Source organism: Elephas maximus, chromosome 10, assembly GCF_024166365.1.
Source record: "Elephas maximus indicus isolate mEleMax1 chromosome 10, mEleMax1 primary haplotype, whole genome shotgun sequence".
Taxonomy (NCBI): Eukaryota; Metazoa; Chordata; class Mammalia; order Proboscidea; family Elephantidae; genus Elephas; species Elephas maximus.
In genome coordinates, this window is record NC_064828.1 from 30,757,732 (window position 1) to 30,827,323 (window position 69,592).

The 69,592-nt window shown below is 42.2% G+C and overlaps 1 protein-coding gene and 9 non-coding genes across 10 annotated transcripts; 3 read left to right on the forward strand and 7 right to left on the reverse strand.

The window, feature by feature from the left end:
* Positions 1 to 18,069: 18,069 nt before the first annotated feature.
* Positions 18,070 to 18,141, reverse strand: TRNAP-AGG (transfer RNA proline (anticodon AGG)). Its single transcript has one exon. It is a non-coding gene; the product is annotated as a tRNA-Pro (tRNA).
* Positions 18,142 to 20,403: 2,262 nt separating this feature from the next.
* Positions 20,404 to 20,475, reverse strand: TRNAP-AGG (transfer RNA proline (anticodon AGG)). The gene has a single exon. It is a non-coding gene; the product is annotated as a tRNA-Pro (tRNA).
* A 957-nt stretch (positions 20,476 to 21,432) lies between these two features.
* On the forward strand, positions 21,433 to 21,514 carry TRNAL-AAG (transfer RNA leucine (anticodon AAG)). The gene has a single exon. It is a non-coding gene; the product is annotated as a tRNA-Leu (tRNA).
* Positions 21,515 to 23,238: 1,724 nt separating this feature from the next.
* On the reverse strand, positions 23,239 to 23,310 carry TRNAP-AGG (transfer RNA proline (anticodon AGG)). The gene has a single exon. It is a non-coding gene; the product is annotated as a tRNA-Pro (tRNA).
* A 361-nt stretch (positions 23,311 to 23,671) lies between these two features.
* On the reverse strand, positions 23,672 to 23,744 carry TRNAT-UGU (transfer RNA threonine (anticodon UGU)). The gene has a single exon. It is a non-coding gene; the product is annotated as a tRNA-Thr (tRNA).
* An 8,426-nt stretch (positions 23,745 to 32,170) lies between these two features.
* On the forward strand, positions 32,171 to 32,252 carry TRNAL-UAG (transfer RNA leucine (anticodon UAG)). The gene has a single exon. It is a non-coding gene; the product is annotated as a tRNA-Leu (tRNA).
* Positions 32,253 to 33,939: 1,687 nt separating this feature from the next.
* Positions 33,940 to 34,029, reverse strand: TRNAY-GUA (transfer RNA tyrosine (anticodon GUA)). Its single transcript is given in 2 exon segments — positions 33,940 to 33,975; positions 33,993 to 34,029. It is a non-coding gene; the product is annotated as a tRNA-Tyr (tRNA).
* Positions 34,030 to 34,706: 677 nt separating this feature from the next.
* On the reverse strand, positions 34,707 to 34,779 carry TRNAT-UGU (transfer RNA threonine (anticodon UGU)). The gene has a single exon. It is a non-coding gene; the product is annotated as a tRNA-Thr (tRNA).
* A 1,512-nt stretch (positions 34,780 to 36,291) lies between these two features.
* Positions 36,292 to 36,363, forward strand: TRNAP-UGG (transfer RNA proline (anticodon UGG)). The gene has a single exon. It is a non-coding gene; the product is annotated as a tRNA-Pro (tRNA).
* Positions 36,364 to 59,071: 22,708 nt separating this feature from the next.
* LOC126083629 (olfactory receptor 6S1) lies at positions 59,072 to 60,070 on the reverse strand. Its single transcript, XM_049897497.1, has one exon. It carries the CDS (start codon positions 60,068 to 60,070, stop codon positions 59,072 to 59,074), a length of 999 nt encoding a protein of 332 aa, XP_049753454.1.
* Positions 60,071 to 69,592: the final 9,522 nt, after the last annotated feature.

The window sequence follows — 69,592 nt, forward strand, 5'->3', positions numbered from 1 at the left end:
GTTGGGTCAGCTTTCTTTAGAATGGGCATAAATATGGATCTCTTCTATTCAGTTGGCCTGGTAGCTGTCCTCCAAATTTCTTGGCCTAGACAAGTGGGCACTTCCAGTGTTGCGTACATTTGTTGAAACATCTCAGTTAGTATTCTGTCAATTCCAGAAGCCTTGTTTTTCACCAATGCCTTCAGCGCAACTTGGACTTCTTCCTTCAATACCATCATTTCTTGACCGTATGCTACCTCCTGAAATTGTTGAACATCAACCAATCTTTTTTGGTACAATAACTGTATGTATTCCTCCCGTCTTCTTTTGATACTTCCTGTGTAGTTCAATATTTCATGCATAGAATCCTTCAATATTTCAACTCTAGGCTTGAAGTTTTTCTTCAGTTCTTCACCTTGAGAAATGCTGAGCATGTTCTTTTGGTTTTCTCAATCCAGGTCTTTGCAACTGTCATTATAATACTTCACTTTCTATTCTCGAGCCACCCTTTGAAATCTTCTGTTCAGCTCTTTTACTTCATCATTTTTTCCGTTCACTTTAGCTACTCTATGTTCAAGAGCGAGTTTCAGAGTCTCTTCTGACATCCATTTTGATCTTTTCTTTCTTTCCTGTCTTTTTAATGACCTTTTGCTCTCTTTGTGTATTTCTTCAGAGTATTACCCTCCAGAAATAAAAAGTGAAGACTGGGTCCAATAATTTAACTGGTGGTGACAGCCTGGGTGAAACATTTGTAATGCCTAAAACCAACTAAGGATTAACTTTTCGATATAAGGAACTCTCTCACATGAGCAGTGAAAAGACAGGAAGACACAGGGAAAAAAAATTGTCCAAAGCTATGCAAAGCCACTTTCAGAAGAAGAAGCCAAAATGGGCCATGAGCATTGCTCAACTTCATTAGTAAGCAAAGAAAGGGAAATTAAACAACAGAGAGATATAAGTTTATAACTATTAGAGTATCAAAAATTAGAAAAACAAATATCAAGTCCTAGCAAAAATGTTTGTGGGAGTGAAAATTGGTATGACTATACTGGATGTACTTGGTGAAAATAAGAATGGGAATACTCTGGGACCTACGATCCTACTCCTGAGCTAGATGCAGTAAATAAAATAATATGAAGCAGTTTCAAGTAATTCACTAGATTTACAAATAGCAACATGGTTAGAACTCAAAAACATAAAGTAGTATGAAAAAAAAAGTAAGAAACAGTGAAAATTATTTCCAATTTATGTAAATTTAAAGCATGCATGCTCCAAAACAATACAACGTATTTTCCAAGGGCACACATATATCTAAATAGACTTGGAAGAATATAAATTAAGTGCTCTAGAGTAGATGCCCATGTGTCCCTGCCTTCTAAGGACACATTCCAAAGTTTCACATACCATTTCTACTTACACTTCATTGGCAATGTGGTCACGTGATCGCATTCAACTGCAAAGAGACTGGAAAATATAGGCTTTTTTTGAGGGGTGGCCATAAGCCCAGCAAAAATAATGGGGTCTTATTATGAAGCAAGGAATCCCTGGGTGGTACAAATGGTTAAGCACTCAACTACTAGCCAAAAGTTGGTGGTTCCAACCCATCCAGAGGTGTCTCAGAAGACACAGCTAGTGATCTACTTCCAAAAGCTCACAGCCATGAAAACGCTATGGAGCTATTCTACTTTGAACACGGGATCACCATGAGTCAGAATAGACTCAACAGCAACTAATAACAGTAACATCACTAAGAAAGAAGGGAAAAATAAATGCCGGGGGGACACTAGCAGTTTTTGCTACTTGTCCTCTGTGGAACATTGTTCTAGAAAATGTTAATGAGTGTGCTTCAAGAAAAATGTTTCATGATCAAAAGTTTGAGAAACAGTATTAATTGTATTCTTTCCCTCGGAAACCCACAAGATTCACAAAGCACAAGTCTCTGAGAAGATCCGATACAGAGAGAAAAAAAGAAAATTTTCTTCTTCTTTTTTTTTTTTTTTTGATATAGAGAAGCTTGCATGATTTCATTTAACTCGGGATTTTGCAAATTGATTTGAGCATGGAGCTTCTTTTGAGGGATACAAGTATTAACATCCTAAGGAAAAAGGCTCTATAGAACATTAGTTTGGGAAATGCTGCAGGGGACTAGAAGCCATAGTCGGCGAACTAGGATCCAGGCATCTGAATAGGAAGAAAGGAAACATTAAGCAAAGGGAATGTAACCTGAATAGCCCTAGTTTTTTAGATTTAGAGGATTGCCCTTTCCTTTAATATCTATAAACAATAATCCAGGTCTCATCCTTCACTACTACTAGAACTCTGGTTCCTTCCCCAAAATGTTTTCGAGGCTAAGTAGTGCTTTTATCTCTTGTTCAAAACTGATTCCACAAATGTATAGAGACCAAAGTTTATTATGTAGTGGCTACCAGGACAGGAAGGGAGGGGGAAAGAGGGAGTCATTGTTTAGGAAGCATTGAGTTTCTGTTTATGTGATGGAAAATCTGGCAACAGATATTGGTGATTGTTATGGATTAAATTGTGTTCCCTAAAAATGAGGGCCATGATTCCCAGTGTTGCGATTATCCACCATTTTGTCATCTGATATGATTTTTCCATGTGTTGTAAATTCTACCTCTATAATGTTAATAAGGCAGGACTCAGTCTACAAGATTAGATTGTATCTTGAGAAAGAAGCAAGCAGAGAGACACGGGGACATCAAACCAAAAGAAAGTAGTGCCAGGAGTAGAGCACATTCTTTGGACCAAGAGTCCCTGCCCAGAGAAGCTCCTAGACCAGGAAAAGATTGACGACAAGGACCTTTCTCCAGAGCCAACAGAGAAAGAAAGCCTTCCCCTGGAGCTAGCACCCTGAATTTGGACTTCTAGCCTCCTGGACTATAAGAGAATAAGTTTCACTTTGTTAAAGCCATTCACTTGTGGTATTTCTGTTATAGCAACACAAGATAACTAAGGCAGAATTTGATACTGGAAAAGTGGGGTGCTGCTCTAACATGGAAATGTGGAAGTGGTTTTGAAACTGAATGGGTAGAGGCTGGAAGAGTTTTAAAGTACCTAACAGTAAAAGCCTAGATGCCCTTGAAGAGACTGTTGGTGGAATTATGGATGTCAGACAATTCCAATGAGGAGTCAGAATGAAGTGAGGAGAGCTGTTACCCTGGAGATGGCACAGAGGGCAAGAAGCAGCAGCAGAGAAACAGCAGCAGCAGAGCCAGGAGGTCAGTGTGCGATAGCACAGGATAGCACTGGAGTTGACCCCTGGAGTGAGAGAGCTGAGTGTCTTTGCACAGAAGGCTTCCTGGCAGGGTGGGGTAACTATGGGCACTTCTGGGTGGAGCTAGGCTTGCCAACCTGCAGAGCAAGAGAGCTGAGTGCCTTCTGCCTGAAATTTACTGGCAGTGTGGGGTACCTCCAGGCACTTATTGGTGGAGCTAAAGAGTTTTGGAACACTTGCCCCAGCAGGGCAGACTCAAGGGACCAAGAGGCCAAGGAATTGGGAAGCAGAAGCTAAAGAGACAAGGAACATAAAATTTTTGCTCCCTGTCCCTACAACCTTATGCTCTGCAGGTCTGGAAGTTTTAGTTTCAGAAGGAGGAATGCTCCTACCTGGAGCACACCATTAATTCCATTGAACTGGAAGTTACAAATGCTACCTGGCCACTTTGGCCTCTTTATGCCCCTGGATCAACAGGCAAAGAAGAGAGTTACCGTATTGGCTGGTGTGATTGATCCTAATTACCAAGAGGAAATAGAATTGATACTACATAATGGAGGTAATGAAGAATATGTCTGGAATACAGGAGGTCCTTTAGGGCTTCTGTTAGTACTACCATGCCCTGTGATTAAAGTCAGTGGAAAACTATAGGAACTCAATTCCAAAGTGACTACTAATGGCCCAGACCCTTCAGGAATGAAGGTTTGGGTCACTTCACCAGGCAAAGAACCATGACCAGCTGAGGTGCTTGCTAAGGGCAAAGGGAACACAGAATGGGTGGTGGAAGAAGGTAGTTCTAAATACCGGTTACAACCACGTAACCAGTTGCAGAAATGAGGACTGTAATTGTTATGAGTATTTCTTCCTTGTATGTGTACATCAAATATTTTTGTTTTCTTCACTTATAAGGAAACCCTGGTGGTGTAGTGGTTAAGTGCTACAGCTGCTAACCAAAACGTCAGAAGTCTGAACCCACCAGGCGTTCCTTGGAAACTCTATGAGGTAGTTCTACTCTGTCCTATAGGGTCACTATGAGTTGTAATCAACTCGACTGCAACAGGTTTTTTTTTCTTATTAAAAAAAGATGCATATTCAGTTGTATGTGTGTTCACTGTACCAGGTTAGGGGAAAATATGGCTTTATAATTGTCTTTATTCAGAGATTATGCATGATCTAAGGATATGTGTACAGGTACCAAGGTGACAAAGGGTGAACTGTGATCATTACGGTTTATTGGCTGGGCCATGATTTTCAGCGGTTTGGCAGTTATGATGCAGTTTGGCAGTCATTTTTTTTTTTATGATAATGTGGTCACATCTGTGATGAGATGATGAGATTTGGTATAATGTGATCACCTCCATGATGGGAACTGCTCTGAGTAGCCAATCAGCTGAAAGGAATTTTCCTTGGGCATGTGGCCTGCATCGAATATAAGTGGACATTCTGGAAAGGTTCATGGGCTTTTGCTCACTCTGGATCCTGCAGCTGGCTCCTGTTCATCTGACTTTCCATTCTTGGGACTTACCTGTGGTCTTGCCTGCCAATCTTGGGATTTGTCAGTCTTCATAGCCTGTGAGCAAGAGCCCTGCTCTCTGACCCCCTGATGTTGGGTTTGACAGCCCCGGTGGCTATGTGAATCAGGAGGAGCCTCCAGCCAGATCCACAGATTTGGGATGTTCCAGTCTCTACAACCTCATGAGCCGTTTCCTTTATATAAATCTGTCTATGTAGACATTTATATGCTTTACTGATTTTGTTTCTCTAGAGAGCATAGCCTAAGGCAGTGATGGTTGCACAATGTGATTGATGTAATTGGTGTCTGTCTTAATCATCTAGTGCTGCCATAACAGAAATACCACAAGTGGATGGCTTTAATAAAGAGAAATTTATTTTCTCATAGTCTGTTAGTTTACAAGTCCAAATCCGGGGAGTCCGCTCCAGGGGAATGCTTTCTCTCTCTGTCGGCTCTGGAGAAAGGCCCTTGTTCTCGATCTCCCCCTGTTTGAGGAGCTTCTCAGGCACAAGGACCCCATGTCCAAAGGACGGGCTCTACTCCTGGTGCTGCTTTCTTGGTGGTATGAGATCCCCAACTCTCTGCTTGCTTCCCTTTCCTTTTATCTCTTGAGAGATAAAAGGTGGTGCAGGCCACACCCCAGGGAAAGCCCCATTACCTTGGATCAGGGAGGTGACTTGGGTAAGGGTGGTGTTACAATCCACCCTAATCCTCTGTAACATAAAAATACAATCACGAAATGGAAGACAACCACAGAATACTGGGAATCATGGCCTAACCAATTTAACACACATTTTTGGGGAGACATAATTCAATCCATGACAGTGTCTGTAAACTGTAAACATGAAAAAACATTGAATTGGCAAAAGTGATATATATAAACCAAAAACCAAAAGCGTTGCCGTTAAGTTGATTCTGACTCATACCGGCCCCGTAGGACAGAATTGGTGGATGTGAACTGCCGACTGCCACCAGGGCTCTGGTGCAATTTATATGTATAGCAGTGGTTAAGAGCTATGGCTGCTGACAAAAAGGTCAGCAGTTCAAATCCACCAACCGCTCATTGGAAACCCTGTGGGGCAGTTCTACTGTGTCCTGTAGGGTCGCTATGAGTCAGAAGTGACTCAACAGCAACAGGTTTGGTTATTTTGTTGTTGTTGTTGTTTTATATATACATATTTACAACAATTAAACAACAGCAACAAATGACACTACAGACTTCTCTCTTCATCTCTAGCTTCTCTAAAACTGCTTCTCTATGGTACTTTGGCTAACTCTGGGCTACTTTATCCTCCTCCAAAAGCCTGGATACAGGCCTTACCCTTTGATTTCTAATGCACCATTAAACATGAGGGTACAGGGTCTAGCAGACTTTCTGAAAACTTTGAATTACAGATGAGAAAAAGATTCTTCACACTGATTGACATTATCTACTATTCCTAACATCCGTCAGCAGGCCCTTCACAGGATTCTCTTTCAAATTGTCCCTTTCCTTGGTCATTCTGATATGGGGTTTGCTGGTTTCCTGTATCATCCCCTGCTTTGTATCTTCTCTTCCTCAAGTCCTGGGTTCCCACCTGTATTGGAAACCACAGAGTCTCTATGGAGGAAGGCCTTGTTGTTGTTAGGTCTGTTGAGTCAGTTCTAACTCATAGCAGCCCCATGTACTACAGAACAAAACACTGCCCAGTCCTGCACAATCCTCACAATCATTGCTATGTTTGAGCCCATTGTTTTAGCCACTGTGTCAATCCATCTCATTGCAGGGCTTACTCTTTCTCGATGGCCCTCAACTTTTCCAAGCATGATGTCCTTCTCCAAGGACTGATCCCTCATGATAACATGTCCAACGTATGTGAGATGAAGTCTCACCATCCTTGCTTTCAAGGAGCATTCTGGCTATACTTCTTCCAAGACAGATTGGTTCATTCTTCTGGCAGTCAGTGGTATATTCAGTATTCTTTGCCAATACCATAATTCAAAAACATCAATTATTCTTCAGTCTTCCCTATTCATTGTCCAGCTTGCACATGCATATGAGGCAATTGAAAATACCATGACTTGGGTCGGGCACACCTTACTTGTCAAAGTGACATCTTTGCTCTTTAACACTTTAACGAAGTCTTTTGCAGCAGATTTGCCTAATATAATACCTCATTTGATTTCTTGACTGCTGCTTCCATGGGGATTGGAGAGCCAAGGAGATGGCAATCATGGAGGAGGACCTAGGAGATGGAAATCATGTCAGAAGAGAGTACCAAGGCATGCTTCTTGAAGGTGCGTTTTCTAGTGCTTTACATACAATTGAGAAAACCTTAATTGCTGACATCAAAGAATGGGAAAGGAAGGAGGTTGCAGAGTATGTTGGGGGAGAGCTAATGACTCCACCAGGAGCCTGCAACCCCTCCTTAGCCTGTTACTCCCTGGCTCCCACTGATTAAATAAGAAAAAAAAAAAAAAAGTAGGGGGGAAGGTCCTAAGTGAAATCCATTGGAGTCATTTGGCCACTAATTAAAAATACAGAAACCTGGACGCATTGAATCAAAGTCTCTGGAGGTGAAGCCTGGAATCTGCATTTGTTTGGTAGTCCATCTCTGGGGAAACCCTGGTGGAGTAGTGATTAAGTGCTGCGGGTGCTAACCAAAGGGTCAGCAGTTGGAATCTGCCAGGCGCTCCTTGGAAAGTCTATGGGGCAGTTCTACTCTGTCCTATAGGGTCGCTATGAGTTGGAATCGACTCGACGGCACTGGGTTTAGTTTTGGGGTTAGTCCATCTCTGATGATTATAAAGCGCACTGATATTTAGAGACCACTGCAATAGATGAACCCCAAATTGGTAAACAACATAATAATTTCTAAAGAGTTCCACCCATCCCACAACAAAACTGACTTTTATATATTATAGGCAATACTCCAATCTGGATTACTGCCAAGGTTCAGAGTTTCCGCAAGAAAAAGTGTATGTATTTACTTCAGACCACATGACTAAAACAGCTTACTAATATGCTTCCTCCCTGGACACCAGAAGTGCCTGCCTACAAAGCACACAATTGTAGGAGGAAGGATTAAACTGTATTCCTTAGTCCAATTCCTTAATTACCTGTGTTCTTTCAGCAGTTCTGGAAACTAGTTCATAGGGGATCCTAGAGATGAGCTAGGATGATCTTGGTTCCAGAATTCACCAAATAGAGAGGTTATAGAGTCAGGAAGGGAGAAATGGTGAAGTGAGAATGTGTCAGTGGGTTAGGAGCAAGGCCAAGACAGGTAATTACCAACAGTGGAGTAGTTGGGAATACCTTGGATTACATAAAATGAGAAGTTTGCTTAAACAGAAAGTGCTCTCCTCCCTCCACCATTTTCTAACCCTCTCTTCCTACTTGCCTATCATGCAAACAGCACTTCTTAGCACCTCTCTTAAGACTAAAAGATTGGAAGTTCTTCTGAGTTGGGATCTGATTTTTTTTTTTTTTTTATTCATTAGGTGAAAAACAAGGCTCCAGGAATTGACAGAATACTAATTGAGATGTTTCAATAAACAGATGCAGCACTGGAGGTGCTCACTTATCTATGCCAAGAAATTTGGAAGGCAGACACCTGGCCAACCAACTGGGAAAGATCCATATTTGTAATCTAACAGAATGTGGAAATTATCTAACAATATCATTAATACCACACACAAGTAAAATTTTGCTGAAGATAATTCAAAAGTGGTTGCAGCAGTACATCCATAGGGAACTGCCAGAAATTCAAGCCGGATTCAGAAGAGGATGTGGAATGAGGGATATCATTGCTAATGTCTGATGGATCTTGGCTAAAAGCAGAGAACGCCATAAAGATGTTTACCTGTGTTTCACTTACTGTGCAAAAGGCATTCAACTGTGTGGATCGTAACAAATTATGGATAACATTTCAGAAGAATGGGAATTCCAGAACATTTAATTGTGCTCATGAGGAAACTGTACATAGAAGAGGCAGTCATTCAGACGGAACAAGGGGATGCTGCATAGTTTAAAATCAGAAAAGGTGTGTATCAGGATTGTATCCTTTCACCATACTTATTCAATCTGTATGCTGAGAAAATAACCCAAGAAGCTGGACTATACGAAGAACTCAGCATCAGGATTGGAGGAAGACTCATTAACAACCCACAATATGCAGATGACACAACCTTGCTCGTGGAAAGTGAAGAGGACTTGAAGCATTTACTGATGAAGATCAAAGACTACAGCCTCAGTATGGATTACACCTCAACATAAAGGAAACAAAAGTCCTCACAACTGGACCAACAAGGAACATCATGATAAATGGAGAAAAGATTGAAGTTGTCAAGGATTTAGTTTTACTTGGATCCACAATCAATGCCCAAGGAAGCAGCAGTCAAGAAATCAAAGTGAGGTACTGCATTAGGCAAATCTGCTGTAAAAGACTTCTTTAAAGTGTTAAAAAGGGAAGACGTCACTTCGAGGAATAAGGTATGCCTGGCCCAAGCCATGGTATTTTCAATTGTCAAGTATGCATTCACAAGCAGATCAATGAATAAGGAAAACTGAAGAAGAATTGATACCTTTGAATTATGGTACTAGCAAAGAATATTGAATATACCATGGACTACCGGAAGAATGAACCAATCTGTCTTGGAAGAAGTACAGCCTGAATGCTCCTTAGAAGCAAGGATGGTGAGACTTCGTCTCATGTACTTTGGACATGTTATCAGAAGGGACCAATCCTTGGAGAAAGATATCATTCTTGGTAAAGAAGAGGGTCAGTGAAAGAGAGATAGCTCCTCAACGAGATGGAATGACACAATGGCTGCAACTATGGGCTCAAGCATAGCAATGATTGTGAGGATGGCATATGACTGGGCAGTTTTCCTTCTGTTGTACATAGGGTTGCTGTGAGTTGGAACTGACTCGCTGGCACCTAACAACAACATTCATTTTCACTAAGGAGAGGCAAATGATACCATGAGTTTCTTTCTAGTCATGGAAGTGGGCCTTGCCTATTGGGAAACCCATGGTAATTCACACAAACTGTCGGGTACCCACTGTAGGCCCATATATCAAGAAACATTGCTAAGGGCAATACAAAGGGCATGAGACCTTTTTATCTTCTCCACAAACACTTCTTTAAATTAGCCATTGCACCCCTCCATACTTTAGTCCTATCTCAGTGTTAGTGCTTACCATGGGGTACTGCAAAGTTTATTTGGCCTTCTTCCCAAATTTTCTATGTACATCTGGAAGACTAGAATCATGTATTTATTGCTCTAGCACAGTGCTTTGATTTCACAGGAAGTCAAAGAAATGTTTGTAGAGTAGTTTTTGTTTTTAGGTGCCCAAAACACTGGCAGGTCCTGCACCATCCTCGCAACCATTATGCTTATGCTTATGCCCATTGTTGCAGCCACAGTGTCAATTCATCTTGTTGAGGGTTTGTCTCTCTTCTGCTAACCCTCTAGAGTAGAGTAGATGACTAAGTAAAAGACTTTGGATCTTGCCTCTCTTCCCCCACTAACTAGCTGTGTGGAAAATCCTGTCAATTACCGGGGTCTCAGTTTCTTCATCTCTAAAATGGGAGTGGTAGAAAAAAATAAAGGTAGAATTTGTCTGTTGATAAGGTCACTCTCTGCTGTTACAAGCTAAAGTTACGAGCTAAATCAAAATGACCTCAAAGACCCTCTCCCACCCTTGCCCCCACACACTGGGGGAGTAAGGAGGTGCTATCTGATCCCCAGCCCCTACTGAGGGTGAGCAATGGGGAAATGGGGAGCTGGATCCTGGGTACCAGGCTCAGAAGTAGGGAGATGGAGTTGTGGTTTGGGAATGTGGTAGAGTAGCCCTCTGAAATGACCCTGGGAATTAGCATTCTGAGTCAAAGGGACCCTTCCTTAAATCAACAATACTCACTCTTATTTTTAATAAAGAGGCATGGAGCACCCCTATTCTGGGGGGTACATTAGCCACCTTTGGGAATTGCAGAGCTGTTTCCAGACAAGCTGTTAACTGCAGGATGCAATACCCTCACAAGCCCCTAGGTATATTTTCAACTCCTCTCTTACTGGCTCACCTGTCTCCTTATCTAGGTGAGGTGGACAGACTGAGTCCTGCACATGGCCAAGAGCAAACTGTTCCTGATGTTGAGCAGGACATGTTCTGAATCAGAAGCTATCAATCTCAGCCCTGCAGTTACAGCCCCAGGCTACCAACAGGGAAGGTCCTGTTATCCCTTAGGGGAAAGTCGAGCCATTTATTGTTTTGTAACTTTACTTGTATCCCTGAAATGACTGCCACCAGGTGATGGACCACCCAGTGGAACTTTAGGTCTTGCCCATCAGTCCAGGGAAGGCCAGGTTGAGAGGAGGCTGCTCTAACTGTGTCCTAACAGCTACTTGGTGAGCCCTTTACTCTTCGGTTTTCTATTTCTGAGAATGCATTGATCCTATGATCAAAGCATATCTGGTTTCTTATCTGTGTCCCCAGGCTGAGCCTTCAATAGTTCCCTTTGAATCTGCATTGAAGAAGGACCATTAACCCAGTCTTCCCTACAGCAGCCATCTTCAGGGACACTCAGATCTTTCATATACTCCCAGGCTCTGCTCTCTGCTCTGGGCCAGTTCCAGCTTCCCTGTAAACCAGATAAGAGGATGAATGATTGTCCTCAACTCCAAATAATCGATGAGCCCCAAAAGAATACAGAGGCCTTGAAAACTCCTTGCTTAGAAGACCCCAACTAGAGCAGAATGAGAAGTGGCCTGGGAGTGGTGACACCTGGCTCTCCACTAACTAGCTCTGTGACCTTGAGCCTCATTCCATGGGCCCCACTGGCCTCTTCTGAAAGTAGCAGGGAGTTGGCAGAGTTGGTGGAATAGACAAGATGAAAAAGCACATCAAACTATAGCATTCCTTGATGCAGGACTACCTTCTCGTTTATAAGAAAGCTGAAAGTTGGTTCCCAGTGGCTTACTCTCAATCCTGTACTACAGCATGATAATCTTTTAAAAATACAAATCTATTATGTACCTTTGTTATTCATCTCTATCCCCACCTGAAATATGTTAATGGCTCTCCAGTAGTTTCCAGATAGTAACCACAGTCCTTATCTCTTCCCACCAGGCCTTGCAATAGACAGCCTCACCTCAAACCACTATCTCTCCCTCTTTATATTGCTGCCATATCCCCCTCTTAACAGTTCTCTGAATTCATCAGGCTACTTTCTTACTCAAGGTTTTCAACATGTCTATTTCTCTCATGGAATATTCCTTATTCCACTCATCCCTCCACATTTTGCCAGGTTAAATCCTTGTGTTCTTCTTTTCCTTAGACTAGCCTTCTCAGAAACCCCAGAGTAAGTTACCAGCCTGCTATGGATTGAATTGTGTCCACCTAAAATGTATGTAGACTTGGCTAGGCCAAGATTCCCAGTATTCTGTGGTTGTCCACCAATTTTGTGATCTGATGCTATTATCCTTTGTGTTATAAACCCTAACCTCTATGATGTTAATGAGGCAGGATTAGAGACAGTTATGTTAATGAGGCAGGACTCAATCTACAGGATTAGGTTGTAATTTAAGTCACTATCTTTTGAAATATAAAAGAGAGAATCAAGCAGAGAGCAGGGGAGGGCCTCATACCACCAAGAAAGAAGCACTGGGAGTGGAGCATGTCCTTTGGACTTGAGGTCCCTGCACTGAGAAGCTCCTAGACCAGGGGAGGATGGATGACAAGGACTTCCCCCAGAGCCTACAGAGAGAGAAAGCCTTCTCCTGGAGCTGGCATCCTGAATTTGGACTTCTAGCCTCCTAAACTGTGAGAGAATAAATTTCTCTTTGTTAAAGCCATCTACTTGTGGTATTTCTGTTATAGCAGCGCTAGATACCTAAGACACAGCCTTTGCTTTTGCTTGCATCAAACCTTGCATTTTCCCTTTGTGGTCCTTGTCACTAACATAATAAGTTAATACCACTCTCCATTTTTTAAAATTGTCTGATTGTTCCATGAGGGGAGAGACCTAGTTCTCCGCTGTAATCTCTGTTGCAAGCACAGAGCCTGGAATGATTGAATAAATATTGGCTCAATAAATACTGACTAAATCAACTCGACGGCACTGGGTTTGGTTTTTCTGTTTTTTTAAATGAAACAATGTATGAAGGAATGACCTAAAATAATTTTTTTTCTTTAAATACAGTATCATAGAGTTCTTCTTTGCAAAATTCAATCTTTTTTGAGAGTTATTTTGATCGGATCCTGTATCACCATATGATTATAAGATCAGAATGATCAATGAAAGGAACGAAAAATGTTGGTTCACTTCTACTTACTACTTAAGGCCTTAAGTGTATGAGTGATTCTGTGAACTCCTCAATTTGGTTGTTAAAGGCCAGCTCAGAAGATGGCTGCTGGCTCTGCTCTCTGCTTTTCCTCCATCTCCATGGGATGCCATCTATCTTAAGAAGTAGTTCAGCTTAGTGCCATGAACACCATTCACCAGGACAATAACATGTTTCTCTCCCCTATAAACTTCACCTCCACCTCATGCACACAGAAAGATGAAAAAAAAAACAGTGGAGTCCACAGAAATTAGTCCTTAAGCTATAAACTCTTTCCTTCAAGGGGAAGATACATGACAGTGCCTGATTTGTCCACAAGGGGGCAGATCCTAGCTTGACTTCCTAGCACCCAGGAGTAAAAAAAAAAAAATGTAGAGACACCTTATTCATACATGTTTTGGGATTAGCATCAGGTTCTCACCCCAGTGTTCCATATAATCCTCTCACCATCTTCCCCACATGCCAGCCTTGTTTTGTTAGACAGGACTCATATTCATAGTGCTCCCTCATCTCAAAGACCTGGTCAAGCGAAGTCGATGAAATCCTGTTGGGTACATGTTGGCATATACCATAGGCCCTTCCTCAACCTTAATTTTCCTCTTCCCTTCTGGTCTCCCTGTGGTGGACTCTATATCTCTACTCTCTACAGGTCCTCTGCTCATACAGAATGACCGAGTTATGTGACCCCAAAACACCATCTCTTTAAGAGTTAGCCCAAAGCCATGAATGCCTGAGCAGGCAGGCCCATATTCAATCAGCCCTGCCTGGAGCAAGTTTGCAACAGGAGTTGGTGGCACTGATAACCAAATCTACAGCTCCTGAGAGCCTATTTTGTGCCTTCCTTTATACCCAGGTGGAAGAATCTTTCAAAGCTTCTTTAAAGCATTATTTACAAGGCCACATTGTGGTCCAGAAGGAGAGTCACCATAGAATATCCTCCAGGCTTGGCCCCCCTTCAGCCTTTCCCAAAGGATGGCAAATTCCCCACAGGGCAAGAGTCCTGTAATATCAAGCCTTCCAAACCTCCGTGCTCCTTATTTCCCTCAGTGTCATAGGATCAGGTATCTGTTAAAAGCTTGTATAGTATTTTGATTTTAAAACAATAATTTACACAATTCATTAACCAATATTTACTGAGTATCCATTAGGTGCTAAGAACTGTGTCAGCCTCTGAGGTTCAGGAGTAAAAGGGATCCCACTCTCATGGAGCTCCATTCTGTTGGTGGGGGAATTAGAATATTCTGAAGATAGAGCTAACAGCATTTGCTAATGAATTAAGTGTGGGTTGTAAGAGAGATAGTGAGGGTGAAGAGAGTGATCCCAGGGCCTAGCCTTTGTGTAGAGAATAAGTCTCTCTCACTCACACACACATCTCAAACCAAACCAGTGGCCACTGAGTCAATTCCAATTCATGGCAATCCCATAGGTTTCACCATATCTTTAATGTGGCAAAAAATTGTGCACTACAGATTGGTAAATAAGCCCGTGAGTACTTTGCTTTTTGGGTAATACAGCCCTGTCCCTCAAATAGAGCAGGTTGAACCACTGGGTTGTCTCTTTTCTCTTTTTGGGTTTCCTGCCTCTGATATTTGCTCTTAATGGCTTGGGAGAACATGGCTGTAAGTTAGGAGGAACATGGCTGGACCCAGAACCCTTTGTTGTTGATTCGATTCTGACTCATAGTGATCCTAAAGGGCAGAGTAGAAGTGCCTTATAGGGTTTCCAAGGAGTGGCTGATGGATTTGAACTGCTGGCCTTCTGGTTAGCAGACGAATACTTAACCACTTAGCTAGGAAGGATAAACTACCAGCTGGAAGAGCTACCATGGAGCCCCGGTGGCACAGTGGTTAAGAGCTCGACTGCTAACCAAAAGGTCCATAGCCATTCCTTGGAAGCCCTATGGGGCAGTTCTACTCTGCCCTATAGGGTCATTATGAGTCAGTATGAGTCGGAATCGATCCCACAGCAACAAGTTTGGAGTTACTATGATATTGAGCCTGTCCATTGTCTCTTTCCACAGATGTAGTCTTCTTATTTCTGTGTATTCCATTTGGAGAGGTGCACGTGTATAGTCACCGTTTGGCCTGTTGAAAAAAGTTATTCACAATGAAGAAGTCTTTGGTCTTGCAAAATTCTTTCGTGTGATCTCCAGCGTCATTTCTATCACCAAGGCCATATTTTCCAACTACCTATCCTCCTTCTTTGTTTCCAACTTTTGTATTCCTATCACCAATGATTACCAATGCATCTTGATTGCATGGGTGATCAATTTCAGACTGCAGAAGTTGGTAAAAATCTTTAATTTCATCATCTTTGGCATAAATTTGAATAATAGTCGTATTAACTGGTCTTCCTTGTAGGCATATGGATACTATCCTATCACTGAGAGTATTGTACTTCAGGATAGATCTTGAAAATTTTTCTTTTTTTTTGATAATGAATATGACACCACTCTTTAATTTTCATTCCTGGAATAGTAGACCATATGATTGTCTAATTCAAAATGGCCAATACTGTCCATTTCAGCTCACTGATGCCTAGAATATCAATTTTATTTGTTCTATTTCATTTTTTAATGACTTCCAATTTTCCTACATTCATATTTCATACATTCCATGTTCCGATTATTAATGGGTGTTTGCAACTGTTTCTTCTCATTTTTAATTGTGCCACATCAGCAAATGAAGGGTCCCGAAAGCTTTACTCCATCCATATCATTAAGATCAACTCTAGTTTGAGGAGGCAGATCTTCCCCAGTTGTATTTTGAGTGCCATCCAAGCTGAGAGGCTCATCTTCTGGCACTATACCAATATTCCGCAGCTATTGTGTGTGTATATATAAGGTTTCCACCGGCCAGTTTTTTCAGAAGTAGACCACCAGTTGCTTCTTTCTAGTCTGTCTTAGTCTGGAAGCTCCACTGCCCTGTACACCATCCTGTACACTGCGGATGGCCCTGTTGGTATTTGAAATATCAGTGGTATAGCTTCCACCATCACAGCAACATGTAAGCCACCACAGTACGATAAACTGGCAGACAAGTAATGGGGCTGACTGCAGAACAGACCATCAATTGCTCACATGCAAGTTGAAGCTGAAGAAAGTTATTAAAGTTAAGGCCACAAGAGTCAAAATACAACCTCGCGTATATCCCACCTGAGTTTAGAGACTATCTCAAGAACAAAGTTGACTCACTGAACACTAATGACCAAAGACCAGACGATTTGTGGGACGACATCAACAACATCATACATGAAGAACGCAAAAGATCATTAAAACGACAGAAAAGAAATAAAAGACCAAAATGGATGTCGGAAGAGACTGAAAATTGCTCTTGAACATAGAGCAGCTAAAGCGAGCAGAAGAAATGAAGTAAAAGAGATAAACAGAAGATTTCAAAGGGCAGCTCAAGAAGACAAAGTGAAGTATTATAATGAAATGTGCAAAGACCTGGAGTTAGAAAACCAAAAGGGAAGAACACACTCGGCATTTCTCAAGCTGAAAGAACTGGAGAAAAAGAATTCAAGCCTCAAGATGAAATATTGAAGAACTCTATAGGCAAAACATTGAACTATGCATGAAGCATCAAAAGAGGAAGAAAGAATACAGAGTCACAATACCAAAAAGAAATGGTTGATGTTAAGCCATTTCAGGAGGTAGCATATGATCAAGAACAGATGGTATTGAAGGAAGAAGTCCAGGCTGCACTGAAGGCACTGGCGAAAAACAAGGCTCCAGGAACTGACGGAATACAAAACGAGATGTTTCAAAAAATGGATGCAGCACTGGAAGGACTCACTTGTCTATGCCAAGATGTTCTGAAGACAGCTACCTGGCCAACTGACTGGAAGAGATCTGTATCTGCACCCATTCCAAAGAAAGGTGATCTAACAGAACGTGGAAATTATCTAACAATATCATTAATATCACACACAAGTAAACATTTGCTGAAGATAATTCAAAAACGGTTGCAGCAGTACATCTATAGGGAATTGCCAGAAATTCAAGCCAGATTCAGAAGAGGATGTAGAATGAGGGATATCATTGCTGATGTTGGATGGGTCTTGGTTGAAAGCTAAGGATACCAGAAAGATGTTTACCTGTGTTTTATTGACTATGCAAAGGCATTGGACTGTTGTGTTTTATTAAGTATGCAAAGGTATTGGACTGTGTGGATCATAATAAATTATGGATAACATTGGGAAGAATGGGAATTCAAGAACACTTAATTGTGCTCATGAGGAACCTGTATATAGATCAAGAGGCAGTCCTTCAAAAAGAACAAGGGGATACTGCGTGGTTTAAAATCAGGAAAGGTGTGTGTCAGGGTTGTATCCTTTCACCAAACTTATTCTATCTGTATGCTGAGTAAATAATCCAAGAAGCTGGACTATATGAAGAAGAATGGGACATCAGAATTGGAGGAAAACTCATTAACAACCTGCATTATGCAAGTGACACAACCTTGCTGGCAGAAAGCCAAGAGGACTTGAAGCATTTACTGAAGATCAAGGACCACAGCCTTCAGTATGGATTACGTATCAACATAAATAGAAAACAAAAATTCTCACAACTGGACCAATAAGCAACATCCTGATAACCAGAGCAATTATTAAAGTTATCCAGGGTTTCATTTTACCAGGATCCACAATCAATGCCCACGGAAGCAGCAGTCAAGAAATCAAAGGACATATTGCATTGAGAAAATCTGCTGCAAAAGACCTTTTTAAAGTGTTAAAAAGCAAAGATGTCACTTTGAGGACTAAGGTGCGCCTGACACCAAGCCATGGTACTTTCAGTTGCCTCATTTGCGTGTAGATCAGTCCCTGGAGAAGGACATGACGCTTCGTAAAGTAGAAAAAACTGTTGCCCTGGAGTGGATTCCGACTCATAGTGACCCTACAGGACAGTGTAGAACTACCCCATAAGCTTCCCAAGGAGCACCTGGTGGATTTGAACTGCCGACCCTGTGGTTAGCAGCTGAACCTCTTAACCACTACACCACCAGGGTTGCCAAAGAAAGGGCTCGCCCGGGATTTGAACCCGGGACCTCTCGCACCCTAAGCGAGAATCATACCCCTAGACCAACGAGCCACGGCTAAAAATGGCCAGTGAAATATATAAAGAGCCATAAAGTGGGTTGACACAGTGGTTGCAACAATGGGCTCAAACATAGCAATGATCCTGAGAATGGCTCAGACCAGGCAGTGTTTCCTTCTGTTCATAGGGTCACTAGGAGTCAGAAACAACTCGACAGCACCTAACAACAACAACAACAACATATGTATGTGAAAGCTGGATGGTGAATAAGGAAAACCAAGAAGAACTGAGGAGAAGAATACTGAATATAACAATGATTACCAGAAGAATGAACAAATCTGCCTTGGAAGTACAGCTAGAACGCTCCTTAGAAGCGAGGACGGTGAGACTTCTCTCATGTACTTTGGACATGTTACCAGGAGGGAGCAGTCCCTGGAGAAGTATGTTATGCTTCATAAAATAGAGGGTAAGGGAAAAAGAGGAGGACCCTCAAGGTGATGAATCAATACAATGGCTACAAGGATGGGCTCAAGCACAAGGATTTTAAGGATGGCACAGGATCAGACACTGTTTTGTTCTGTTGGACATAGGGTCACTATGAGTCAGAACCTACTCAATGGCACCTTACAACATAGTTTCTATGATACAGGGCACAGTCTCCAGCTGTGACCTGTACAGAAATTTAGTACAGCCTGTAGATTCCAGGGCAGTGGTCCAAAATCCTAATTACACCTAAGGAGTGTGTAAAAAATTAACGATTCTCTGGTCTCATCCTCAGAAATTCCAATCTAAATTGGTCTGAGATTGAACTCAGCAGTGGAATGGGTTTAAAAAGCTTCACAGGTGAGTCTAATTGAGAACCCCTATTGAGGAACTCATTTCCAAGATGCTACACCACCTGAGACTCCCCACTCTCACATACACACACAACAGTCTTGTAATCTTAGGCTTGAATGAGGGAGGGTGCCCACGCTTTATGTAACAGACAACTCACCACTTTTGCAGACATTTTGTTGCCAGAATATCCATGAGATAGCAGCAGAGATCCCAGCAGCCAAAGAAGGTCCCCAATGCTTATGATGGAGAAAAACTGAGGGTTGTATGAAACTACTAATATACACCTCTGACCTAAGTCCTGAATGAACAATTCCTGGGTGTCTTAGTTATCTAGTGCTGCTATAACAGAAATAACAAAAGTGGGTGGCTTTAACAAACAGAAATTTATTTTCTCACAGTTTAGGAGGCTAGAAGTTTGAATTCAGGGTACTGGCTCTAGCGGAAGGCTTTCTTTCTCTGTTGTTCTTGAGGAAGGACCTTGTCTCTGGAGGCTTCTGCTCCTTGGCTCTCTTCCTGTGGCTTAGCATCTCTTTTCCCCCATCTCTGCTTCTTAGCTTTGTCAGGGGACAGCCCCAGCAAGGAAAGGCCCTCACTGTGCGTCCTGGCAGATAATCGGAAGAACTGACACGCAGCCCTTTCCAGATTCATTAGTTCAGGGAAACTTACAGGGGCAAGCAGCTGCTCTCCAGTGGCGGCCGGCTGGAGTATTTTCCGCAACCACCTAGCAAGGGACACTAGCTTATATACCATTCCAGCTGGGACCAAGGCTCATTGTTTTCTCCCACGTCCTTGGGCAGTCATTGTTCCCTGGGACTTCACATCCAGACCCAAATGTTTTCCTTCTTGTTGCTAAGGCATTCCTCGACCTTGTGCCTTAGCCTGAGTCCATCCCGAATTCATTCCCAGCATGCTTCAGGGAAGAGCAAAACTGATTCCATTACGAGGGGATGCATATAGCTGAATGGCATTACCCTACAGTTTGCTTACTTAATCTCTTTTATATCTGAAAAGAGATTGACTCAAAATACACCCTACACTAATCCTGCCTCATTAACATAACAAAGACAACCTATTCTCAAACGGGATTATAACCATTTGACATAAAGGTTAGGATTTACAACACACATTTTGGGGGGAGGGGGACGATTCAATCCATAACACTGGACAAGTACAAAAAATTGCAAAAGAGAAACTATGGTGGATTTTAGAAATAAAGATTTCGTAAAAGAAATGCAGTACAATGTATATAACAGTTAATAGCATCTGGTATTTTATGCAGGTGGTTTAATGACATAAGAAGGAGCATTTGCCTAAGGGTGAAGTACATTTGTTTGGAGATGCACTTTTCTGAGATAGTGGACTATAGAATGTCGTCCATATAGTATTATTAGCTACAGAAGGTGCTTACTTTGTGTGCTAGTGTTTAACTTCATCAATAAATCTGGTGTTTTATTGGAGGGAGAAAGATGAGAAAACGAAGGGCTCGTCCGGGATTTGAACCCGGGACCTCTCGCACCCTAAGCGAGAATCATACCCCTAGACCAACGAGCCACACGCAAACGTTCTCAGGACCTTCATAACTTCAGAAAAGAAAGTTTTAGCCACGTCCACAGGTCCCAGTGTTTTGTTTTGTTTTGTTTTTTGATAGTCATGGAATGAGGTGACCCCTAGTGGATAAACACGTCACTGCAGTTTCCCGCCCCCAAGACTACGGATGTTTTTTAGAAAAAAGTGTTCAGGCATCAACGAAAATATTTTCACTGCACGTTTTCACTTCCGAGTGGGCAAAGATGCTGCGGGGATGGGGGGAGGCAATTGCAGCCAAGACAGTCACGGGCCGAGGAGAGATCCCGGCGATCTCTTGGCCGCGGGAGGGGAGGAACTGGGCCTTTCCGGGAGGGCGTTTCCTGGGTCCATACGGGTTCCTGCCGCTTGACCGGGTGGCGGTCGGCTCCGGAGGGCGGCGCTGGGCTGGTGGCTTCCTTTCGGCCTCTGGGCACATTAGGGACTGGTTCCTGGGTTTGGTCAGTCTGGGGGCAGCGAACTGGTTCTGGGGCGTGTGTCTGGTCCTGCCTTTGAGGCTGCGTGTCAATCACTTCCCCGTAAAGTTCCCCGTTTCTTCCGGGCACATCCAGGTGCCCTCTCGCCGGAGCTACCCCAGACTCAGCATTCTTCCGGTAGCGAAAGCTCGCTCCGAGCGACCGGACAGGGCCTCGACCCTCCCGAGTGGCCAGCCTGCACAGGGCAGACGTTCTTCTGTAAACGTCAGACATTAGCAAAGGTTGTCCTCTCTCTCGGGACACCCTCCAAGACGTGTATTACAGCTCTTTCCACCAATCTCAAGTACTGTGGTTTAAAATGAGAAAGAAAGCAAAACAAAACTGGCAGAAACGAAAACAAGAGATTTGAAGAATCCGATAAAACTACAACTACAGTATACGAATCAGGGAGTCAGGGAGGGGAAGAGAGCCGAGGGTAGAGGGTGTACTTCTGCTGCCGGCTACAGCGGGTAGCGTGGCCGAGCGGTCTAAGGCGCTGGATTAAGGCTCCAGTCTCTTCGGGGGCGTGGGTTCGAATCCCACCGCTGCCACATGCTTTTTAAATCACTTGGTAACTACACTGGTGTTGTGCTTAAGCATTGTGCCAACTAAGCGTTGAGTGTCTCTTCACCTTCTCGCGCCGCGCACACCCGCTCGTCTTATACAGGTATGCAATCTGAGTATTCACTGGGGATTTCTCACATTTCTGAAGGTTTCGTAATTCAAAGTACATAATTCTAAATCTTGCATAACTCAAGGATAGTATAACACCATTGCAAGATCGTGAGGATGGCATTAAATCCATGGTTTTCTAGAGGCAAAATGTTAGAACTTTAATATTAGAAACTTAGAAACTTAGCTTTGCTTTTCTTCACTCAGGCAACAGAGCATATTTTGAGCACCCGTCCTGTAATCCACACTGTTCTAGTTGTTGAGGAATACACAAAAGGTGAATAAAACATAATCCCTGCTCATTAGAAGGTCATAGGCCAAACTGGAAAAGTAAACCATACAATTACAAAACGGTCTGGAAACATTGTAAGCAATCAGAAGACAAAATGGGATATAAAGAAGGCAGTGCAGTTAGGTGGGGAAGTTGATGGGGATACAATGGGCCCTGTTTTTAGAATGCCCTGGTGATCTTAGGCGACTTCCTTACCTTCCGTGTGCATCAGTTTTCTGATGTAAAATGAAGGTAATAATAGTATACACCTCTTGTGAAAATCAGTACATGTAAGGTGCTTAGTAACAGAGTCTGGCAGTCAAATAATGTTGTGTTTTCGTTACTTAAATACAAAGATTTAAAGGCATGGCTTTCTTTCAAGGGAAGTTTGGGGAGTTGGGAGGACCAGTTGCGTGCACATAAAATATGCACTGAGAAGGGTACAATATCACTTCTGTGATATTCTTGCCAAAAATGCGTAAACCCCATCTAATCATGAGAAAACATCAGATAAATCCAAATTGAAGGACTCTTTCACAAAGTGACTGACCAGTACTCTTCATAGGTATCGAAGTCATGAAAGTCAAGGAAAGGCTGAGGGATGGTCACTATTGGAGGACACTAAGAAGACGTGATAAAAAACAAACAAACAAACCCTCGAGTCAGTTCTGACTCATAGCGAGACGTGGCAAGTAACTACAGTGTGGGATCCTGAATTGGATCTTGGAATAGAAAATGAACGCTAGTGGAAAAATTGGTGAAATCTGAACAAAATATGTAGCTCAGTTAATAATATTGTGTTAATGATCATTTATTGCTTTTTATAATTTTACCATAGTTATGTAAGATTTTAACATTAGAGAGAGCTTGGTGAAAGTTATATGGAAACTGTTGGAACTTTTCTGTGAGTTTTTTGGGGAAAAAAAACTCAATTACAGGGACGAACTACAAAAAATAAATGCTCGTGAAACCCTCCACTGCAATGATTAAGGTAAAAATCACCGATTTCACAACAAAGGCACTTAGAAGCCAAAACGCTTATCCAGTTGTCGCCTCGTTTTCCCCACTTCCCTCTGCGCCTCCTCCCCCCCGCCCCCGCCGCAACAAAACATTGCCAGACAAAATTAAAGAGATAATGGAGCGGTTCTCTCTCTGTTTCGTCATTTTACATCCACACAGAGCCCTTCGATTGCAACTTTTCAAAGCAGAGTACTAAAGACAAAATGCAGCCACCAAGTTGTTTTAAACGAGGTTTAAACTGTACACTAGCCTGACATCCCAGGGACGTCTGACGTTCTCTTGTAAAAAGCTTTACTAGATGAGTTAAAAACAGGGCTCGTCCGGGATTTGAACCCGGGACCTCTCGCACCCTAAGCGAGAATCATACCCCTAGACCAACGAGCCACACGGCAGTTCGGTTTTCGTTTTGCCTCAAGGCTTAATCTCGTCATTAAGTGTTTCCTGAAGGAACTTACACTCGAGCGCCTTCTATTGGTAGGAATACCCGTTTGTATACGGCAAGCGTAAGCCTCACCACGTGAGTCGCTTATGACTTGCTTTGGGTGTGTCCAGACCAGCCTGGCAGATTCCCGCGGCTGAAGTGAATCTGCATTTCCTGAACAACTGCTGAGACGGCACCGAGGACAAAGGAGGTCTGCTGTGCACAGCCGCCTTGGGACCCTCGCCTGGCCCCACCCGACTATATTTTGAGGCCTCTAGGAGGAGAATCAGCAGAAGAAAAAAAAATTATAAAAGTGTAGCAGCTAGGCCCCAGCGAGATTTGAACTCGCGACCCCTGGTTTACAAGACCAGTGCTCTAACCCCTGAGCTATGGAGCCGTCGCCCGAGTTCTTAGGCTTTACCTGTGACCTTATATGTGTGCATTGCAAGCCTAATACTTCCAGTTGTTGAATAGGATTTCAGCCTGATGGAGAATCCAAGATATTTTCCTACAAAACCAGAACATTGTTGTGTCCTGTCAACCCCTCGGAAAGACTCCGCTTTGAGCAGAGCCACTAACCTGGCTATCCTTTCGTCCCCCATCCTGATACCCTGCTGAGACATAACTTCATGTGCGTTTGTGGTGCACAGAAATAAGGCAGATGTATTTTTTTTTTTTTTTCCTAAGGATTCCATCTATTTGGTTACACGGGGAGACCCACCAGAGAAATGAGTGGCGCATATGGAGAGTGCCTGATGAGTAGGGAGAGTACAGTGCACTCTTTCACTTAATATGGTGTAAAATCCGGGGAAGAAAGTGAAAAGAAAGGTTTATCCCCATTTTGTCGTCTTAGAACCCAGAGCCCCAAACCCTGAAGTTTGCTTTTTTGGAGTTAATGCCTCTTTCTCAAAGGTCCAGGAGTAGGAACTGGCAGGGAAAAGGAGTGTTGGGAAGGAACAGTTTAATCTCTTAAATCATACACAGATTTACACATATTTTAGTATCAAAAGAAAAGAAAATTTAAAGGATTGTTTTCAATTTTTACAGATCTTGCTTATATAAGCTGATAAACAGGAACTAAAATTTTCTGTGACTATGAAAGGTCTTGTATGTATTTCTCATTGCAAATGGAGCTGTAGATGAGGACATCGGGAAAAAGCACTGATTCATGCAATCCCGAGAAGTGAACCAACTCTGCTTAGTGAGATTTAGACTGTCCGACCACAAGCCTGCTCTTGTATCCACTATTTTTTAATGTTTTAATTTGTCCAAGATCACAAAGTTTGCAAGAAATACATAAACTTATGATTCATAGAAACCTTTAATTTCCATTCGTTGAAAATCCCTTTTTTACATATGGTGCCTCTGATCTTACTAATTTTTAAGGAAGAGAAGTTCTCTGGATAGGCAAAGTAAGGCGTTTGTGTCAGATACTCTCTCAGTTCAGAGAGACTTTAATGTTGTCCGACGGCGAGGTGGACACATACCTCTGCCCAGAGGAAGAAGGTAATAAATAGGCCTAACAAGGCCTCTGTGGCTCAACAAGGGCTGTTCCTCCTAATACCCACTTCATATTCAGCCCTTAGTCTTCCTACACCAGGTAATGGGCTTCATATTCCCAAGAGAATGAAAAGATTTTCTTTTAACTGACTGCTCTGCCTGAAAGAGAGAACCAGATCTCTGTACCACATCTGCCTCCACAAGGTACTTCATCAGCGGAAACCCACCAACATATCAACACAGTGTAATCTCTTTAGGCCTAAAGACAGGTCTCATATCACTTAAGAAATGGCAGGATGCCTGTCTTTCTTTCTGAAGCAGAAACATCAAAATAAACTTTGAATCATAGGTGAGATGTGTATGTTGGTGTGTGTAGGCACTGGGTATGGAGTTTAAAAAAGAGGTCAGGAAAAACCTGGGTCAGTTCATTAACCCTGTGGGGTCTCAGTGTCCTTGTTTTGGAAATGAGTGCTAAATTGTTAAACAGTCAGAACTGACTGAACAGCCTTCTCACTCCCCATCCTCACTTGCTGTTTGTCCTCCTTTCTTTACTTGTCATTCTCTGGCTTCTCTTACCTTTTCCTAAAATCTGTTTCCTCATTCTTACTCTGTCGCAATTTGGCAAGATCATTTTTATTCCCTACATGGACTGATTTCTTCTTTTTTAACTATAGACTGCTAAGAAGAATTTAAAATCCTCAAAGGCAGTATTTCAAGGAGAGAAGCCAGGGCAACAACCATGGGCCTGATGTTTCTCATCTTTCCTAGACAGAAGTAATTTGGTGGCAGAGTCCTCACTCCTCTATCAGGGCAAAAAAACTTAGAACAATAGATCCTATCCACATCCAGCCTACCCTCTCTAATCCCGAAGGTTGTCCCAGAAAACTCTCACATTCTCCCAGCCCCTGAATGCCCACAGTTAACTCTGGTGGGCCTGTCTGACTCCAGAAGGTGCCAGGAGCCCCTTCCACTAGTTTATTGCACCTGGAGCAACATCAAACATGGGCACGTTCCAGTGTGTTCTTGCCTACCCTGAGCTGTTCTGCACTGAACAACTCAAACCCTCGTTGTAGGATCTTATGAATTTTTTTAATTATTTTTTGTTAGTTTGTTTTTTCTATGTTTTCATTTCTGCTCCATTTTTTATTTTGAAAATTTTTAACACTAGAGAAATGTTGAAAAAAATAGTACAATAATACCTGTATACCGTTTACCTTGAATCACCAATTGTTAACATTTGGTACATTTGTTATCTATCTATAAAACCATAACCCTTCACACCTAAATGCTTCAATATGCATCTCCCAAGATAACTAAGAAGAGCTTAACCTCAGTACCATATCAGAGCTAAGAAAATTTGCAGTCATTCCATGTAATCTAACATGCATACAGTCCATATTCATATTTTCCCAGTTGGCCTCTCCAAGATTTTTAAATCCGGATTCAAACATTTCTTACTGCGCTTAATTGTTACGTCTTTAGTCTTTTTAATCTAGACAACTCCCCTTCCCTAGGCTTTTTTTTTTTTTCCATAACAGTTATAGAAAGTCTCACATCCTGGATTTGTCTGATTGTTTCCTCATTATTTTATTCAGTTTAACCATTTAGTTGTTTCCTCATGATCAGATTCAGCTTAAATATTTTTGTCAAGAACACTGCTCATGGGTTTTTAATAGCCTGAGGAGCTTGGTAATTTTTCAGGGTAGTTGTCTAGCTCTAGATAGGGTTTAAGGACGATTTCTAGCAATCCAAGAGGGAAGAAGGCAGTCTGATAAGATTCTTTTACCTATTTTCATGAAAATGCACTATTTACCATTCAAAAAGTTTTTGTTGCTTACTTGCTGTAGGTTTCCTGCACATCTCTCTCTCTGTTTGCAGTGCTTTTCCAAAATAAAACAGTTCCATTTTTCTTATAAAATTAATGTATTGTCACTGTAATATCCACAGAAAAAAAGAAAAATGTTAATATTGAAATACTACCATTCGGAGAATAAAACACTATTAACATCTTGCATTACAAATTTCCAGACATTTCTATTATTAAATAAATATATACATATATTTATAAAGATAATATACAGCATACATGTTATCTCATAACTTGCTTTTTTTTTACTCAATACTACACCATGAACATCGTCTATGTTAATAAGTACTCAGCTGTGTTACTATGATGATCAGCGTAATAAGCTTAGGAAATCACGTCATTGTTTTTGCTGTTAGGTGCCGTCCAGACGGTTTCGATTCATAGCGGCCCCATGCACAACAGAACAAAACACTGCCTGGTCCTGCACCATCCTCACAATCGTTGCTGTGCTTGAGCCCATGGTTGCAGCCACTACGTCAACCCATCTCACTGAGGGTCTTCCTCTTTTTCACTGACCCTGTACTTTGCCAAGTATGATGTCCTTCTCCAGAGACTGATCCCTCCTGACAACACGTCCAAAGTATGTAAGACACTGTCTCGCCATCCTTGCTTCTAAGGAGCATTCTGGTTGTACTTCTTCCAAGACAGATTTATTCGTTCTTCTGGCAGTCCATGGTATATTCAATATTTGTCGCCAAAACCACAATTCAAAGGCATCAATTCTTCTTTGGTCTTCCTTATTCATTGTACAGCTTTTGCATGCATATGAGTCCTCAAGGTGACATCTTTGCTTTTCAACACTTTAAAGAGATCTTTTGTAGCAGATTTGTCCAACTCAATGTGTCTTTTGATTTCTTGACTGCTGCTTCCATGGATGTTGATTGTGGATCCAAGTAAAATGAAATCGTTGGCAACCTCAATCTTTTCTCCATTTATCGTGATGTTGCTCATTGGTCCAGTTGTGAGGATTTTTATTTTATGTTGAGGTGTAACCCATACTGAGAGCTATGGTCTTTTATCTTCATCAGTAGGTGCTTCAAGTCCTCTTCACTTTCAGCAAGCAAGATTGTGTCAGTTGCATAACGCAGGTTGTTAATGAGTCTTCCTCCAATCCTGATGCCCAGTTCTTCTTCATATAGTCCAGCTTCTCGGATTATTTGCTCAGCATACGTAGGAGACCATACAGGAGCTAAATATTTTTGTAGGGGCTCAATAAATGCTGGAAGAAATATCTAATATATTTATCAAAACGAACATATTATCTACCGGTATTTAATTGTTAGGAAGATTTCTTATTGTGTTAAAAAAAATACATATATAGCAAAACATTTGCCATCTCAACTTTTTTTTTTTTTACGTGTAATTTAGCAAAATTTTCATAGCATCGCACACCACACTAGGCGGAAGGAATCCTCAGGCCAACCCCTGAGCAACAAAGCTTCACACTGCAAATGCAGTGCAAATCTTCAGCTGGAAACCGACTCAGAAGATTCTGGTTGGAAATTTTCAGTTGCTCTAAATTGATACATAGACCAATGGATATCTTAGACAAGTACCTCTCAAAATTTAATGTGTACTCTAACGCTTGAGGAATTTGTTAAAATACAGATTCTGATTCAATAAGCCTGAGATTCTGCATGTATAATAAGCCCCTAGGGGATGCTGACGTTGCTGGTCCCTGAATCACACTTTGAGGCCTTTAAGTAAATCTGTTGCTTGTATAAACATTTCTATCAATCACCTGGACTATTAACAATGTATGGATAGCAGAAAATTCAAGGTTTATCTCTTCAGTAATATTGCAGAACGCTAGAGCTTGAATACCAACATTCTGTGCGGAAGGCTGAAAGAATAGCCATTGCCAAGCAAACACTTTGCACTTATCTATATCTGGCATCTTTCCAAAGAGGTGCTTATCCGTTTGTTTCAGATACTGGACTGTGAGCAGTGAACTCTAACTTGCGGTCCACTTCTTGAGGGAAGTAGACCAAGTTCCTCCCTCCAGTGAAGGATCCAGTGAGTGCAATTCAGGCAAGGGAACTTCAGCCAGGGACTGAAGAGTACGGTACCTTGTCTGTCATTGAGGAAGTTCTTTGAAGTCTGTCAGTTTGAGAAATCTCAACCGTGCAGCATCCCAGGATCAAAGGGTGCTCTGCTATAAGGACCAGATTCTTTCCTGCTGACTGGCTCCTTTTATTGCCTGACCTAGCACTAAAAGAGATCAGTAAGGGCTCAGGTCACTTCCATTCTATGAAACTCTCGGTATTTAAAAAAAGTCCGAACATATTTGCAGAAACCATGGCTTAATTAAAAAACGTGTGTTTATCAAATTTGCACTTTTAACACACAGGAACATAAATGTGACCGTATAATCTTATTTGGAACACTCCCGCGCCACCCGGAGTCTCTTGTCTGGCTCAGTTTTAGGCACAATAGTTCAATATAAATCGCTGCTATTGAGTCCGTTCCGACTCATAGAGCATGGCTGCCCCTTTGGGTTTCCCAAGGAGCGGTTGGTGGATTCGAACTGCTAACCTATTGATTATAAAAATCTATTGATTAGCGGCTAAGAACTCAAGCCCTGCACCACCAGCGCCCTATAGTAAAATCCGTGGTGGACGAGTCGATTCCGACTCATAGCAACACTATAGGACAGAGAAGAACTGCCCATAGAGTTTCCAAGGAGCTATTAAGTATTTGCTCTTTCCCTTCCCATCCACCCCTCAACCCCTATCCAGTAATAAAGAGTCCCAGGCTCTTTTCTCTCAAACGGATGCTTCCCTATTTTATACACTGAGGTGGTTGCACATGATGCCTAGGGTTCCCTCAACTTCACATTAACATCAGTCTTTCCGCTGCTGATCCTGGCATGTGGCAAAGACTTGGCGTGTACTGCTAGACGTGTTAAACTCACACTCGTTTTTGTTTTTCCCTGAGGAGTCTCAAAAAGGGTGAACAACGGAAGTGGAACTTCTTAGAAATCGTAAACGTCAGCCACAGGAGCTGGCAACATAGGGTTTGAATCCCTCCGCCTCAAGTGGTGCAGGCCTTAGGAGGCGACAGCTTTACTCCGTAAGGCTAGACTCGAACCCGGCAAGACGGTGAGTACTGGCCTCCGGGCTGACTATCCGACCGTGGGCCTTACTCCTGCCTCCTGTAGCTTCTGGGGAGAAAGAGGAGCTGAGGGGGGCCTACGGGTGGAGCTCTGCTCTGCCTGAGGAGGTCCAGTTGCCAGTGAGCTGGCAATAGAGGGAGGACTTGAAAGGGCGAAGAAGAGCGAAGAAAAGCGCATAAGTCAGTGTCCCGGGGGGGGCGGGCGGTGGGAGGGGCAGGGAGGTGTACTGGGCAAAGGACTGTTGATCGGGATAGGGTGCTGATGGAGCGCGGGGGAAGACCCTGCCTCGGACCTCGGAGCCGTCCCGGCCGCTTGCTACACCGCCCCCAGCCTTCCCTGGTCCCTGCTTCCCTAGGCTCTACATTCATTTGATGCTCCCTGAGCCCTAATACCAAACTGCTTTTCGAGAACTTTTTCCTGTCGGCCACCCCCATCCCCGGCAGCGGTGACGGTGAACTAGCAGGATCTTCTCCCGGTGAAGGTCCCGTGAGGAACATTTGTCTCTTTTCTACACGGCCCCACGGCCTTCCCGCCTTCTACCAATCCAGACCTTCGGGCCACCAGGGCTTGGGGAGAGATCCCAGGGAAGCCCCCGGCAAGGGCAGGTGTGAGAGGGGAGTGGGTTTTGTAGTAATCAAGGCGAGAGGAGGCCAAAACCAAATCAAACTTGTTGCAGTAGAGTCTATTCCGACTCATAGCCACCCTACAGGACAGAGTAGAACTGCCCCAAAGGCCTTCCGAAGAGAGGCTGGAGGATTGGAACTGCTGGTCTTTTGGTTGGCAGCCAAGTTCTTAACCACTGCACCACCAGAGCTCCAAGCCCGTTGCCCGATTCCAACTCCTGGCGACCCTATTAAAAAAAAAAAAAAAAGAAAGAAACAAAAAACCAAACCCGCCGCCGTCGAGTGGATTCTGACTCAGAGCGACCCTGTAGGACAGAGTAGAACTGTCCCCGTAGGGTTTCCAAGGAGCGCCTGGTGGATTCGAGTAGCTCTTAACCACCACGCCACCAGAGTTTCCGTGGCGACCCTATAGGGGTGCTTACAATTAGGAAAGTTTAACTGAACTCTCAGGAAAATTTCTGGACCCGGGGATCAAGAAATGGTCAATTAGGAACAGTAGATAATGTATAACCCAGGGCTTTGCGCCGAATAGAGTTCGTTGATAGGCACGTCATTCCCACTTTGGATGTGGAAGACCCCAAGTCACTTCTGAAACCTTTTTTTCCTGGCTTTCCCTCTACTCCCTTCGAAAGAAACGATCCGGAGTTAGAGGAGCTAGTGGCACCAAGACCCAAGGGGATCCCGGGACCCACCCCTTTCGGGGCAGGTAATTCTTTTGGAATGTAATCTCCCTCTGGGAGTCACTTTGGACCCTGAAAGGGACGCTGTTCAGATCCTATAGTAGTGGGCCTGACCCGGCCTGTGCATCTGTCTGCCCAAGTGTGTAGGGCTGCCTTCGGATACCCTCCAAGGTGGCCAAGATTATGCCCACGTAACCCTTCTGAGGAAACCGTGAGGGCGTAGTCGTTAAGTGCTGAGGATCCTAACCAAAAGGTCGGCAGTTCGAATCCACTAGGTGCTTCTTGGAAGCTCGATGGGACAGTTCTACTCTGTCCTATAGGGTCGCTATGAGTTGGAATCCACTCGATGGCAATGGGGTTTTTCCTTTGGATTAACCATTCGGAGGAACTCTGGTGGCGCAGTGGTTCGGCTGCTAACCAAAAGGTCTGCAGTTTAAACTCTCCTTAGCCGCAGCTTGGAAACCCTATGGGGCAGTTCTACTCTGCCCTATGGGGTCGCTGTGAGTCGGAATCGAGTCGACAGCAACAGGTTTGGTCTTTTGGTTTTAGCCATTATGAATCAGCACAAGGAGGAAACCAAACAAGTTCCTTTGAACACGGTGACAGGCCTGCCAGATCTGTGAACAGAAGGGGACCTCATAGAGGACTTGAACTTGGACCCCATACCACTCTAACTGAGATGCATACCCCAAAACCAACGAGCGAACAGCAAGGAATTTTTTGTTCCTCCATCTCCCATAATCACTTGCAGTAAGTCGTGAGCGGGCTTTTTTCCCCCACCCCACCCCTGACATTTTGTTGCCTGGTTTAAAGAAAACATAATAGCATTCGTGCTATTAATCCTTGACTATCCGGGTGGGATCCTTCTAGCCCACTTCTCAGGGCCTATGAAAACGCGAGGATCCCCTCGCCCGGGTTTGTTCAGACCACATGGGATGGAATAAAAACACCACAGGCAACTCTGCTTACCAGCTGGGAATGCTACACACCGAGACAGATGGCTCAGAGAAGATGAAAATAAAACCGTTGCGAGCGTGTGGTAGTGTGGCCGAGCGGTCTAAGGCGCTGGATTTAGGCTCCAGTCTCTTCGGGGGCGTGGGTTCGAATCCCATCACTGCCAGTGGTACGTTTTAGTTTGGTCGCAAATACGAAGTGCTAGGAAACCCGATTAATTTAAAACGCGATTTTTCAAAATATCAAAGGTCTTACTATATATACATAACAATTATAATAAATATATAAAGGTCTTTCCCACCACTGCATACCGATACGCAGCTCTTGTCAACTCGCCCTCCCCCTGGATATCTATGGACCTCTCATTCTGGTCACCCATTCTGCCGCACCAGTTGTCTATTTACAAAACAAACTAATCACGTTGGTTTTTTAAATTGAAATCCTTCATACCCTAGTGACACCACTGACATAGGGCCTATTCATTGGTGCCCTGTTATAATGATTGTTCCAGTGCACTTTTCAGCCATTGCAGCCCCTGTTAGCTACAAGAGAACTCACGAATTTGGCAGGGCAGCTCCCTCAAGGAGGTAGAGGATTTCCCTGCAGTATCATGAGGAAGGAATGAAGAAAACAGCAGAGAACTAGAACCCTGTGCAAGAATCAAAATCTTGGCTTCTTCATGCCACTTTTTGATTCTGCCCTGCTTTTTATGGCTTCTCCCCTCCTCATTAAAAATCTTCTTCCCTGTCCTCCTAAGTGTTCCTCCCATTTCCCTTTGAAGATTTTTTCAGACTAGTTTCCCTCCTTTTCACCACTTCTCACCAAGAAAGATCTTGGGTCCCAAGATATTCATAAAAGAGGCCAAGTTTTGTTTGTTTGTTAGTTTCTCAGAAACCAGGCTTGCTTTGATCCCAGTGCCTTGTCAAAAAAGCCTCTATACTTGTGTACAAATTGGATGTTGCTGGCCTTTCTATAAAACCTCTTCTTTGTACAATTTCCAAATGACTGTCCTTCCTTTCTCCATAGAACAATTGTTCTGTCTCGGTCCATGTTTCTTTCTTTGTTTTTCCTTCCGCTTGAAATTTAATCCTGTGCTTTATGTTTGTGTTTTCGCTCATCTCCCTCCTATTGTCTAGAATTTGACCAAATTCCTGTTCTCTAATGACTCAGAAACTTGATTTTTTTTTTTTTTTTTTAATTTTCAGCTGCCTAGAGAATTTTTTTTAGAGAATATCTCCTGTTAGGGCATCATCTCCACACAAAAGAGAGTAAGTCAGAAACCAAGTTTGTTATTCAGCTCCAACCAGGCTCTTTTCCTCCATCCTCTGAACTTAGCAATGTCGCTGGCTTTTCCTGGGCTCTCAAGATCACCGCTGTGGAGTGCATTTGTTTGTATTGTTTTACTCCTTTGCCTCTTTTGTGTATACCACCCTCGCTGCTTATTCTCTGTGTATTTATTTACAGCTTTTTGAAGGACAGGCTTTTCCACAGTATTTCTCCTTAAGCCCTGAATTGCATAGTACAAGTTATGCACAGTAATGAAATAGGTTAAGGCTGAAGGTAGTGCTGAGGGGAGGAATGTCACCAAATATTTAACCAGTGCTAGCCAATTTTTTTTTTAGCCAATCTTGGAGATTAGGAGATAGAGTCAAATCCAAAACAAATGCCTTTAACTCAGATCATGTGAATAAACCAAACCACACGCACTGCAGGTTCACAAAGCAGACACGCAAAATTAAGGCTCAAAGTCAGCGAGCAATTGTCTGAAAATAAACGTTTCACAGTCATTGGGTTAGGAGGCTAAAAGCTTCGGAAATCGAATAGAGGGTCTGAAGCAAAACTGTACCGTCCCTTCCTTCGAGCCGGAATCGAACCAGCGACCTAAGGATCACCATGGTAACAACCACTACAGTCCTCCGCTCTACCAGCTGAGCTATCGAAGGGTACGGGAGATACAGCGTAGTGCAGATCTCCGTGTACACAGAAGCAGCTATTGAGCAGCCTGATTTCTTTGTAGTCGAGGCCCGTTTTCAGAATGGAGTTCAAGAGGTTTCCAGAGAGCGGAATCTATAATAAACCAAATCCCGGGAGCATCCTAGAGGCAGTAGGATGAGGATGTCTAAGTCTGAAAAAGTGAAGATGCAGGCAGTGCAAAAACCACTCGGATTAGGACGTTATGCTTATCTGTGGACTGGCTGCCCCAGTGTAATCTCCGAATCAATTCTCGCGCCAGGAGCGCAGGAGAAACTGCGGCACCAGGCACGCGGCGGGAGAAAGCGCTCAAGGCTCCGCGCTACCTGCCGGCCGAGGCTAATTTACTCTCTTCTGCAAACACAAAGCGGTATGGATTCCAGCACCTCGGAAAATCTTCTCCCAGAGACGCGAGCGACCTAGTTTCCTCCCCCACTTAAAAAAAAAAAAAAAATTAGGTGTAAACTATTACCTTTTTTCCCAAGTTCGTAGGAGCCATGACTCTGTGTTCTTTCGTTCCTAATTTCCAGGTTCTGACTTCCACGGATCATTCAGTGCTCTCTTTTTCCAACAAGTTTTTTTTCTACAGTGGACAAAATGGAGTGGAATACTGTCCTTTTTATAACCTAGAGGAAAATGTCTCGGGTTTAGGCTCCAGCGAGATTTGAACTCGCGACCCCTGGTTTACAAGACCAGTGCTCTAACCCCTGAGCTATGGAGCCACCACATGACAAAATTTTTAACATGGCGTTCCTTACGTTTGGAAAACTGCGGCAAGCTGGCATTCATTTCTAAGTTTAACAAATAATCAAAAATTAAAGGAATTTATGCCAGAGAAAGTGCTTCTTCATATATTAGAAACATTTTCTTGACCAGACAGAAAATAGAATACAAATCACTGGAAGGGTAAAGTACACTGTCCATGACCCTCAGGCTCAAGCCTGACGTGTATGTCACTGAGGTCGGACAACACAAGGGCCACGAGTGAACCCCTGAGGTGCAGTGGGGTCGAGTGCGGGTGCCTTACAGAAGAAAAGGACTCAAGATGCGGTCCCTGGCCTACTGGGATTCTTACAAAAGTAACTGCTCTGCTCTCGGAAACTAGGGTTCGGGTATATTTTGGCGGCTGAGACAGTGAAGGGTGTGAAGGTGTCCAGGCCTTTCTGGCCTTTAGGCGGAGTCAGGCTCAAGCACAGTCTATGACTAGAATTCCTCTAGGTTTCCTGAAGCAGAAAGTGGCTGGAAACCGACTAGTCCTTCTTTCGGCTCTTTGACGCTCCGCTTCATAATGACTCGGAGTAAGGGCGGAGGCTCTTCCTTTCTGCGGGTCCTGCCACTTCTAAATGCCCAACCTGAAGTCCCGAAGAAATAGAAAACGGCGACGTTGAGCTGGGGAGCGGTCGCGTCTCTTCTCTCCCTCTCTTTCCTCTGGTTTCGGCCCGCCCAGGAGTCTGGCGCCTGGTCCAGGAGATTCAGCCATGCATCCAACAGGTATCTACCGCGTTTCTCCCATGTGCCATGTACAGTGTTCAGCGCGGTGTAGACCAAGATAGACACTGCTCCCGCCCTGGGGAGAGCTTAAATCAAGAGCCCGAAAGCTTCGTCCCCCAAGCAGAAGGGGACTGCAGAGTAAAGACAGCCCACTCTTCCCATCCCATCCACCACCTTTTGGGTGAAAGAGAAGCGTGTGGGAGCAGACTTCTACGAAAGGGGGTGTTGGAAGCGGGCAACTCTTCCCCGACGCCTCCTCCTGTGCGCCCTAGGATAGTGCCTGGTGTCTAAGCCTGTAGTAAAGTTCATCAGGTAAATCTGAAACTAAACAGCAAGTGGCCGTAGGGGTGGCTGTAGAGCAGATCGGGCTGTGCATTGTCGTGGTTGAGAAGTTTAAGACTCTGAGTTTAAGCCTCGGCCTGTCCTAAGGTGTGGGTCTGATGCTCTCTGCAGCCAGTGAGAGAGTTTGCCACTTTAAGTCACCGTTTTCTTTGCTTTTGCTGGCTTCCGGTCCTAATACTAGTTTAAAGACTCAAACTCGCAATTCAGCCGGTCTTGGAATAAATATTGGAGAAGGATCCTGAGGCTCGGGGTCTTTCGAACCCTCAAGTTAATGCTCCTGGGATATGGAGAGAAACTCTGGGCTTTGAAGAAGAACCAAAACTGATGTTCAAATGTTTTGATGCAACCGACAGGATATATATCCTTGAAATAAATGGAGGAAATTTCATATACAGAGGCCTGGCTCGTTGGTCTAGTGGTATGATTCTCGCTTTGGGTGCGAGAGGTCCCGGGTTCAAATCCCGGACGGGCCCTGCTTCACACTTTTTAAAATAAAATTCCCATCGCTTTAGAAGCAACAGCTGCGAAATGTAGCAAACGTCCCAAGACCAGAAAGGGCCTTCTCGGAAGGCTGCCTATCACACTAATTTATAGTGACAGAGAGCAGATTAGTGGTTTCTTGGGTGCATGGTGGTGTGAGGCAAGGGTAAATGTCTTAAGCTAGGTTCTCTGGAGAAGCAAAACCAGTGAGAAAATTTTCTCAAGGAAATGGCTCATGTGGTTATAGAGGCTGGCAAGTCCCAAGTCCATGGGTCAGCTGTCAGGCTGAAGGCTTTTCCTGACTCCTGTAGCTGCAGGGGCTGACGAAACCAAGACAGGCAGGCAACAGGCAGCTGGCTCAAGTCACAAGAATGGGGTCAGAGGATGAAGAACTGATGCAGGATCCAGAGAAAGCAAGCTAACTTTGCCGAAACTTCCATATATATGTCTATATACAGGTATATAGATATATATGATGAAGGCCACAGCCTTGAGGAAATTTCCCTTATAAGTGATTGGCTGATCATGTCAGATCACATCATGGAGGATGATTACATCATTACATAACTGCCAAACTACAGCATTACATAACTGCCACTGAGAATCATGACCCAATCAAGTTGACACGCAACCTTAACCATCACAGTCCACCCCTTGTCAACTTGGCATCTGTACACATCTCCTAAAACCATATAAAAAAATATATACGATCTCTAAATAAAGACAATTATGAAGTCATACTTGTGCCTAACATGAAACAACTAACTTGTGTGCAACTGAAAATGCACTAGCCCCATTTACATCTTATATTTTATAAGTGAAAAAAAAACAAAAATATTTAATCCACACATACAAGGAAGAAATATTCATAACAATTACAATACTTGTTTCTGCAACTGGTCATGTGGTTGTACTGGTATTTAAAATTACCTTCTTCCACCATTTATTTCATATTTTCTTGGATCTCAGCAAGCACCTCAGCAGGTCATGGTTCTTTGCCTGGTGGGGTGATCCAAACCTTCGTTCCTGAAGTGTCTGGGCCATTGGTAGTCATGTTGGAATTGGGTTGCTGTAGTTTTCTATTGGCTTTAATCACAGGGAGCAGTGGTACTAAGAGATGGCCTAAGGGATCTCCTGTATTCCAGATTGTCCTAGTTATCTAGTGCTGACATAAGAAGAAATATCACAAGTGGATGGCTTTAACAAAGAGAAATTTATTCTCTCACAATCTAGGAGGCTAGAAGTCCAAATTTAGGGTGCCAGCTCCAGGGGAAGGCTTTCTCTATTGGCTCTGGGGGAGGTCCTTGACATCAATCATCCCGTGGTCTAGGAGCTTCTCAGAGCAGGAAGCCTGGGTCCAAAGGACACACTCCCATCCTGGTTCTTCATTCTTGGTAATAGAAGGAATCACTCCTCTCTGCTTGTTTCTCTTTTATATCTCAAAAGAGATTGACTCAAGATACAACCTAATTCTGTAGATTGAGTACTGCCTCATTAACATCGTAGAGGTTAGGATTTGCAACACATAGGATAATTGCATCAGAACACAAGATGGTGGACAACCAAACAATACTGGGCATCATGGTCTATCCAAGTTGACACACATTTTGGGGGGACACAATTCAATCCATAACATTCCACCAAATGTTCCAAATTCATGTCCTTGCCACATGTAAAACACATTCACCTCAACATATCATAGCAAAACTCTTAACTCCAAGTCCAAATTCCAAAAATTCCTGTTCATCAGTGAAATCTAGAACACAAATTATCTGATTCCAAGCTACAATGGTGGGACAGGCACAAGGTAGGCATTTCCATTACAAATTGGAGAAATTGAAGGGAAAGAAGGGATAACAGTCACCAAGCAAGTCAACAGAACACATTACACTAGCTCTCAAGGCTTGAAAATAATCCTCTGTTCTCTGAGACCATTTAGGCAATGGCTTTGCCCTCCAGACACTGGTTGCTGGCCACATTCTCTGTTTTCTGGGTGGAGGCCCCTCAGCTCTAGGCTTCAGCTCTGTCTTCCAGGCCCACTGGAATGGCAACTCTGCTCCCTCACATTGGGCTGCCCTATTCTCCTAGTCCATCTGAGTGGCGACTCCACTTCCTCACCCCTGGTAGGCCCTGTTCTTCTGCCCTTTGGGCAGCAGCCCTGCCTGCTTAGCTTTGGGCAGCAGATCTGGCCCCATTCCGCTGGCACTCATGAAAGGCAGCCCCACACTCCAGAACCCATTTGGTGAAGATCTGACTCTGAAACCTAGGAGGATGTGGCCCCATCCTTTGAAACCTCAGAGGCCACGGCCCTACCCTTTGAGACTGAGGCAGCTCTGCTTCTTGTGTTCCCTGTCTCTTCAACTTCAGCTCCCTGGTTCATTTGCCTCTCGGCCCCTGGGGCCTTGCTGCCCATGTCTACCGTGCAGGGGCAAGTGTTCCAAAGCTCTTCATCTCCACTGATAAGTGCCTGGAGGCACTCCGCTACACCAGTAAACTGGGCCGGAAGGCACTCAGCTCTCTTGCTCTGTGGGTTGGCAAGCCTAGCTCCACCAATAAGTACTCAAAGGCACCCCACTCCACCAAGAAGCCTCCAGTACAAAGGACTCAGCTCACTTTCACTCTGTGAGTCAGCTTCCACAGCATCTGGCACTGATTTCCTGGTTCTGCTGCTGCTGTTTCTCTGCTGCTGATGCTTCTCTGCTGCTGCTTCTTGCTGTCTGCTCCATCTCCAGTGTAACAGCTCTCCTTACTTTTGTCTAAGTCCTCACCAGAATTGTCTTTGATGCCCATAATTCCACCAATAGTCTCTTCAAGTCAAACTAGGCTTTTAGTATTAGGCACTGTAAAACTCTTTCCAGCCTCTACCCACCCACAGTTACAAAACCACATCAACATTTTAAGTATCTGTTAGGGTGGCACCCCACTCACACTCGTAGCACCAAATTCTGTTTTAGTTATCTAGTGCTGGTATAACAGAAATACCACAAAGTGGATGGCTTTAACAAAGAGAAATTTATTCTAAGTCTAGGAGGCTAGAAGTCCAAATTCAGGAGGCTAGAAGTCCAAATTCAGGGTGCCAGTTCCAGGGGAAGGCTTTTTCTCTCTATTGGCTCTGGGGGAAGGTCCTTGTCAACATCATCCCCTGATCTAAAAGCTTCTCAGCACAGGACTCCTGGGCCCAAAGGATGAACTCTTCTCCTGGTTCTTCATTCTTGGTCTTAGGAGGTCCTCTCTTCTCTGCTTACTTCTCTCTTTCATATCTCAAAAGGGACAGTAGATTAACTCCTGCCTCATTAATATATAAGTGCCTCTAATTCTGCCTCATTAACGTCATAGAGGTTAGGATTTACAACACACAGGATAATCACATCAGATCATAAAATGGTGGACAACCACTACCACACAATACTGGGAATCATGGCCTGACCAAATTGACACATATTTTGGGGGGACACAATTAAGTCCATAACATAGACGTAATTTTTACCTTCATCATGCAACTCTAATTCAATTTCCCCGTGGTAGTATCAATCACACCAGCCAATATGGTAACTCCCTTCTTTGCCTGTTGATCCAGAGACATGAGGAGCCCAAAGTGTCTGGGTGGCATTCTTAACTTCCAGTTCAATGGAATCAGTGTTATATCTACAGGTGGGAGCATTCCTCCCTTTGGAACTAAGGACCTGCAAAGCACAGGTTTGCAGGGACAAGAAGCAAAAATTTTGCAATTGGGTCACTAGGAGTAATAACGCATGTTGTCACTCTCATTTATAATCCTTGATTCCTGGAACTGTGAATCCTGTCTATGAGTGAAATAGCACCATATATTGGATGCCAGTTTACAGCATATCCAGTCTCCTGGAGAACATTGCCCCAGCTCTGCAAACTATACCACCTAGCTGGCACTGTAATGGTGTCTTTAGGAGGCCATTCCACCATTCTATCAAGCCAGCTGCTTAAGGATGATGGGTGGTAAGACCAGTGAATTTCATAAGCATGGGCCCATTACCACATTTCATTTGCTGTGAAGTGAGAGACCTTAATCTGAGGCAGTGCTGTGTGGGATACCACGATGGTGGTTAAGGCATTCTGTAAGTCCACGAATGGTAGCTTTGGCAGAAGCATTGAGTGCAGGAAAGGTAACTCTGTATTCACAGTAAGTGTCTATCCCAGTGTCATAGATTGAATTGTGTCCCCCCAAAATATGTGTCAACTTGGCTAGGCCATGATTCCCAGTATGATGTGATTTTCCTATGTGTCATAAATCCTACCTCTATGATGTTAATGAGGCAAGATTAGAGGCAGTTATGTTAATGAGACAGGACTCAATCTATAAGATTGGGCTGTGTCTTAAGTCAATCTCTTTTGAGCAGTAAGAGAGAAGCAAGCAGAGAGACAAGGGGAACTCATACCACCAAGAAAGCAGTGCCAGGAACAGAACACATCATTTGGACCCAAGATCCCTGCACAGAGAAGCTCCTAGACCAGGGGAAGATTGATGACAAGGACCTTCTTTCAGAACCGATAGAGAGAGAAAGCCTATCCCTGGAGCTGGTGCCCTGAATTTGGACGTCTAGTCTCCTAGACTGTGAGACAATACATTTCTCTTTGTTTAAGCCATCCATTTATGGTGTTTTAATTATATCAGCACTAAATAACTAAGACACCCAGAAACAATAAAATGCTGCCTTTCCATGATGGAAGCAGTCCAATGTAATCAACCAACCACCAGGTTGCTGGTTGATCACCTTGAAGAATGGTGCCATACTGGTTGGTTTCTGCTGCTGGCAGATTGAGCACTCAGCAGTGGCTGTAGCCAAGTTGGCCTTGGTGAGTGGAAATCCATGTTGCTGAGAGCATGCATAATCTCCATCCCTGCCAACATGGCCACTTTGTTCATGAGCCCATTGGGCAATGTTGGGAATGGTTGGGGAAAACAGATGACTGGTTTCCATAGAATGTGTCATCCTATCCACTTGGCTATTAAAATCCTCTGTTAAGGTCACCCTTTGGTGGGTATTCACATGAGACACTAATATCTGCACTTCTTTGGCCCAAAGAGGTCTATCCACATATCTCTTCTCTATACCTCCTTATCACCAGTTTTCCAATCATGTCCCTTCCAAGGCTCTGACTATCCAGCCAAACCATTGGCCACAGCCCATGAATCAGTATACAATTGTACATTTTGGCAACTCTCCTTCCAAGCAAAGTTAACAACAAGGTGCACTGCTCAAAATCTGCCAGTTGGGAGGATTTTCATTCACCACTGTCCTTCAAGGAGGTCCCAGAAAGGGGTTGCAGTGCTGCTGCTGTCCACTTTCGAATGGTGCCTGCATATCACACAGAACCATCTGTAAACCACTCATGAGTTTTCTCTACCTCAGTCAACTGATCATAAGGAACTCCCCATGAGGCCATAGGTGCAGACTGGGAGAGGGCAGGTAATATGACAAGAGTGGAAACCATGGGCATTTGAGCCATATAGTGCAGTGAGTTACTTAATATGACCCTTCGAGGCATATTCTTTGTGACTCCCACACAATTATTGGGTGGGACCATATAAGGTGTATGGAACCCTGACAAGGTGTGGTGGTTGGTGTTGTGTGTTGGCTTGACTAGGCCACAATTCCCAGTAATTGTCTGTCCTCCATTTTGTGATTGGGGGTAATTACCATAGTTATCCTCCATTTTACGTGTTGTAAATCCTAACCTCTGTATGTTAATAAGGCAGGATTAGCGTGAGGTGAATCATGAGACTCAGTCCTACAGCAGGGCATGAATCAAGTCCCACCCCTTCTCAACTCACGCTCTTCCCTGGGGTGTGGCCTGCATCCAGGGAAGATGTGGGTGCTGTGGTGGAGCCCTTTCTATGTATCTGGATCTTGCGTCCAGCTCATCATTGTCTGACCTCCAGTTCTTGGGACTTGAGCCAAAGGCCTGCCATCTGACGTGCCGATTCTGGAATTTGCGAGCTTCCACAGCACTGTAGGCCAGAAACCTAACTTCTGACATGATTTGCGAGCTCCCACAGCCTTGTGAGCCAGCAGTGTGTAATCCGGCCTGTCAATTTGGGCTCATCAGCCCTTGTGACCTCGTGAATCAGGAGAATCCTAAGCTTGACCCGTGGATTTGAGACTTGCCAGCCTCCACAACTGCATGACCCATTTCCTTGCTACAGTTCATGAGGTCTGTGAGACATTGCAGCAAATTGCAGAACCCAAAGAATGGAGCAAGAGTACTGAGAGGAGGAGTAGTTGATGTTAGAGATGATGGAGTGGTACATCAATCTGAAAAAGTTGGAAATTCAGGGCATCTTTAACTTCCTCCTCAAAGGAACCAGCTGTGCGCTGATCCTTATAAAATAATTATTCACTTAGGCCTCTTCCTCATGCAACTTATTGTGCCTTCAGGTGCTACTTGGGCCTGATCTTGTATATACCACTTCCATTTAATAATGGAGTGCTGCTGTGATGTCTAATTTTACGGCTTTGGGAATCAGACAACACCTAGTTCATGATGGGCAGCTCAGGCTTCATTGTGACATTGTGCCCCATGGTTAAGTGTTCAGTCTTTACTAAGGCCCAGTAAGAAGACAAAAGCTGTTTCTCAAAACAGTAGTTATCTGCAGAGGATGGTAGGGTTTTACTTTAAAATCCTAAGAATCTGCACTATGATTCACTAATAGGGGCCTACGAAAGACTTCAAACTGCATCTCTATCTGCCACTGACACTTCAAGCACCATTAGATCAGTTGGAACATATGGTCCAAGTGGCAAAACAGCTTTCATGATGGCCTGAGCCTGTTGCAGAGCCTTCTCTTGTCCCAGGACCCACTCAAACCTAGCAGGTTTTCAAGTCACTTGATAATTAGGCTGGAGTAGCACACCCAGTGAAATGACCTGGGGTTAGAAAACCAAAAAGGAAGAACATGCTTGGAATTTCTCAAGCTGAAAGAACAGAAAAAAAAAAAAAAATTCAAGCTTTGAGTTGCAAAATTGAAGGGTTCTATGGGGAAAATTTGAACAACTCAGGGAGCATCAAAAGAAAATGGAAGTAATACACAGAGTAACTGTACCAAAAAGAATTGGTCAACGTTCAACCATTTTAGGAGAAGAGATGGTATTGAAGGAAGAAGTCCAAGCTGCACTGAAGGCATTGGCAAAAAAAAGGCTACAGGAATAGACACAATACAAATTGAGATGTTTCAACAAATGGATGCAATGGTGGAAGCACTCACTCGTCTATGCCGAGAAATTTGGAAGACAGCTACCTGGCCAACTTACTGGAAGAGAACGATGTTTGTGCCCATTCCAAAGAAAAGTGATCCAACAAAATGGAGAAATTATCAAACAGTGTCATTAATATCACATGCAAGTAAACTTCTGCTGAAGATAATTAAAAAAATGTTGCAACAGTACACTGACAGGGAACTGCCAGAAATTCAAGCCAGACTCAGAAGAGGACATAAAACTAGGGATATCATTGCTGTTGTTAGATAGATCTTGGGTGAAAGCAGAGAACACCAGAAAGATGTTGGCATGGATTGAATTGTATCCCCCCAAAGTGAGTGTCAGCTTGGCTAGGCCATGATTACCAGTATTGTGTGGTTGTGGTTGTCTACCATTTTGTGACACGATGTGATTATCCTATGTGTTGTAAATCCTAACATCCATGAGTTTAATGAGGCAGGATTAGAGGCATTATGTTAATGAGGCAGCACCTAATCTACAGGATTAGTTGTATTTCGAGACAATCTCTTTTGAAATGTAAAAGATAGAAGCAAGCAGAGAGGAGAGTGACCTCTGCTACCAAGAACGAAGAACCAGGAGGAAAGCACTCCCTTTGGGCCTGGGATCACTGTGCTAAAAAGCTCCTAAACCAAGGGAAGATTGATGACGAGATCTTCCCTCAGAACCAACAGAGAGAGAAAGGCTTCTCTGGGAGCTGACATCCTGAATTTAGACTTCTAGCCTCTTAGACTGTGAGAGAATAAATTTCTCTTTGTTAAAAAGCCATCCGCTTGTGGCATTTCTGTTATATCAGCATTAGATAACTGAGACGTTTATCTGTATTTTATTGACTATGCAAAGGCATTCGACTGTGTGGATCATAACAAATTATGGAAAACATTGTGAAGAATGTGAATTCCAGAACACTTAATTGTGCTCGTGAGGAATCTGTACGTAGACCAAGAGGCAGTCATTGAAAAGAACAAGGGGATACTCTGTAGCTTAAAAACAGGAACGATGCATGTCAGGGTTGTATCCTTTCACTATACTTATTCAATCTCTATGCTGAGCAAATAATCTAAGAAGCTGGATGTATGAAAAAGACTGTGGCATCAGGATTGGGGAAAACTTATTAACAACCTGTGATATACAGATGACAGAACCTTACTTGCTGAAAGTGAAGAGGACTTGAAGCACTTACTGATGAAGATCAAAGACTACAGCCTTCAGTGTGCATAACACTTCAACATAAAGAAAAAAAGATCTTCACAACTGGACCAATATGCTACATCATGATAAATGGAGAGAAGATTGAAGTTGTTAAGGATTTCATTTTACTTGGATCCACAATCAATGCCAATGGAAACAGCAGTCAAGAAATCAAACAACATATTGCATTGGGTAAATCTGCTGCAAAAGACCTCTTTAAAGTTGTAAAAACAAAGATGTCACTTTGAGGGCTAAGTCTGCATGCCCCATGCCATACTATTTTCAGTTGCTTCATATGTATATGAAAGCTGGCAAATGAATAAGGGAGACTGAAGATGAATTGATATCTTTGAATTATGGTGTTGCCAAAGTATATCGACTATACCATGGACTGCAAGAAGAATGAACAAATCTGTCTAGGTAGAAGTACAGCCAGAATCCTCTTTAGAAGTGAGGTTGTGGAAACTTTGTCTCTTGTACTTTGGACATGTTACCAAGACAAACCAGTCCCTGGAAAAGGACATTATGCTTGGTAAAGTAGAGGGTGATCAAAAAAGAGAAAGATCCTCAACGAGATGGACTGACAGAGTGCCTACAATGATGGACTCAAACATAGAAACGATTGTGAGGATGGTGCAGGACCGTGCAATGTTTCATTCTGTTGTGCATAGGGTCACTATTAGCTGGAACCTACCATAAGGCAACTAAGAACAACAGCACACTCAAATGAGGGATATGTTTCCTCCAAAATCCAAAGAGGCCTACCAGGCATTGTGCCTCCTTTTTAGTTTTAGGAGGGGCCAGGTGTAACAAGGAATATCTTGACATGTCCCACACCACTAGGCTCCTAGAAATTTCACTGAGGTGGAAAGCACCTGAATATTCACTGGAGTAATTTTCCACCTTCTAGCACACAAATGTTTCACCAATATGTCCACAGTCATTGACCCTTCTTCCATACTAGGTCCAGTTAGGATAATGTCATCAATGTAATGGACTAGTTTGACTTTTGTGGAAGGGAAATGTGATCAAAGTCCCTGAGGACTAAATTATGACATAGAGGTGGAGAGTGGAGTGTATTGCTGGCCTTGCCAGCTGAAGGCAAACTACTTCTGGTGTTACTTTGAAACCAGAATCGTGAAAAAGGCATTAGCCAGATCAATAGCTGCACAGCAGGACCCAGTTGTTGTTAGGTGCCCTCAAGTTGATTCCAACTCAAAGCGACCCTATGTACAACAGAATGAAACACTGCCCAGTCCTGTGCCATCCTCGCAATCACTGTTATGCTTGAGCCTATTTTTGTAGCTACTGTGTCAATCCATCTCATTGAGGATCTTTCCCTTTTTCACCGACCCTCTACTTTACCAAGCTTGATGTCCTTCTCCAGGGACTGATCCCTCCTGATAACATGTCCAAAGTATGTGAGACATAGTGTCACCATCCTTGTTTCTAAGGAGCATTCTGGCTGTACATATTCCAAGACAGATTTGTTCGTTCTTTTGGCAGTCCATGATGTATTCAATTTTCTTCGCCAACACCGTAATTCAAAGGCATCAATTCTTCTTTGGTTTTCCTTATTCATTATCCAGCTTTCACGTGCATATGAGGCAATTGAAAACACCATGGCTTGGATCAGGAGCACCTTAGTCTTCAAGGTGACCAGGACCCAGGAGATGTATCAATTTGCTCAAGCAATGAAACCACATCTGGAACAGCAGCGGCAATTGAAGTCACCACCTGGTTAAGTTTTCAATAATCCACTGTCATTCTCTCAGACTATCTGTTTTTTGCACAAGCCAAATAGGTGAGTTGAATGGGGATGTGGTGGGAATCACCACCTCTCCAGGAATGTGGTATTGCTATTTTCCTAGGTAGGTTGTCTGTTTTCCTAGGTAGGGGCAGTTCTAATGGTTTCCACTTGGCTATTCCTACCGTAATAGCCCTTACTTCACTTTTCAGGGATCCAATGTGGGTGTTCTGCCAGTTGCTGAGTGTATCTATTCCAATTATGCATTCTGGAATTGGAAAATCACTTCAGGATGGGTTTGGGGACCCACCGGACCCATTGTGAGATGAACCTGAGCTAAGATTCCATTAATAACCTGATCTCCAGACTTCACAATGGGTCCTATCATTTTCACACACCCACTGTGATTGATGGACCAGAGTGATGTTCTGGGTGTCCTGGAATTAGTGTCAGTTCAGAGCCATTATCCAGTAATCCCTGAGAATTCTGATTATGTCTTTTCCGCAATGAATAGTCACTCTTATAAAGGGCCATCGGTCCCTTTGGGGGAGGCTGGGAGAAACATTAATGGTATAAGTTTTTGGCAGTGCAGGCAGGTCCTTCCTCGAGAGAACCCGGCCTCCCCTTCATTCAAGAGGTTGTGGTTCTGTAAATTGGCTCAAGTCTGGGAAATGATGGAGGGGCTGTGGCTCTCCATTCTGGGGATTTGAGTTAGACTGGGGTTCACTTGACCCAGAGTTGTTCTGCTTGCACATATCAAGTAAACATTTAGTAGATTTCCTACCTATTTCACTCTTGGGACACCATGACTAAGTAGTTAATGCCTTAAGTCCATATGAGTCAGACTATTCTGATTACTGCCTTGACTGCAATATCTATTATGTAACTGTACCCACCTTGTCTTTGTTGACTGAATGACACCACTTGGCCCCTACCACCATGTTGTTCAATCAGCCCTTTTGTAGTGAGGTGTCTTAATTAAGTTAGGGCAGTTCCCACTGTCAAATCTGACTTGCACAAAATAGCAGTCACAGCACTCTTGAAGGATGCTGGGTATGATGGTTAAGATTGTGTGTCAGCTTGGCTGGGCCATGGTTCTCGGTGGTTTGGCAGTTGTATGATGTTGTGACCACTTCCATGTTGAGATTTGATATATTGTGATCATCCCATTTTGGGATCTGCTGTGAGTAGCCAATCAGTTGAAAGGGAGTTTCCTTGGGCATGTGGCCTACATCAAATATAATTGGAGATTCTGGCAAGGCTCGTGGGCTTTTGCTAGCTCTGGATCCTGCAGCTGGCTCCTGTTTGTCTGACTTCTGGTTCTTGGGACTTGAGCTAACACCTTACCTGTGGTCTTGCCTGCTGATCTTGGGATTCGTCCATCCTCGCAACCTGTGAGCAACAGTTCTGCTCTCTTACCTGCCAATCTTGGGTTCACTAGTCTTTCCAGCTTTGTGAATCAGAAGAAGCCTCCAGCCTGACCCACAGACTTGGGACGTTCCAGTGTCTACAACTGCGTGAATCATTTCCTTGATATAAATCTCTCTCTACATATATATTTATTTGCTTTACTGGTTTTGCTTCTCTAGAGAACCTGGACTAAGATACTGGGATTCCCATCATAAATTTGTTACTCACCATTGTGGTAAAAGATTGCCCTTTGGAGACTCCACATGTGGGTCTAACCTCATAAAGCCACTCTAACATGCCAATTTCCGTAAGCCTTTGGACACCTCCTTCTACAGTATACTAAGGCAGGCCTGGTACTTTAAAACTTGGTTTAGTATAGGCCACTGCATAATCCATGCTTCAACGAATCAACCAAATAAACTATTAGATTCTTTCCTAACCTCTTGGGCTGAAACATTGAATGAAGAATCTGCTTAGTGAGTCCATATCAATAAACTCAAAATGATCCAACTTTATGTTCTTTGCAACATTATCCCGCAACCATAATAGCCATTTCCACACATATTCCCCAGGTTTCTGTTTGTACATATTAGAAAATTCAAGCAGTTCTTTTGAAGTGTAGCATACCTCCTCCTGGGTCACACTTTGTGCTTTATCTTTTGAGGCTCACTGGGACTTAAGTCTAGTTATAGGTCTAGAAGCAAAAATCGGTGGTGGAGATGTGTTCTGAGAACATTCAACAACGTCTTGTAAGTCATCTGCCTCAGGCAATGCCCCAGGCAATGACTCAGACACTTAGCAAAGAGATGACTCAGACAAAGGCTCTTCAGACACAGCAGGGTCAATCTCATCAGTTGAGGGTAGAGGGGCTAATGGTTTTGTTGGGGAGGGTGGCTTAGCAGACAAAGATGAAGCAATCTCTTCAGATGGGAGTAAGAGGGCTGCTTCTATTGGCAGGAGTGATTCAATAGAATTTAGGGACTCAATGTCCTCAGCTTCCTGATTATCTGCCCATATGTCCCCATCTTAATTTTAAGGACCCATTTCTTCCTAATCAATGCCCTCACTGTAACTTCAGACACCATTGAAGGTTGGGAATTCAGTTGACATTGTAATTCAGCCACCTTTACAACAGAACTGTAGGTTTGGTTTTAGGCAATATCAGCTCTGTTACTACAAGAAATAAAACTTGCCTTCAGGGCAAAAAAATTTTTTTTTTTTCAGGGCACAAGTGGCAACTTTGAGGTCTTTTATGGAGCACTTGAGCTGTGACTGTGACGCTCTGATCTCATGTCTTTCTTTTACCACTTTGTCTAGTGAAAGTAGGACCAACCAACCAGCTTCCTTATACTTCTTATTCTCACAGAACTGTAGAAAAGTATCAAACATGTGATCACCCAGAGCCTTACCTCTCATCAATACTTGATCTATTGGTGGTGATATTTTGTGTATTAATATTGCCAGCTCATGCCATGGATTAGCAGTACCCTCTTTACTAATGGAGGCAGAGTCATCAGTGCCTTTAAGTCTAGTCAGACTTGAGAACCAATTTAGAAAACTCATCCTTATGATTTTGTTTCTGTAGAATGACTTTCAGTACCAAATGTCTTAGGCAGGTGTGATTGTTAAGGTTGTGTGTCAAATTGACTGGGCCATGATTCTCAGTGGTTTGGTAGTTATCATGTAGTTTGGCAGTCCTACAATGATGTAATCACCTCCAAGATGAGATCTGATATAATATGATCACCTCCATGATGGAAACTGCTGTGAGTAGCCAATCAGTGGAAAGGGAGTTGACTTGGGAGTGTGGCCTGCTTCCAATATAGGTGGACTTTCCAGCAAGACTCAAAGGCTTTTGCTCGTGCTGGATCCTGTTCATCTGACCTCTGGTTCTTGGGACTTGAGCTAGCAGCTTAACTGCCAATCTTGGGATTTATTAGCCTCTGTCTGTGAACCAGCAGCCTGCCAGTTTACCTGACAATCTTGGAATTTGTCGGCCTGCACAGCCTGTGAACCAGAGGCCTGTTGTCTGACCCACTGATCCTGGGTTTGCCTGCCCTGCAGCTACAGGAGTCAGGAGATGCCTCCCTTATTTAGTGTGCTACTCTGTCCTATTTATCAACTGACTCAAAAATCTGCTGCTTTTGAGTGGGGCCCAGAACAAAAGAAGGCTCTGCAACAGATTTAAACTGCTGTGCAAGCAGCTCTGCCACTTGGGCCATATGATCTGGTTGATCCAATGGTACTTGAAGTGTCTGTGACAGATGGAGATGTTGTTTGGGGTTTTTGGAGACCCCTATAGGTCAATCATGGCACAGACTCAGGATTTTGGAGCAAAGCCCTAACATCCTCTGCATATATCTACTCTCCTTTTGAGAAAAAGCCTTTGGCTTGTTACTGGAGCTTAGTAGAAACTAAATGCTTCACCGTGGGCCACCAAGTCACCATGCGGCCTGAACTGCCCATCATGAACTGTATGTTTTCTGACCCACAGAGCCATTTAATTGGAAGTGCACAGCAGCTCTCCATCATTAAATGGAAACGGTATGTACATGATCAGGCCCGAACAGAACCTGAAGGCACAAGTAAGTTGCATGAAAAGGCGGTCCCCACTCTTGTCACATTACCTTCCATCACCCAGGCTGCACCTATGGCCTCATATGGAGTTCCTTATATTCAGTTGGCACTGGGTTTTTTAAGGAAAAGAAAACTCATGCCTGGTTTACGGATAGTTCTGTGCGATATGCAGGCACCAGCCAAAAGTGGACAGCGTCAGCACTGCAGCCCCTTTCTGGGACCTCCCTGAGGGACAGTGGTGAAGGGGAGTCCTTCTAATGGGCAGAACTTAGAGCAGGGCACCTGGTTGTTCACTTTGCTTGGAAGGAGAAATGGCCCAGTGTGTGATTGTATATTGATTCATGGGTTGTGGCCAAAGGTTTGGCTGGATGGTCAGGGACTTGGAAGGAGCATGATTTGAAAATTGGAGACAAGGAGGTATGGGGAAGAGATATGTGCATAGGCCTCTCTGAATGGGCCCAAGAAGTGAAGATATTTGTGTCTCATGTGGATGATCATCAACGGAAGACCTCAGTAGGGGATAATTTTAACAATCAGTGGATAAGGTGACATTCTGTGGAAACCAGTTATCCTCTTTCCACAGCCACTCCCATCATTCCTCAATGGGCTCATGAGCAAAGTGGCCATGTGGCAGGGATGTAGATTATGCATGGGCTCAGCAACATGAACTTCCATTCACCAAGGCTGACTTGGTTACAGCCACTACTGAGTGCCTAATCTCATGAGTACAATTTAGTGTTCCGGAATTCCCATTCTCCGCAATGTTATCCTTAATTTGTTATGATCCACACAGTCGAATGCCTTAGCATAGTCAATAAAACACTGGACAGCGCTGGGCTTTTTTGTTTACATGTCTTTTTGGCATTTTCTGCTTTCAGCCAGGATCCATCTGACATCAGTAATGATATCCCTAGCTCCACGTCCTCTTCTAAATCCAGCCTGAATATCTGGCAGTTCCCTGTCGATGTACTGCTGCAGCTTCTTTTGAATGATCTTAAGCAAAATTTTGCTTGCATGTAATATTAATAATATTGTTCGATAATTTCCACCTTTGGTGGGATCACCTCTCTTGGGAATAGGCATGAATATGGATCTCTTCCAGTCAGTTGGTCAGGTTGTTCCAAATTGCTTGGCATAGATGAGTGAGCACTTCCATTTCAGCTCACTAACGCCTAGGATGTGGATGTTTATGCATTCCATTTCCTTTTTGTTGGTTCCCAATTTTCCTAGATTCACACTTCATACATTCCAAGTTCCAATTATTAATGGATGTTTGCAGCTGTTTGCTTTCATTTTGAGTCATGCCACATCAGCAAATGAAGGTCCTGAAAGCTTCATCCACTTCACTAAGGTCAACTTTAATTTGAGGAGGCAGCTCTTCCCCAGTTGCCTTTTGAGTGACTTCCAATGTGGGGGGTTCATCTTTTGGCACTATATCAGACAATGTTCCACTGCTATTCATAAGGTTTTCACTGGCTAATTTTTTTCAGAAGTGGATCACTGGGTCCTTCTTCCTACTCTGTCTTAGTCTGGATGCTCAGCTGAAACCTGTCCAACATGGGTGACTCTACTGGTATTTGAATATTGGTGGCATAGCTTCCAGCATCACAGCAACACACAAGCCCCCACAGTACACCAAACTGACAGACATGTAGGGGTTGGTCTTAAAAAAATTTCTTAAAAAAAATTTATCTATATAATTGCTCTTATACAGATTTTTTTTTTTAAGTAATGCAATTCTCAAGGGTGACAATCTTTATTTTTTGGTCTAAATTGTTACTTAGTTTAAAGGTGACTTAAAGGGATAGCTTCAATTCAAGGTTTGAAGAACAACTTGGGGCGATAGTCTCAGGGACTCCTTCAGACTCAGCAGGTCCAGTATGGACTTTATCTGTAAGCAGTGTTTCCTCTAAAATTTAACTGACTCTTCACAAAGAGCCCTGATATGTAACATTTGCTGATATCTATGGTGTAAATGTTCCCAGTATGGTAGTTTCAAGCTACCAACATGTCACTGTGATGGTTAAGATTGTGTGTCAACTTGGCTGGGCCATGATTCTCAGTGTTTTGGCAGTTGCATAATGTTGTGATCACTTCCATGTTGAGATATGATATGTGATCAATCTCATGATGGGATCTGCTGTGAGTAGCCAATTAGTTGAAAGGGAGTTTCCTTGAGTGTGTGGCCTGCGTCTAATATAAACAGATATCCTGGCAAGGCTCAGTGGCTTTTGCTCATTCTGGATCCTGCAAATGGCTTCTGTTTGTCCTACCTCCAGTTCTTGGGACTTGAGCTAGCAGCTTACCTGTGGTCTTGCCTGCCGATTTTGGGATTCATTGATCTTCACAGCCTGTGAGCAAGACCCCTTGTCTCTGACCTGCCGATCCTGAGTTTGCCAGCCCCTGTGGCTATGTGAATCAGGAGAAGCCTCTATCCTGACTCTACAGCCACATGAGCATTTCCTTGATATGAATCTCTCTATGTATGTATTTATACAACTTACTTCTTTTGTTTCTCTAGAGAACTCAGCCTAAGACAGACACTGAACTTGGAGTTGGGAAAAGATGTTCATAGTATAGCATAGCCTTGACTGCAGCCTTGTGATACCCTGAGCAGAGGACCTAGCCAAGGTGTGCCTGACCCACAGAAACTGTGGGATAATATATTTGTGTTGTTTTAAGCTGCCAAATTTATGGTGATTTTTTACACAGCAATAGAAAACCAATACACCATCACAATCCACCTCTTACACAGCGCAGATCTACTTCTTCACAGGAGGTTTAAAGAGCAGCTCCTCCAGGGTTCCTGGGCAGTTTTCTTCCTGAGTGGAAATGCAGAAAATAAGATTAGTGGAATAAACACAGCCTTTATTGTTGCATTTGATCTCAGGGCTGCAAAATGTACTGACTCTTTCCTTCCTCCACTAATTCATTTCTAAATTTAAATTCTCCTCACACTCACCTGTTGCCCAGGTAAAATTTGGAGGAGTCTGAGTCTGCTACACCTGTTTGTTCACAATCACAATGAGGCAAAGTAACAGGAGGCACCTTCGCTTCATCGGGTCTTTCCACACTTCTAAAAATCTCCCCAGCAAGGAGTTTGCCCATCTGTAAGTTGCTTGAGAGGGTGTTAAACCCCTATATTGTTGTGTGCTGACAAATCAATTTCAACTCATAGCAACTCTATGTGATAGGGTAGAACTGCTCCATAGGGTTTTCTAGGCTGTAATCTTTACAGGAACAGATCTCCACGTCTTTCCCGCATGGAGCTGCTGGGTGACTTTGAACTGCTAACCTTTTAGTTAGCAGCCAAGCACTTAACCACTGTGCCACCAGGGCTTCTTCAAGTTCACTACCAGAGGAAAATATTAAACCACGAAAAAAGAATCCCGAATCTGTTGCTGTGGAGTCTATTACAACTCATAGCGATCCGATAGGACAAGGTAGAACTGCCCCATAGAGTTTCCAAAGCTGAAATCTCTATGGAAGCAGACTACCACATCTTTCTCCTGCAGAGAAATGAGTTGGTGGGTTCGAACTGCCAACCTTTACCAGGTTGTTTTCTCTCTACCTTGATGGTATCCTTTGAGGCACAGAAGTTTTTTATTTTAATAAAGTTCTTTTGATGTGTCTTAATTTTGGATTGTGAGCTCCTGCTCAAGAAGGCTTTATCTAAGGGAATTTTGTGCTATCTGGGTTTTTGGTTTTGGATTGAGGATGAGACCCTCTTAAGGGGTTTTGTATTTATTCTAGCTATGAATGTTATCAGCTATGAACAATGTTTATATTAATATATTAGCTTGGAGTTTCCCAGATCACACACATTTCTGCACGAAGGCAGAGCTTCAGTCAAGAATTCTCAAGGCTGAACTTGAGGCAGAAAAACTTGTTGATTGCATTCCTTTGCTGTGAGGGAGATTTTTTTATTTTATTTTACCTTTTACTTAGAGTAGCCCTTTAAGAGTTTTAGCTGTATGTGGGACATTCAGTTTCAACTCATCATTGGAGTAGGCACAATGTGGCAATGATTAATAACACCCTAGCTCCTTGTTACCTGAGTTTGGCAGTATGTTTCAGGGCAGTGTCCATCATCTGCTCATTATTCTTTCATTTATTTTACAAATATTTTTTGGGCTTTTACTATGTACCAGGCTGTAGTCTGAGTGTTTAGGATACATTCTTATTTTTAGCTTCCTCTTAATTTGTAACCTCTGGGAACAGCCTTTATTTTCTCAAAAACTTAGCTAATACTTAAAAGAATGTTTAACACATATTTTACTGTGTTTCGTAACAAGGTTTTTCAGGACATCTAATACACCATTTGGTTTCCTTTTTCTTTTCATCATCATATGAATGCCATAGTTTAGGCCTTTATTCTCTCTCACCTTAACTATGACAATTGTATCTTAATTATCCTTCATTCTATTATTCCGTCTTTTATCCTTTCTCTACACTGCAGTTGGAGCTTACTTTTAGAAAACATAAATTTGATGACATCATGATCATCTTCAATTTTTTTTTTTTCAGTTTCTCAGGTCTGCAGAATAAGTTCAATGTCTTTTGCAATTGGACCCTGAGCTTCATTTTCAGTCTCATTTATTACCGCTTCCTTTGTCCCTCCTATAATCAAGCCATGCCAGACTGTTTGCTATTTCTGGAAAATACTATATTGTCATACCTCTATGTCTCAGCTGTATCTGTTCCTTTTGTTCAGCAGGCCCCTTTCCACCTTCTCACTTGTTGAAAGACTCCTTTAGATCTAGCACAAATGAGAGTTTTTCCCTAAGCCTTCTCTAAACCCACTAAAAAAAAAAAAAACCCACAGTCACTATTTATTCCTTCTTTGTGTTTCACAGTCCTTTCATCAAAAAGTAATGATTGAGTGTCTACTATGTGCTAAGCACCCTGTTAACTTGTGGAGCAAAGTGGTGAGAATAAAATACATTCTTCCTATTTTTGTGGAGTTCAGAATTGAGAGGGTGGTAATACACAAAAGATATAAGAGAAAGCTGAGAACTGCTTCAGTGCAAAGTAATGCAGTCCCTGCAAGTTATGACAGAGACACCTGACCTAAACTTGGATGAAGGATATGGAAATCTTATAAAGAATGTAATGTCTGAGAAGAAATCTGAAACTCTGAAAAAAGAAATAGTATATGCAAATGCACTCCTGGTAAGAGAGACAGAAACTAAACGAAGGGCAACCTACAAAGAATGTGAACCATAGGGGTATAGTGGTAAAGTCAGGGTTAGAGATAATACTCAAGGGGTAAGCAGGGAATAGAACATGCATGGCCTTATAGGTTATAATTTAGATTTCAAAATTTATCTTAACATAGTGCAATGCCATTGAAAAGATTTAAGTAGCCAGTTTTGGGGCAGATGTTTGTTACATGACCATATTTACTTTTGAAAAGATCAATCAGGTTGCAATGGAAATAGAGAACTGGATGAATTTGAGAGCTACATAATGAGGTGAGGTCCTGGTAGTAGATTAGATATAAGAATGAACTGGCCAAATTCTTGATTTTATGATTAATGTATATTTACTATTTATGCCATTTACTAAGGTAGAGAACAAAGAAAGATTATCAAAGTTAGAGGAAAGGGGCTGTCATGGATTGAATTGTGTTCCCAAAAATGCGTGTATCAATTTGGCCAGACCGTGATTCCCAGTATTGTGATTTTCCACCATTTTGTCATCTGATGTGATTTTCCTATGTGTTATAAACCCTATCTCTATTATGTTAATGAGATGGGATTAGTGGCAGTTATGTTAATGGGGCAGGACCCAATCTGCAAGATTAGATTGTGTCTTAAGCCAATCTCTTTTGAGATATAAAAGACAGATGTGAGCAGAGAGGCAGGGGTAGCTTCAAACCACCAAGAAAGTAGTGCTAGGAGCAGAGAGCATCCTTTGGACCCAGGGTTCCTGCACAGAGAAGCTCCTAGACCAGGGGAAGATCTATGACAAGGAACTTCCTCTAGAACTGATAGCGAGAGAAAGCCTTCCCCCAGAGCTGAATTTGGACTTCTAGCCTCCTGAACTGTGAGAGAATAACTTTCTTTTTGTTAGAGCCATCCACTTGTAGTATTTTTGTTATATCAGTGCTAGATGGCTAAGACAAGGGTAAAGAAGTGAGGCATTCAGTCATAGGCATGCTGAGTGTCTTAGTTATTCTCTCACAGACTTGGAGACTAGAAGTCCGAATTCAAGGTGCCAGCTCCAGGGGAAGGCTTTCTTTCTCTGTTGGCCCTGGGGGAAGGTCCTTGTCATCAACCTTCCCCTGGTCTAGAAGATTCTCACTGCAGGGACCTCAGTTGCAAAGGCTGTGCTTTGTCCCTGGTGTTACCTTCCTGGTGGTATGAGGTCCCCCTGCCTCTTTACTCACTTTTCTCTTTTATATCTCATAAGAGATTACTTAAAACACAGCCTAATCTTGTAGATTGAGTCCTGCCATATTAAAATAACTGCCACTATTCCCACCTCATTAACGTCATAGAGATAGGATTTACAACACATAGGAAAATCACATCAGATGACAAAGTGGTGGACAATCACACAATACTTGGAATCATGACCTAGCCAAGTTCAGAGCTATTTTGAGAGGACACAATTCAATCATGACAATATGTCCCCCACAAAAGGCTGTGAGCGCCTTGGTGGCAGGGACCATATATTTATACCTCTCCATACCAATTTACTGCCCATAACGTGATATTCAATAAATTCTTATTGAATAAAATTGAATCCAAAGTAATTTCCCACAATAAAACAAATTTTGAAAATAAATAGCTTAACATACTTTGTCGCCAGAATGTGGGGAAGATTCCTTCCAGATATGCTGTAAGCTGTTAAATGAATTCTTCTCTTTGGCTAGTCTCTGGGATGAACCTCAAGTTTCTATGCTCCATGAAACCAGAAATTTTAAGGCCATACTTCATCTCCTCTCCTGACCAACATTTCTAGATCACTCAGAGTTTTTTTTTTTCTTTTCCTTCCCTCAAATCTCTGAACATTTTTTTCCATTCCTTTAGTTCTCAGAAATCTTTCTGGATAGAAATATGTAGTGTGTGCTTGTGTGTTACTAAGGTAACTAGGTGAAAGCTTTATTATTTACAGTGCCCACTGAAGATCTATGGCCATCTCTTTAGCTGCTAATTCTCAGTTTGCCAATTTTCTGCACTATTTTGAGGTCAGTGTGTTGTCCATAACCTGATATTTGTGTATTTTCTCTATGCACACACACTTCAACATAGTGTTAGCTCCTATTTAATGAATGAAAGCCTTTGTGAAAATTTCTCTAATATAAGAATACATAAGAAAGAATAAATCAATATTTATGTGATCTCCAATGTGATTTTGTAAACTCCTTATCATCCCTTAGAATTACTGTTCATCTCTTGGAATCTGAACTGTTTGACATTAAGAACTAATTGATGTTCATTTTAACATATACCAGTATATCATAGTGTTCAGCAAAGGTGCTTAATAGATCTTTGTTGAATGAATAAATAAGTGAATAGCTATATGAATGTTTGTCTCCAGTATTTCAAAGGGTGCCACAAATAGAAATCCATGTTTCCTTTTCAAATGTCCAATAAAGTAAAAAAATATACCACAGAGTCTGGTTCTTGGTAGGTACAACAATGGTTGGCATTCTTAACTTTTTGATAGTGAAGTGCCACATTCCAACCCCAAGTTTACTAAAAGCAAAAGAATATTTAAGGCAACTAATATAAAAACGTAAAAAGACAGATGAAAAGAACACAATCCGGTGACAAAATGAGCGGAGATGTCCTTAATTAATATTTGTAATAATGTGCAAGTTAGAAAAACAGATTAAATGTTATTATTCATGAAATCCCTCATGAGTCTGTTTTTCCAAAGACACTTGGGATTGACAAAGAGAATTGAATAAGTTTCTTTATTAAATCTGCTTTGCCTTTTTTCCACCTAATAGTAAATGCATATTTATTTCTAGAAAGTGCATACAAAAATATCCAGGTAAGCTACTTACTTTTACTTCTTTTTGTGATTATAAGGAAAATTTTTCTTAAAACTCTTGACCCTCAACAACAATTGCAAGACTCTATTGAGACTCTTTTAATCAGTTTTTAACTTTTAGGGTAAGGTCACACCTCTGAAAGCCGTATTATAGCTATGGATCCTTTTTTCACCAAACAAATACATATATGCTACAATACATAAAATTTACATACCTATGGGATTTATAAATTTTCTCAAGCCCATTCATAGACTGCCTGGGTCCTTAGTTTAAGATCTTGAAAGTTAGGGGGTTTTATAATGTGATGATGATATTATGACACATCAATAATAATATAGATTTATGTATCAATGTAGGATCAAGGCATTTTGCCTGAATAAGAAGGATATACTTGATGACTTTGGAGCTCTTTATTGGTTCCAGAATCCAGTCATTTGGTGACATTCATGATGACAATGGGAAGGAGGTGACAATGGAGAAGGCTTAAACACAAGACTAACTACTGGGTCCCTTTACTTTCACCTCACCGTTGTCTTATTGAAACTCTTAACAAGTAAAAGATGACACAAACTGTCTGCTACCACCTTCTTAAACATGTCTTTTAAAGCCTCCTTGACTTGCTCATTGCGCAAGGCATAGATGAATGGATTTAGTAGTGGTGTCACAAATGTTGTTACTACTGTCACTGCCCAGTTAGTACGCACAGAGCCACTCTGTGATGGTCGTACATAGAGAAAAATAGCACTTCCATAGAAGAGGGTCACCACCATCAAGTGGGAGGTACAGGTAGAGAAGGCCTTCTGACGGCCGGAAGCAGAGGGGATGCGCAGGACAGCCAGGACTATGTGGCCGTAGGATGCCACAGTAATCACCAGTGAGGATACAATTACGAGAAAGGCCAGGACAAAGTCAATCTCCTCCAGCCTTTTGGTGTTGGTGCATGCCAGGCGGAGCAGTGGGCCACTATCACAGAAGAAGTGCCACACCACAACATCCTGCCCACAGAAAGGAAGCAACGCCACAGCCACTGTGGGGCCAAGCACGGGGAGGAGTCCCCCCATCCAGCAGGCCAAGGCCACACGAAAGCACACAGCCCCACTCATGAGCAAGGGGTAGCGCAGAGGGTGACAGATGGCTAGGTAGCGATCCACAGACATGACAGCCAACAGTAGGAACTCAGAGGCCCCAAGAAAGAAATAAAAATAAAATTGGGCAATGCATGCACCAAAGGAAATAGTGTGTTGGCTTAAGAGGAAATTGCTTAGCATCTTGGGAATGATGATAGAAGTGAGCAGGATCTCGAGGCAAGACAGGTTACCCAGAAAGAAGTACATAGGGGTCTGCAGGCGAGTATCGGTTCCAACCACCCCCACGATCAACACATTGCCTGTTAGAGTCAGCAGATAGACAAGAAGGAACACAGAAAACAGTTCGGCTTTTGTGCTGTTGAGACTTGGGAAGCCTGCTAGGATGAACTCTGTCACACAGCTGCTCTGGTTCTCACCAGGAGCTATCATCTTTCCCACCTGTGCAATAATGTGAGCATTTTTGTGATGACAGCAGGTTCTTCCAGAACGATCCTGTAACTTATTTTATCATGATATTGCCCACATATTCCCCTTTCTCCAATCACAGATTCTGTTAAAATTTGAAGCACCTGCGGTCATCTTCAGATTGATTTTAGAGCTGGAAAAGATTTTCTACAAAGAGCTGCTAAAAGTCAGGTAGGAAAATGAGGCAGAATTATGAATTTCTGGCTGTAATCACTAATAAAGTCAGAAATGAAGTCCTTACCCTTTTGACTCAAGTCCTTCTATTTCTGAGGAACTATACCTAGTTAGAAGAACCAAATTTGATATTCTGAAACTGTGTCTAAAAAATATCTCCGTTATTAGGAGAATGCTGATGCCCTTTACCCACAAAAAGCATGAGAATTAACCTTAGAGACCCTTGATCACCTGTCAGCCCTATAGTTCCCTAGCACACCCCAACAATCTTTGTTCCTGGCCAACATTAGGCTCTTTACTCACAATTTCTTACCTTTAGGTCTCATCTGGCTAGGGAAATTTTTGTACCTTTTGTCTAGGATAAAGCAGTTCTGTGGTCACTCTTCCCAAGCAGTTCTATGGTCATTCTTCCCAGGATGTATTCAAAGTCTCGCCTCCCTCCAGCTTCTGTAGAGATTGCCTTATGGACAGGAAGATCATTAGGCTTTTGCTCAGTGCATATCATGTACCAGGTGCTGTACTGGTAATTCATAGATAAGGGAGACATAGTTGTTGCCCTCATGTAGCTCGCTGCCTAATGAGAATGACAGAAAATTTAACATGTCTGACAGGTGGAATGCTGCAGGTAAGCATGGGCTGCTAAGGAAGCATATAGAAAGGGAATCAAACCGAGACTTAGACAGGAAGGATTTTGGAGGGAGGCGATGCCTAAAATAAACCCTAGAAAAATGTATAGGTATTTGGTAGGAGGTGAGGGAGGTTTTCAGTGGAGACAGAGCAGCACGTAAATGTAATCATTTGGGCTGGTTACTTCAAATGGGACTTTTTTCAGCCCTCTCTGTGAATACAATTCCATTGAACAGGGCCTAAAGTATATCTTAAATGAGAGGAAGATGAGCCCCAACCCTGAATATGGAATATGGAAGAAATTCATCCTACCTACCCCCGAATGCCCTTGGTGTTTCCACAAGGGTGTTCACCCTGCAGGGGAAGAAGGCAAGAATTCTTTTTCTCTTTTTGTGACTCAGAGTCCTGCTCCATCCTGGAGTTGTTTCCATACTCTGTACTGTGAAGCTGTGACAATGGTCTGGCATCTTTGGAGTTTCTGAGGATGGGCAAACCCTTGAGAATAGAGGGCGCAGTTGAAAAATCTGATTCTCCTCTTGTGCTTTCCTCCTGGGTATAATTCCTTGGATGCAGCTCTTCTGCTTTGTAAACAAAGGGTTCTTTCTGATTCTAAGGAGGTTGAGTCACCCTGTCCCTTCTTGTGGCTGTGAGCATGTCAGCGAACAGGGCTCACCCTCTCTTTAGAAAGAGTATCTTCTGCAGTGTAATCACTGACTTAGGCTTGTGCAGACACAACTGAAATGAAGGGCAATTATCTCACAGGGCTCCCCATACAGGGCAATACAGGGCTAGAAGGCAAGGGAATAAATATGGAGGGAGTACAACATTCATTTCACATCTATGGAAGAACTTAACACACTTACCTATAGTTCCTTTAGCCTCTAATGGTTGAAAAATGTTTCTTTGAAGCCATCTCATCACTTTTTTTACTGATGGATTTTATGCACAAACTATCATTTTCCTCTTTTAGATCCCATTCTCCCTGGCTCCTGGCTTTAGCCTGAATGCAGGGAAGAAGAAAGTTGAACACATTGGTTTCTAATCAATCCCTCTATTGAAGGGTAGAAGAATCTCTCATGCATAGTGTTAGTTTCCAGTGGAGATGTCCCCAAACAAGGATTGATTTGGGCATCAGAAGTCTAGCTAGCAGCAGTGCTTTCTGGAGAAAAGTGACCTAGGTGGTGAGAAGATGAGACCAAAAGAGAAAGAGAGAAAATAATTTCTAAAAGACCCAAGGGAGATTTGCAATTCAGTGGAAATTTCCCAACCTCCGTGCCTGACAAACCTGAAAAGGAGGCTGACACTTCATTCAGCAAAGCTGACCGGGAATATTTCTGTCTTCATCCATCAGCCACCCCAAACCAAGCAGCTGCAAAAGTGCAGGGGCAAGAAAGATGAGAATGAGGAAACATTAGAGTTTGGCTAGCTAGCTATGGAAGGTCCTGACCATCACCCAGCTTTCTCCTGCATGGCACTGGGGAAAATGTTTACATCCCAAGTAACACAGACATTGTGTCTTATCCCCAAGGACTTAAAATGATATTGGAACTCCCTCTTCTGGCTTCTGGGCTGAGCAGTGGTGGGAGCCCCAAGAGTATGATAAGATAGGAGAAGGTTCTCTTTATCTTTTTCTAGTGCTTCTCCCTCCCTTGTAATTTATGCTCTAATAATAGCATACATGATGCTATACATCAAAGATATTCTTTTTTTCCCTAAATTTTATTTATTTTGTTGTTGTTGTTGAGAACATACACAGCAAAACATACAGAAATTCAACAGTCTCTGCGTGTACAATTCAGTGACATTGATTACATTCTTCAAGTTGTGCAACCATTCTCACCCTCCTTTTCTGAGTTGTTCCTCCCCCATTAACATAAACTCACTGCCCCCTAAGATTCCTATCTGATCTTTCAACTAGCCATTGTCCATTGGATCCCATATAGGTAGTTCTTAAAAGAGCATAATGCTCAAGGCAGATCTCTTTTACTAGTTAAGCTAAGCTATTATTTGGTTTTAAGATGTCCAAGACATTCTTTGAATACTGTACCAATGTTTACATTTCTATATCTGTATCCACCCCATGCCCCTGACCAAAGACTTGACTAACTTCTTTTCATATTCTAAGACCCCCAAAAATCTGGTGTATATCAGTTATTCTGAGGAGCTTCCCCTCCCCTCCAGCACCCAATCCCACCACCTTCAACCTGAGCCATGGTAGGTTCTACTGATCTCAATCTCAACATTGAATATATTGCAACTTTCTGCTTTCTTGTTGGTAACCTCTGCCAGACCTGAACTCCTGGGGCAGGAATTATATTTTCACCTCTGCATTTCTAGCTCTAATCAAAGGGCTTGGTACGTATTAAAGCCAAAACCCATTTCCGTCGAGTGACCTTATAGGACAGAGTAGAACTGCCCAATAGGGTTTCCAAGAAGTGGCTGGTGGATTCAAATGCTGGCCTTTTGGTTAGCAGCCATATCTCTTAACCAACATGCAACCAGGACTCCTGAGACATATTAGGTGCTTAATAAATGGTCTGTGAAATAAAATGACCTGAACCCCAGGCTTAAGGAACAGTTAATCTTGCATGATAAATACCAATTAAGTCTTGTGTTGAGAGGAAGAGTACACAGGACCCTCTGGGACTCCGTTTGGCTGAATTCCATCCTTACTGTATGTACTCCTTTTTAGAGAAAAGAAAACACACAAAAGGAAGCATGGTGAAGCATGGAAAGGGTCATCGCTTTAGATTCTGAAGAAGAGTGGGAGCAGAGCCTGAAAGAGTGTTTAGGTTGGCTAAGCTAATCAAAATAAAACCAAGCTAGAAACTGGAGCTCTTATTTCTTGAGAGAAAGAGAGATCTGAGCAAGGAGAGAGACACAATGAGGTCTGAGGAGTAGTAAAACACTTTTAAATTACAGATTTTTTAAACCTTAATTGAACTGTAAGGATTAAGGCCACTGCAGCAAGAGATGGATCAAAGTCAAGTAATTTTAAAAAAGTACATAGTAATTTGTCCAGTTGATAACAGTGTTGGTGTTCAGCTTATAATATTTTCAAACTGACTTATCACAGTAGCTTCCTAGTTTTTACATGAAAGTAGAATGTATTAGAAGAAAAGATTTTATTTTTAAAACATACACATATGGTTCAAAAATAATATAATATATAGATTAAAAAGTCCTAGTCCAATAGGCCATTCCAGGATGATGAAATGAATGAATGTAACTGAGAATTAAAGTCCTTAATGTTGAAAAAACAGCTTAATCAATAAGATTTAGACTTGGAACATTTGAAGCATTATGCATTTCCTATTCCCACCTTGTCCCTGTCTACCTCATCCCTTTGCCATAAGTAACCATTTTCATTATTTTGTTGTTTACCCTTCCAGTGTCTCTTGTGTATATACAAGCAGATGTCAAGGTGTTTACCTATTTGCTCAGAATTTTCTTACGTTGTTCTTCACTTTACTTCTTAACTTTAAGATACCCTGGAAAACTTTCTCTACCCATACATAGAGAACAAAAGAAAAACGTTTAAACTAAGGAGGCTTCAAGCCTAACAAATAATGTATTGAATAAGAGCATTGCAACATTCTTGAATTAGACTTCTGCTTCAATTATTGTTTGACATCATCTTTTTGACTTCCATTTTCCTCATCAGCAAAGATCATATTAGAGTATAAACTGTATCAGAAAATTCAGTCATCACTCTGTAAATAAACTCAGGTTATAGTGAAATGATATGGTATCTGAGAACTGTTTCAAAATAAAATGAGAAGGGATACAAATAAACCTAGCTCTTGAACAACTGTCTCTTTTGCCATGAGACCAGAAGAACTGGATGGTGCCCAGACACCATTATTGAACATTTTGATCAAAGATTCTATAGAAGAATTCTGATCAAAGGGGGGGAAATGCAGAACAGAATTTCAAATTCTAATGGACCCAGGCTTTCTGGATTCATGGAGGCTGGATGAACCCCTGAAACTATTGCCCTGAGATAACCTTTAAACCTTAAACCAAAAATATCCCTTGAAGTCTTAAAACCAAACAATAGTTTAGCTTAACTAGTGAAGAATGTCTGCCTTGAGTATTGTGTTCTTAGGGGGCAGTGAGTTTATGTTAATGCTGGAGGAACAACTCAGAAAAGGAACGTAAGAATGGTTGCACAACTTGAAGAATGTAATCAATGCCACTGAATTGAACATGTAGAAACTGTTTAATTTGTGTATGTTTTACTGTATATATTCTCAACAATAACAACAAATAAATAAATTTTTTTAAAAAGATAAAAAATAGTAAAACTAGCTTGGACATGAATTGGTAATTCATGGAGCTGTATATTGGTTGTACTGTGGCTAAGTATACTATTCTCTCTCTTGTACCATGCATAACATTTTTCATAATATAAAGTCACAGAAATATGTGGTGACAATTAAGTATCAACTTAAAGAAGATCTAAATTTTTAGAAATACAAGATTTCATCAGTTAAAAATTAATGCATGTCAAAAATACTCCCCTGAAGATGACAACTCTAATTCCACAAAATTAACCAACCAGTCACGGGGGAATGTCAAATACCATGTGTGCTGCTTAGATCCAGGAAAAATAAAACTACAATGGACTACAAACTCCAAGAGGAATTCTACCCTCTCAGTAATAAACTGCTTTCTGATCCAAAAAGAGTGGAGAAAATATAGTGACATATACATACACATAAGATCACATTCAGAATAGGGAGATGGGATTAAAATAACAGATTGAGTACAGATGCCTACTTTTTTTTTATTATGACAAATTTCTTTTAAAATGAAATAAAAATTACTTCCTCAACCAGATAAAAGATATCTACAAAAAAAAAAAAACTACATTGTTGTTAGTTGCCATCAAATCTATTCCAACTCATGGTGACCCCATGTATGCAGAGTAGAAATGCTCCAGGGGGTTTCCAAGGCTATGACATTTTGGAAGCAGATCTGTCTTCCAAAGTGTCTGGGTGGGTTCCAACCATCAACTTTTCAGTTAGTAGCTGAGTGCTTAACTGTTTGCACAATGGTAAAAGACTGAATGTTTTTCCCCTAATATCTAGAAGAAGGCAAAGACATCTGCTCTCACCACTTCTGTTCAACATTGTACTTGAGTTTATAGACAGTTCAATAAGTCCAGAAAAAGAATTAAATGGCATGTAGATGGAAAGAAAGAATTAAAACTACCTTTAATTACAAGTGACATAATCTATTACATATAAAACCCTATGAAATCTACAAAATAACTACTAGAATTAATAAGTGAAATTAGCAATGTTGTAGGAAACAAGAACAATATACAAAAATCAACTGTGTTTCTACATACAAGCAATGAATAATCAGAAACTGAAATTTTAAAAACCATACTGTATTTGGAATAGCATCAAAAATATAAAATACTTAGTGAAAAATATTTTTAAAAATATATCCAAGATATGTATGCTAAAACTTGCAAAACATTGCTGAGAGAAATTAAAGAACTAAATAAATAGCTCTATCATCTTCATGGGTCAGAAGTCTTGATATTGTAAAGAGATCAGCTATCCCTAAACCTATGGACAGGTACAATGCAAACCCAATCGAAATCCCAGCATGCTTTTTGACAGAAATTGACAAGCTGATTCTAAAATTTGCATGGAATTGGAAAGGTCCTTGATTACTCAAAATAACTTTAAAACAGAAGAACAAAGTTGGGGAGCTTACACTATTTAACTTCAAAATTATAAAGCTTCATTAATCAAGACCATGTGATATTGGCATAAATAGACCAGTATATATATGGTCGACTGATTTTTAATAAGGAGAAAAGAAAATTCAATGGAAAAAGTATAGTCTTTTCAACAAATGGTGTTGGAACAATTGGATATCCATGTAGATAAAATGAACTTTGATCTGTACCTTAGACAATATACAGATATTTACATAAAATGGATCATAGGCTTAAATGTAAAACTGAAAAATTTTAAACTCCTTAAGAACAACATAGGGTAAACTTTTTGTGACTTTGACTTAGGCAAATATTTCTTAGATACTAAACCAAAAGCACAATCCATAAAAGAAAAAATTAATATATTGAACTACATCAAAATTAAAAATTTTCTTTCTCAAAAGGCACAGATAAGACAATGTAAAGACAAGCCACAGGCTGGGAAAAAATATTTGCTAATATTATATATAATAAAACGCTTGCATGCAGAATATATAAAAACCTCTCAAAACTCAAGAATAAGAAAACTAACTCAATTTTTTTAAAAAAGGCAAAAGATTTGTACAGAGATTTCATTAAAAAAGATGTACAGATGGCATACAAGCTCATGAAAATATGCTCAGTATTACTAGTCATTAGACAAACGTAAACTAAAACCACGTAAGACAGCAGATTTGGCAGAGTAGGTGATCCCTGCAGTTTGAAATTGACAGAACATGCAATCAGGATGCATTGATAATTACTGGTGATTGGAATGCAAAAGCTGCAAACAAAGAAGGACCTGTAGTAGGAAAATGTGGCCTTGGTGTTAGAAACAATGCTGGAGATCAAATGATAGAATTTTGCAAGACCGATGACTTCTTTATTGCAAATACCTTTTTTCACCAACATAAATGATGACTATACACATGGACCTAGCCAGCTGGAACACACGGGAATCAAATCGACTACATCTGTGGAAAGAAATGAAAGAAAAACTCAATATCATCAGTCAAAACAAGGCCAGGGGCTGCTTGTGGAACAGACCATCAATTGCTCATAGGCAAGTTCAAGCTGAAACTGAAGAAAATCAGAGCAAGTCCACAAGAGCCAAAACATGACCTTGAGTATATCCCATCCAAATTTAGAGACCATCTCAAGAATAGATTTGACACGTTGAACACTAATGACCAAAGACCAGACCAGTTGTGGAATGACATCAAAGACATCATACATGAAGAAAGCAAGAGGTCATTGAAAAGACAGGAAAGAAAGAAAAGACTAAGATAGATGTCAGAGGAGACTGAAACTTGCTCTTGAACATCGAGCTGTTAAAACATAAGGAAGAATTGATGAAGTAAAACAACTGAACAGAAGATTTCAAAGGGCAGCTCGAGAAGACAAAGTATTATAATGACATGTGCAAAGAGATGGAGGTAGAAAACCAAAAGGGAAGAACATGCTCGGTGTTTCTCAAGCTGAAAGAACTGAAGAAAAAATTCAAGCCTCTAGTTGCAATAGTGAAGGATTCTATGAGGAAAATATTAAATGATGCAGGAAGTATCAAAAGAAGATGAAAGGAATACACAGCGTTATTATACCAAAAAGTTAGTCGATGTTCAGCCATTTCAAGAGGTAGGATATGATTAGAAACCAATGATACTGAAGGAAGAAGCCCAAGCTGCACTGAAGGCATTGGGGAAAGCCAAGGCCCCAGGAATTGACAGAATATCAATTGAGATGTTTCAACAAACGGGCGCAGCGCTGGAAGTATTCACTCGTCTATGACAAGAAATATGGAAGACAGCTTCCTGGCCAACTGACTGGGAGAGATCCCAAGAAAGGTGATCCAACCAAATGTGGAAATTACAGAGCAATATCATTAAAGCACACACGAGCAAAATTTTGCTGAAGATCATTCAAAAGTGGATGCAGCAGTATATCGACAGGGAACTGCCAGAAATTCAGGTCGGTTTCAGAAGAGGACGTGGAACCAGGCATATCATTGCTGATGTCAGATGGATCCTGGCTGAAAGTAGACAATACCAGAAGGATGTTTACCTGTGTTTTATTGACTATGCAAAGGCATTCAACTGTGTGGAAAATAACAAATTATGGATAATATTGCGAAGAATGAGAATTCCAGAACACTTAATTGTGTTGATGAGGAACCTTTACATAGATCAAGAGGCAGTTGTTCGGACAGAACAAGGGGATACTGATTGGTTTAAAGTCAGGAAAGGTGTGCAACAGGGTTGTATTCTTTCACCATACCTATTCAGTCTCTATGCTGAGCAAATAATCTGAGGAGCTGAACTGTATGAAGAAGAACGGAGCAACAGAATTGGAGGAAGACTCATTAACAACCTGCGTTATGCAGATGACACAACCTTGCTTGCTGAAAGTGAAGAGGACTTGAAGCACTTACTAACAAAGATCAAAGACCACAGCTTTCAGTATGGATTACATCTCAACACAAAGAAGACAAAAATCCTCACAACTGGACCAATCAGCAACATCATGATAAATGGAGAAAAGATTGAAGTTGTCAAGGATTTCATTTTACTTTGATCCACAATCAACACCCATGGAGTAGCAGTCAGGAAATGAAAAGATGCATTGCACTGGGCAAATCTGATGCAAAGGACCTTTTTAAAGTGTTGAAAAGTAAAGATGTCACCTTGAAGACTAAGGTGCGCCTTACCCAAGTCATGGTATTTTCAATCACATCATATGCATGTGAAAGCTGGACAGTGAATAAGGAAGACCAAAGAAGAATTGATGCCTTTGAATTGTGGTGTTGGTGAAGAATATTCAATATACCATGGACTGCCAAAAGAATGAACAAATCTGTTTTGGAAGAAGTACAACCAGAATCCTCCTTAGAAGCAAGGATGGCGAGACTGCGTCTTACACACTTTAGACATGTTGTCAGGAGGAATTGGTCCCTGGAGAAAGACATCATGCTT

What these genes read in the sequence shown, in the direction of transcription:
- LOC126083629 (XM_049897497.1), bottom strand. Translation starts at nt 60,070, where the DNA reads ATGATAGCTCCTGGTGAGAACCAGAGCAGCTGTGTGACAGAGTTCATC.